The sequence below is a fragment of the Mytilus edulis genome, chromosome 3 (genome assembly GCF_963676685.1).
Source record: "Mytilus edulis chromosome 3, xbMytEdul2.2, whole genome shotgun sequence".
NCBI lineage: Eukaryota > Metazoa > Mollusca > Bivalvia > Mytilida > Mytilidae > Mytilus > Mytilus edulis.
In genome coordinates this window covers 41,059,288-41,131,376 of record NC_092346.1, presented here as the reverse complement: position 1 = coordinate 41,131,376, position 72,089 = coordinate 41,059,288, and the positions used below count along the sequence as shown (strand labels likewise).

General features: G+C 31.8%; 3 protein-coding genes and 1 long non-coding RNA gene across 6 annotated transcripts; 3 read left to right on the top strand and 1 right to left on the bottom strand.

Annotated features, from left to right (window-relative positions):
• The first annotated feature begins 13,759 nt into the window (after window positions 1-13,759).
• Window positions 13,760-33,154, top strand: LOC139516488 (GDP-D-glucose phosphorylase 1-like). The gene is made up of 11 exons (XM_071306628.1): window positions 13,760-13,908; window positions 19,553-19,633; window positions 24,253-24,369; window positions 24,958-25,140; window positions 26,012-26,098; window positions 26,551-26,609; window positions 27,339-27,441; window positions 27,950-28,050; window positions 28,376-28,515; window positions 31,702-31,767; window positions 32,882-33,154. Exons 1-11 carry the CDS (start codon window positions 13,891-13,893, stop codon window positions 33,001-33,003), a joined length of 1,077 nt encoding a protein of 358 aa, XP_071162729.1. The 5' UTR covers window positions 13,760-13,890; the 3' UTR covers window positions 33,004-33,154.
• LOC139514857 (uncharacterized) lies at window positions 30,379-31,358 on the top strand. The gene is made up of 2 exons (XR_011662732.1): window positions 30,379-30,616; window positions 30,920-31,358. It is a non-coding gene; the product is annotated as an uncharacterized lncRNA (long non-coding RNA).
• Window positions 33,155-36,968: 3,814 nt separating the features above from the next.
• LOC139516487 (BRISC and BRCA1-A complex member 2-like) lies at window positions 36,969-49,585 on the bottom strand. The gene is made up of 11 exons (XM_071306627.1): window positions 49,397-49,585; window positions 47,584-47,660; window positions 46,505-46,602; window positions 45,506-45,697; window positions 41,928-42,002; window positions 41,366-41,466; window positions 40,533-40,632; window positions 39,982-40,052; window positions 39,554-39,636; window positions 38,477-38,630; window positions 36,969-37,444 (listed from the first exon to the last, which is right to left on the bottom strand). Exons 1-11 carry the CDS (start codon window positions 49,525-49,527, stop codon window positions 37,378-37,380), a joined length of 1,149 nt encoding a protein of 382 aa, XP_071162728.1. The 5' UTR covers window positions 49,528-49,585; the 3' UTR covers window positions 36,969-37,377.
• Window positions 49,586-49,588: 3 nt separating this feature from the next.
• On the top strand, window positions 49,589-66,412 carry LOC139516486 (probable ATP-dependent RNA helicase DDX28). Of its 3 annotated transcripts, none has more exons than XM_071306624.1 (15): window positions 49,589-49,629; window positions 51,466-51,537; window positions 52,430-52,699; window positions 53,071-53,184; window positions 54,697-54,754; window positions 55,367-55,518; window positions 55,913-55,984; window positions 57,641-57,722; window positions 58,197-58,303; window positions 59,844-59,951; window positions 60,560-60,656; window positions 61,479-61,630; window positions 64,564-64,656; window positions 64,947-65,099; window positions 66,298-66,412. In XM_071306624.1, the coding sequence occupies exons 2-15, from the start codon at window positions 51,481-51,483 to the stop codon at window positions 66,394-66,396; spliced, it is 1,614 nt and encodes a 537-aa protein (XP_071162725.1). In that variant the 5' UTR covers window positions 49,589-49,629; window positions 51,466-51,480; the 3' UTR covers window positions 66,397-66,412. The 3 variants fall into 3 exon arrangements, with proteins under 3 accessions (XP_071162725.1, XP_071162727.1, XP_071162726.1); XM_071306626.1 differs by having other exon boundaries at window positions 49,597-49,737; XM_071306625.1 differs by lacking the exon at window positions 49,589-49,629 and adding an exon at window positions 51,024-51,089.
• Window positions 66,413-72,089: the final 5,677 nt, after the last annotated feature.

The following is a 72,089-nucleotide window of genomic DNA, read 5'->3' as shown; positions in this document are numbered from 1 at the left end:
CAATTGTTTATGTTCTTGTCCCAAGCAGAAAACCCTAGCCGTATTTGGCACAACCTTTTTGAACTTTTGATCCTCAGTGCTGTACAACTTTGTACTTTTTTTTTACTTTCGAACTGTTATATCTTGACGTCACTGGTGAGTCTTGTGTGGATGAGGCGCGTTTCTGGCGTATTGAATTTTAAACCTATTTATTTGTATTGTAGTCCTGTAATATTATGTTGTCATTTTAATGTTATATTTAACATTACTATTAAAGTGCGAGGTTTGGCATGCCACAAAACCAGGTTCAACCCAGCATTTTTGTTCTTGCACCAAGTCAGGAATATGGCCATTGTTACATTATATTTCGTTTCTGTGTGTGTTACATTTTAACGTTGTGTTTCCGTTGTGTCGTTTGTTTTCTCTTATATTTGAGTGTAAATTCACATTACTATAAGACGTGTCATTGTACTTTTCTATCCCAAATTCATGTATTTGGTTTTGATGTTATATTTGTTATTCTCATTCTCATCGGATTTTGTCTAATGCTTAGTCCGTTTCTGTGCGTGTTACATTTGAATGTTGTATCGTTGTTCTCCTCTTATATTTAGTGCGTTTCCCTCAATTTTAGTTTGTTAACTACCCCGATTTTGTTTTTGTCCATAGATTTACGAGTTTTGAACAGCGGTATACTACTGTTGCATTTATTAATGACAACTTATTTTATAGTAATAATGGAGGTAGCTGAAAGATTCATTGTAGAGCATTTACTATAAATAATTGTTATCCATTCGTTTGATGTGTTTGAACTATTGATTTTGTCATTTGATTTGGGACTTTCCTTTTTTTGAATTTTCCTCGGAGTTCAGTATTTTTGTGTTTTTACTTTTAAGATACGGTATAAGAACATGTGGTATAAGTACCACATAGAGAACTCTTTATCCAAGTCATAATTTGTAAAAAAAAAAAGTAAATCATTATAGGTCAAAGTACGGTCGTCAACACGGAGCCTAATTGGCTCACACCGAACAGCAAGCTATAAAGAGCCCCCAAAATGACTATTGTAAAACTAATTAAACAAGAAAACCAACGATATAATAATTATGAAAAACGATATACTACAAACACTTATGAACCACATCGATATTGTGATCATTGAACAACAGCTGCTTTGCTTAATGCAGCGGGTTCAGTACAAAGTCTAAGAGGCTCCAACATTCACCCTAACCTGAATGTAACATCACAACACATTCAGACACACTTTAAAATATTAATTGAAATGGCTTAACTCAATCAAAATCATATTAACAAAAACAAGTAAACACACACTGAACGAATCAATTTGATCTTTGACGCAATGAAAATACACTGATATTAAAAAAGGGGGGTATGTAAAACAATTTCAGAAAGACAACTACATGTATAACTTTGGACAAAATTGCGTTTAATGAAATGATGTAAACAGATTAATGTGATCATCTTAAAGTAAGGAGTACATGGAGTACGGAAATAGTTTTCAATAAATAAATAAATTTGTTGTTTATAGTACGAGAACAGAAGTGAAAATCTATTTTCATACTAAATACAAAGATGGTATCTATATAAGAATAGTGAGTCGAAATATAACACATAATATTAAAGTAGACATTGAAAAACAAAAATGCATTATAGATTGTATCAAGTCAAATTGACACGAAAGTACGATTTGAGAGTACTCGCAGTTACTGAAAGCTACTTAAAAGCCAACAACAAATGATAATGAAAACCATGCATGATTTAATTTAATACAATACTTGATCATTAATAATATAAGATTCTCAATAGTATATTTATATATGATTTGTCGATCATGATAATTTAGGATGTTGTAATAGAAAGGAAATTCTTGCATATAAAATCTTGCAAAAATATGACACATATTTGTAGCATATCCCCGTACACTTGATAATAATAAATGAATCCCCCGTGGTTTGTTTTCACTTTCAGGAGTTTGCTCCCCCTTTTTCTCATACATTTGTTTTCGTCTTATCCTGTCACACTGTAACAAATGCAAAAAAACGAATGACTAAATAATAAGACAGATTGAATTTCAGCAACTGTTAGAACAAATATTCCGAAGTCAGCAAATTGTCCAATATTAATGGTGTGATGTAAAACAATACACAACAGGTGTTGGCGGCGTTGGCAGTACGTAGTATTGATTCAAATTTCTTTGTATCTGTAACAGTCATGTCAATTATACTTATTTAATTACAAACAAGAATAATCAAATTTAAATATCTTCTTTACCTAATTGAAAGCCACAAAAAGAAGTGCAGGCGATCACAATTTTCTCGTTCTTTTCTTAAAAAGAGAACGATCCTGACATAATATACTATACCTCAGGAGCGGATCAAGCGATTTTTGAAAGGGGGTTCCAAACTCAGGAAAAAGGAAGGGTTTAGTCTTTATGTATGTCCCTTTTCAAATGCATTGATCGTTTCTGGTTGGAACCCCAACCCTTTGACCCGCCACTGCTAGTAATGTATGGTTATGTTAACGAATTAAAGCACTGGTAATTTACCGATTTTTTTTTACTCGCGTTAACACAAAGTTTCAATCCTGGTATCTATGATGAGTTTATTTACAAACACTGGGTCGATGCCACTGCTGGTGGAGTTTTTCACCCGAGGGTATCAGCAGCCCAGTAGTCAGTACTTCTGTGTTGACATGAATTATCATTGATATGGTCATAATCATAAATCAACTGTTATAAAAAAAAAATTGAAATGATAAGGATTTGAACCTCAAAAATAGATTACCATAGCTGAATTAGAAACTTTTAGGAATTTTTGGTCCTCCAATGCTCTTCAACTTCGTTCTTTATTTGACCCTTTTAACTTTTTATTTATTCGAGTGTCACATTTGAGTCTTTTATAGACGAAATGTGCGTCTTGCGTAAACATTAAATTTAAATCCTGGTATCTATGATGAGTTATTTACCAACGGTGTTGAACAAAAGTTGGTGATATCTAGCTGAATTTGAATATAACCTAGTTTAAATGTTTATTTGAAATCTCTATCAATAATTATGATATAATTTTAAGTTTACACTTGAGGAAAACATATTGAACGGATTTTTTTTCAGTAGAACGTGTCCTTACCTGTTCAAAATTTATCTATTCAGACCAAGGAGTTTGTATGCACCTTGTCATAAACCTCCTTGATCATACTGAACAAGAGGCAAAAGATTCAAAATTGGCTTTGAAAAAATCAAATAGTTTCACATAGTAGTAAAAGATATGATAAAAGTTTATTTGTTGTATTTATCTGTTCATTTAGATATACTGATCAATTACACGGCCGACACTCGGCTAACCGAGAGATTGGTCGGTTAATCTATATTGAGTATGCGGCTATATGGGCGATTGGTCTGTTAATCGGGTTGGTTATACGTCTGTTAAGAGTAAAACGCACAATTTTATGTTAAACTCTATCAGATATACAGATTTTTGGCATATTATAAGAACCAAATCAAAAAAAGAAAAGTGTCTGACAAAATGATATCTATCATAGAATATTTTCCATCTGTAAAAACATTTCATAGACTGCGCAGTTTTCAGTAAAACTAAAAGGCGTCGCGCAAGTATGTATAATTTATGCTTATACGCATAGCAATTTTTTAAATAAAAGGCGAAACAAACAATTTTAGATATCATTTAAAGGACACAAAGTAGTACTTTGGTTCTAAAAAATACATTGACATTAGTAACTATTTCATAATTGTAATATAAAGTGAATAATACCACGTTTTAGTGAAAATTATGGGAATAAAGTCTGTTAATGGGTTGGACAATTGAAATTGTGTCAGTTAAGAGTTATTTAGCCACGGCAATAGTTTTGCTACATTTATATTTTCCCATTGAAAAGTAAAGAATGAGATGTTCTTGAGTAAAACAAAAATGACAATACGGTGCAACAGTATCGTTCTAGAAAGAGCATTTTTATTTTGCTTTAATTCTTTGCATTTTGTTGAAGGGTACCGGTGTGTCACTTCAATATAGCATGATGTGGATTGGCCTCTGGAATATGCATGCATTTAATATCAACGTTTTCAATCAGCCTTAATTTGTATATCTGTTCAAAGCAGCACGTTCTCAAATCCGACTGAAAGTGTTTTTCTAATACAACACAGGGGTACATAAAACGTGTTGTCGTTCTCATATGCACATGATATTTGTCACTGGACGTTAACCCCTAATTCGTCAGCATCATCCAATTGTTTCTTTTCTTCTATTACTTAATCATATGTTGTTTTCTAATCATTCTAAAGAAGTAAAATGAAAGGAGCGAATGCAGCTACATTTTGTAAACTTTAGTTTTAATTCATTTTATTCTGTTTAGTTCATTTCTACATACGTCCAGAGGAGAACTGCAGTTGTCCGCATGTAAACTTCTAGCATTCGTCACCAATATGAGTACATCGCAATCCGTTACTGTTTCAACACCCAAGGGTTTTTCATGTCTGTATTCTTAAACAATTATTATTTTTCTCTCTTTTTTAGCAATGCATCAATCTCTACTGTCCTTATCTACTATTCTATATTCTGCGTCTCCATCCAGATTCTCGTGTATACCATGAGGGTCCGGATAGGGGGTGGTGTTTTTTTCTGTATTCTTTAAATTGTTATGTCACTTTTCTCTACATTTTATTTATCTTACTCAGTATTATTAATTCGTATATTTTAACTTATTTGATTCGTTCAGGGATAGTCACATGTTAAACTATATTTTCGAAGGTGATAAAAAACGGCGGATAGCAAAATGCATATTGCACAGCTAAAAGCATATTGCACGGTTTATTTATATGTCGTTAATGTATAGGAGACAATATGACATCTTTAAAATTCAAACAAAATCAAATGACGATTTTGATACAAATATGGTTGGAAATTTGATAATATAAAAATTATAGCCTATGTATGAGGTCAATACAGGATATATCGACCCAAAAAAGTGTTTCGACCTAGATCTTCGTCCTCAGTCAATATACTTCTTTTAGGTCAATATATTCTTGTATTGCCCTCATACAAAGGCTATAATTGTATATTATTCTACTGTTTATACACATTGATAGTTTAATCAATATCTGATTGGTTGAGACTATCCCACGTGTCATTGAACAAATCTTCATATCTCCCTGAGGCACGGGAAATAAATGTATATTATTCTTTCTCTATTCTTTATATTTTAGCATCCCAATATATTTTACTTACTGATGTTTAGTTACATTACGACGTTTATCTTTGATTTATATACTGGTTACCAATAAAGAAGACAAATTGGTGTCATTCATTATGTAAACAGAATCCATACGATATATGCTACCATTCTTGGATGAAATTAATATTACTCATTGTTACTTTAATATAACACTTTTTGAAACCATTTTTATCAATTTTCAATTTCTATTGTCTAAATTGTTAATTGTTCATGTGTTGCTATCGTATATTTTATGTTTCATTGCTCATGTGTTGTTTCCGTATATTTTAGCTGCTCGTCTTGAGCCTACCCATTTGATCCGATAACACCCCATATTTTTATTGCCATTTATAACTCTTAACAGACCAATTAACAGACCGGGTTTTATACATCCGACCCATTAACAGACCAGGTTTTAAATAAAGATTGATTTATGTCACCAAAATACAGATTTTCGTGTAGATTTTTCACACAAAGATATCAATATGGTTAACAAACATAATGCATGTCTTTTTTCGATGTTCAAAATATTGCATGCAAGAAAAATCAACCAACGTGTCATTTTGTGTACATTTTGTGTGTGTAAAATGTGTATAAATTTATTGATGAGTAACCCGCCTTTTCATTTTATAGATCGTACATCGAAGCTAGAAAAATAATAATTACACCACTGGATTCAGTATATTGAATTGTTTTGTTAGACATGAATAATGTTTATAATAAAAATATATTTAAAAAGTTATACAATGAAACATGCTAAACTTTCAATGATTTTCTCGATAACACCTGATTAACAGACTTTAGCCAACCCGATTAACAGACCAACCGCCGATATAGCCACATACTCAATATAGATTAACCGACCAATCTCTCGGTTAGCCGAGTGTCAGCCGTGAATTAATAGTATGGTTTAATAGTTGTTCAGTTGCAAGTGTTTCATTCATATTCTAGACAAGACAAAAGTAAAACGTAGTTTATTTGATCACGGTATGGCTGGAACTTTGGGTTACTGCCGTCGGAAGTGTGTGAGTTAGTACACACATTTCCCCTGTAACTTGTCAGCTAAGCACTGAATTTGTTTAAGTTATGATTGGAAATAGGTATATGTTGTTTTTATGTGTATATATTAATTCAACTCAGGTTGCCGTAATAAACTCTAGATATATCAGTTTAGGACAATTTCCCTGGCCAGTTCGTATTTAAGACTTCGAGTGGTTTATGTGTTGTTAACAACATATTTCACGTACTTCTTATCTAGAATTAAAATGCACGTTCGCTAGATGTATTATGATTTGAACGTAGGCTACATTTGTATGCTCGATTTGAGATCTTAAGTCTGTGATAATATCAAGTTTATTATTCAACAAGTCTGTGATAATATCAAGTTTATTATTCAACAAGTCTGTGATAATATCAAGTTTATTATTCAACAAGTCTGTGATAATATTAAGTGACTGTCTTAATTTAGATCAGGTGTAGTTGTGTTTTGCTTACAATGGTTACCAAAATCTAGTGTTTGTATGTTCCCTGGTACTGATTTTAGTGCATTTCTTTTGTTGTTTGTGCACTTATCCAGTTTCAAATCGAGTGTTTTGAGATTTCAAAAACTTAGTTTACCCTGTCACATTTTCATGTGAATGTCCGAAGTCGGGCACATTTTCAGAGATTGTGTTTTGGAGAATGTGTTGTTGATAGTAGAGTTAATGTTAAAGGAGAGGTATAATGAGGCCACCTTTTACCGCTTGAGTTCGAAAATCTTTTTTTTTATATATATAAATATACCAAATAACATCCTTTGTATGATTCTAAAACATTATCAGTCTGTCAGATATTAGTACAATGTATTATATATCTTAAATATTTGCATTAATACATGTTAATACATGGACCCATTTCCCATGTTATAACAGGAGATCTTAACATCGTTCAAGACCGAGAGTTAAAATCATTCCTCAGTAAAGGACCTAAATATCGTCCCCCGTCAATTATTAATTGGAATGAGTGTCGTAATATCATCCACGACTCACTCCATACTTACTGTATAAAATGGATAAAACGGGAAAAAGCTGACAAAAAATCTTTGGACTCTTTTTTTAATTCAGTAATGAAGATAGTTGATATACGTATTCAACATTTTAAAGAACATTTTACTATTAACAATAACCAAAATAAACCTATTTCTCGTATCAAACATAAACTAAAAGAATTAGCCAAGGAATTTGTTTTTGTCCCGGCCGATAAAGCTGCTAATAATATTATTATTGTTTGACGTAAATTTTACATTGAGGTTCTGAAAAAGGAAATCACCAATTCACCAACATTCCAACTGACTCCATTTTCAGAAAACGAAATCTGTAACAAACATAAACTTTTAGCCACCGCTTTACAAGCAGAGCCAAATACAATGAAAGTCCCAACAATGTATTGGCTTCCGAAGCTACACAAAACCCCTTACAAATATAGATTTATTTCGTCTTCAAGCCATTGTTCAACTACTAAATTGTCTATTCTTCTTACCAGCACACTTGGTACAATTAAAAACCTTATAATAAATTGTTCAAATAAGGCCTTCGAAAATAGTGGAATAAATTACTTTTGGAGTGTCAAGAACTCGTTGGAAGTACTTGATAAATTGCATGCTTATATTGGTGATTTTGAATCTATTCAAAGTTTTGATTTTTCTACCCTGTATACCACATTGCCTCACATTCTCATTAAGAAAAAATTCACACACCTAATTAAATGGGCATTCAAAAAATCAGAATGTGAATATATATGTTCAAACTCTTTTAGGTCATTTTTAGTAGCAATAAACAAAAAAACTATGTTAATTGGACATGCTTTGATACTATATATGCCCTTGAATTTTTACTAGATAACATTTTTGTTCGCTTTGGGGATTCCGTATATCGTCAGATTATCGGAATTCCAATGGGGACTAACTGTGCACCACTTATTGCGGACCTCTTTTTGTATTGTTATGAGTTACAATTTATGACAAAAATAAGCAAAGACCCATCAAAACAACATCTGATAAACAAATTTAATAATACTTTTAGATATTTGGATGATATTTTGGCTCTCAATAATGACGACTTCAGTATGTATATTAATGAAATTTATCCTGCTGAACTTACTTTAAATAAAGCTAATACTAACAATGACCACTGCCCTTTCCTCGATCTTGATATCTATATCACTAACGGAAAGCTGAATACTAAAATTTATGATAAAAGGGATGATTTTTCATTTCCTATCGTTAATTATCCGTTTTTAGATGGTGACGTTCCCTTGTCACCATCTTACGGTGTTTATATATCTCAACTTGTACGATTCGCTCGTGTATGTAACAATGTTTTAGATTTTAACGAGAGAAATTTATGTATTACTGAAAAATTATTACACCAGGGTTTTCGATATCACAAACTAGTCAAAACATTTACTAAATTTTATCATCGGTATAAAGACATCATTCGTAAATATAGCTCAACATGCAGACTTCTTATACGTTCAGGTATTTCACATCCAATTTTTTATGGAAATATTCTTTATAAAGCACAAAGGTGTCAGTATTCACCTCAGAAACTTAAAAAACCTTTGAATAGACTTATTAAGAAGGGATATAATTACGATACTGTTGTCAAGTCATTAAAGATTGCATATTTTGGCGTTAATATTGAGTCACTGATAAGGTCTTTGCGTCGGAACTAAACACATTTATTCTAAAAACAGTTGTTGGCATGACACGGGTTATGTTCTTCTCATATATGTTATGATGGTATGATACTAAACCCCTAACGGGAAGGATTGTGCCTGATGTACATATGATGAAATCATAATCTTTCAGTCAGTTTAATTGAAGTCTGGAGCTGGCATGTCAGTTAACTGCTAGTAGTCTGTTGTTATTTATGTATTATTGTCATTTTGTTTATTTTCTTTGGTTACATCTTCTGACATCAGACTCGGACTTCTCTTGAACTGAATTTTAATGTGCGTATTGTTATGCGTTTACTTTTCTACATTGGTTAGAGGTATAGGGGGAGGGTTGAGATCTCACAAACATGTTTAACCCCGCCGCATTTTTGCGCCTGTCCCAAGTCAGGAGCCTCTGGCCTTTGTTAGTCTTGTATTATTTTAATTTTAGTTTCTTGTGTACAATTTGGAAATTAGTATGGCGTTCATTATCACTGAACTAGTATATATATTTGTTTAGGGGCCAGCTGAAGGACGCCTCCGGGTGCGGGAATTTCTCGCTACATTGAAGACCTGTTGGTGACCTTCTGCTGTTGTTTTTTATTTGGTCGGGTTGTTGTCTCTTTGACACATTCCCCATTTCCATTCTCAATTTTATGTTGATGATATTTTTACCCAAAACTATTATTGAAATTTCTATTTGAGGTCATATACATAAATATTGACATATACTAGTATATAGTAATGATGTCATAGTACCTTTTCAGCTCTAGATTGTCCATATGAGATTAACCTAGTCATTAATCAATCAAATAAATACACTTTAAAAGACTTCTAAGTGAATTTCAGGGAGCCAGATAATGGTTCTTATAATACCTTCTCCTTTATGTGCAACTTTGTCATAGACGATTCAGAGCTTTGTTGGTTATTATAATCATGCTTGTTGCGAGTGCTCGGAGTTGGAAAGAAGGGTTGAAGGTTGGAGTTTGATTCCCTGTCGAGTCAAATGATGATATGATGGTCAGTCGGAAGGAGACAATAAATGGCTGACCCGTGTTAAGAGAGAGCATTATCTCTTGCACGTAAAAGACACCCTTGCAGATTTCGAAAAAGAGCAGGTTATGCCTATACAAACCAGCACTCTCACTAGCAAAGTTGAAAGAGATTAATATTATGTGTTATAACTTGTTTACCAATCCACTATAAGTAAATATGTTTAAACTATGTTGTGCTTTGTATACCAATGTTATCTTTTGGTCCTTTTTTTGTCATGGTGTTATCAGTTTATATGATATATTATATTTCAGCTAGTTTCTTCCGTGTAATACATAATATGGCATTAAGAATTCTAAAAAAGAAATTTTGATACTTGAACTTACTTTGATAGTTTTTCTTTGCATGAAATTGCTGCAGCCACCCGTGTCAAACATAGCCTACGCCCCTCATGTGGCGTTCTACACGGTGACAATGTAAATACACTGATACTGACATAAAAAAAAAAAGGAGATGTAAAAAAAAATACACCAGAAAGACAACTATAAATTTGGACAAAATGGCGTTAAATGGAATAATATATACAGGTTAATGTAATAATCTTGAAGTAAGGAGTACATGGGGTACAAAAATATTTTTTTTCAAAATAAATAGATTTGTTGCATGTTTATCAATACCAGAACAGAAGTGAAAATTTGTCGTCATACTAAATACAAAGGGGGTATCTATGTAAAAAATAGTGAGACGAAATATAACACAAAATAAGTAAACATTGAATAACAAAAATCGCATTTTAAATTGTATCAACAGGTCAAATCGACACGAAAGTATGATTTGAGAGTAGTCGCAGTTACTGAAAGCTACTTACAGTAAAAGCCAAAAACATTTAATAATGAAAACCATACATGATTTAATTTAATACAATAATTGATTATTATATAATGATATGAGATGAGCAATTGCATATCTATATATATATGATATGTTGATCATACATGTACATACCCTTATCAATATACAGTCATCTTATGTAAATGCATTTTAACATAGGATGTCGTAAAAAGGACCTGTAGTTGTAAAACCATTCAAACGAGAAAACTAACGGCCTAATTTATGTTTAAAAAATGAACGAAAAACAATTATGTAACACTTAAACAAACGACAATCACTGAATTACAGGCTCCTGTCTTGGTACAGACACATACATAGAGAATGTTGCAGGGTTAAACATCATTATGTAAGCGGGATTCCAACCCTCCCCTAACCGGGGACAGTGGTGTAACAGTACAACATTAGAACGAACCATAAAGTCAATTCTTTGCCACTTGGTTTATTAATGTAATAACTTTCAATTGCAGCTTACATTTTTAAAGTTAATTTAAAATTCGTTAGAGGTCCCGCATAACCCAGTGTCTGGCCTACTTTTGCTGTTAGTCACAGACTCAACAAAACTGAGGGATCATTTTTTTCTCCTCTTGATACTATCTTTTGATTGTAAGAAGCTTCTGTCTAAATTCTAAATTTGGTAAACTTGAATCAAGGATTGTTTATGAATCTAATAAATGTTTTAAAAACTTTAACTGCAGACTTTATGAAATGTTAACTGTAAGAAAAACTAAGTCAATTTATAAGTAATATATGAAAAAAATAGTAAATAAATATTTACAATATTTCCTTCTAGATACTAGATTTTGATCGTAAACAATGATCATAGCTTTCTATCCTTAACTATTTTCTTATCAAATGTATATAAGTTGTATCTAAATGAAATTTTTCATATGTAAATGCATTATTTTGATTTTTGATTTTGTTTCTTTTATTTTTCTTGCTACTATTATACTACATTATAAAATTTTATATAGTCGACGCCCGTCGAATAATCTTCAATAATTGAATGATCGCTAGAAACATAAAGAAGAAGAACAAGCTTCATGTCCACGGTTTGGTAGAAATTGAGAATAGTTTCGGAAAGTTTTTAACATTACATGTCAACTGCAAAAAAAACTAAGTCAATTTATGAGTAAAATACTGATAAACAAGATTTGTTTTTACAAAATGTTCTTCTGAACACTATAATCTTATGATCATAAAAAAGCTTCTGTACAAGTTTGGTAGATATCCATGATATTTTAAGAAAGTTATTAAATTTTTAAAGACTTTAACTACAGAGTGAACCAAATGTTAACTGGCAGAAAAACTAAATTCATGTATGAGTAAAATACGGATAAACGGGATTTTTATTTACAACATTTTCTTCTGGATACTATCATATGATTATAAACAGGCTTCTGTCCATGTGTGGTAGAAATGCAGGATATTTTAAGAAAGTTATTAAAATTCCAAAAACTTTAACCACAGAGTGAATATTTGTTAACGCCGACGACGTAATGTAGGATCGCTTTGTCTCGCTTTTGCGACAAAAAGACGCAGGCTCGATAAAAATCTTGCAATTACGCACAATAAATGGAAGTGAACCCCACTGTGGTTTGTTTTTACTTTCAGTAGGAGTTTGCCCCCCCCCCCCCCCCTTTGTCCCTACTTTTTAGTCTACTCCTGTCACAATGTAACAAATGCTAAAAACGAATAACTAAATAATAAGACAGATTGGATTTCAGTTTACCGTTAGCATAAAGATTCCAAAGTCAGCAAATTGTCCATTATTGGTGCAATGTAAAACAATACACAACAGGTGTTGAATACGTTGACAGTACTTAAATATTGATTCAAATTTCCTAGTAGCTGTAACAGTATATCAATTACTTAGTTTAATTACAAACAAGAATAATTAAATTAATTTGAATATCATCTTTTCCAAATTTAAAGCGACAAAAGAAGTGCAGGCGATCACAATTTTCTTTATCTTCCCTTAAAGAGAGAACGAACCCCGACATAATATTCTTGAACTCAGCAATTTTTTGAAGGGGGTTTCCAAACCAAGGATAAAGGGAGGGTTCCTACTTTATGTTCCCATTCAAATTCATTGATCGTCAAAAAAGGGGGTTCCGCGGGGTTGGAACTCCAACACCTTGACCCGCCACTGCCTAGTAATTCGTGGATAAGCTTACGAATTAAAGCACTGGTAATTTACCCAAATTCGTTTACTAACGGTGTTAAAAAAAAGTTGGGGAAATCTAGCTGAATTTGAATATACCCTAGTCTAAATGTTTATAATTGATAACTGTTTTTAAAATAAACAAACTATATATATATATATATCTGAACATGCTGAAGTTCTATTATTCTTTCGGAATCCAAACTGTGATGGATTCATGTTATCTTCAAAAATTATTACCAACCTGTTATTTATTACAGAATTAATTATCTTACTTAAACAATTATCAAGGAAATACCCCTATAATTAGCTGGATCAAGTAAGCCTCCCTGTTTAAAAATAGGTATTATATATATGATTTATTCCAGTCATCTGCCCCGGATAAATTGAACTATCTAATATTAGATTAAAGCATTTTGCTGATGAAGTTATCATTACTTGGCTACTGTGTTTTGTTATTTCATCATGACAAATTAAGTCTGGGCCAGTACTTTTATCATGCTTTAGTGATTTTATAACATTTTTTTATTTCAGATATTTTAATAGGATCATCTGTTTGTTTTTCATTTAATTTTTGTTCTCTGTTTTCTACCTCTTTAGATATTAATTTTTTGAAATTTTCATCTATTTTATCTGGTTCTCCTTGTGTGTTTTATTAAAAGTGTTTAACTAGCACATTAAGATGAAAAAGTGCATATAAGTAGTGGTCATAAGATCTGAATACAATATTTTATTGCCTTATCGGATTAGTAATAATCCGGAAACGACCTCATATATCCGGTATTGTTATTTTATTATACAGATACTTTGTATTTCACGCAAACGTTTTATACCATATCAAATTATCTTACTTTATAAAGTAAAATTTTGATTTCGTTACCAAAATAAACACACAGTGCAACGTGGAAAACATTTGTAATAGGAAATACAAAATGTTGCAGACCGTGCAGGTATGATTTTATTATGTCATCTTCCAGATATGCCAAGTGACACGCCTGGTTATGATGTACAAGATCACACATCATCTTGTTGCTATACCATCTAGCACAATTTCCATCAGACTCGAGAACCAGAAAACATCATTCTCACACCTTCAGACACATTTATACATCAAAAAGACTCGTACAGATTTTCATTTTCCCCATACACTAATATGAGGCAGGCATTACCAGTGAAAGGGGACGAAGTCCGTATGATTTTTTTAAAATTCAAACATATCTGAATTTCAAAAGTGGGTTTCATTGGGGTCTAAGCTAGCTGCGGAACCGTAGCTCTTAGGTCAGTCAGAGCTCAGACATGAATAAGTCTGAATCTGCTTTTGACTCATAGAGGTGTAAATTTGTAAGTTTTAGGATTAGTCTCCCTTTAAAGCAAGACAAAATATGACTTAAATAAGTCAAATATTGTTAAGCAAGAAGTCAAATATTGTTAAGCAAGAAATAAATGACCAGAATCAAAAAGTTGCAAATACTGACTCCTACAAGTCGATAAGTGATCAAAATTGGTTAACTTCAAGACCCACACATATTTGTAAGGAGGTCATGCATCTAAATCAAATAATGACAACATTGAAAGACAATACTTTGTCTTCTAAAGAAAAATATATATGAATAAAGTCTAAAAAATTGGAGATAATGTTAATTAACCTTACAATGCAACCACCTGGAACTACACTTAATGAGGAAAAACATCTGTGTTTAGTAAGGATGTTCAATTAGACAATTACATCTAGATAGCTCAAGTCCTTGTGAACTCTCAGACAAGTTTTTGCTGTCATAGGTTGTGTAGTTTGGCCACCAAGTGAAATTAAGTTTTTTCATCAACATAAATAGACCTAAACAAGTCTGTCATTTTATGACTTAGATAAGTCTAAAATTGAAAACACATTTTTATGATAAATACATGTTTTGACCTAAGCTTCTTTAAGTCAAAAACAAAAATCGACTTGTTTAAGTCTGAGCTTTGACTGTAGGTCCTTATGTTATTTTTTGACTATTTGCGAACCATCCCCCGCAAAATAAAAAAAGGACCATAAGAGTTACGGTTCCGCAGCTAGGTCTAACTCTAAGCATGATGCGGGATTGCTGATTTTTTGTAAGCGTGACACGTGAAAGTCAAATTATTGTGTCATGAAAACGGGAAATGAGGTCTAGCTGGACCCGGGAAATGACAATAAAATGAGAATTGCTTACAGACATAGTGTCAGCAGGATACGGAATCTGACGAAGCAGTAAGCAGGATCAGGGATCGGAACCCCCCCCCCCCCCCCCCCCCCCAATGAGACCCCCTCAAAAGGGAAATACCATAACTTTTCCGATTTTGGTTCTGTTGTTAGGGATTTTAGTTGTGACATTATTTAAGTTATGACGTCATATGCATTGTAAACAAAGAAACGCTATCATTTAATAGGTAAAGTTTTTTCATATCAAGGAATTATTAAAAATGAAATTGATATTGCATTCCTTCCTATTTTATACTAGACTGATAAATATACATTTTACTCAAAGTTTCATGCAAACTAGACCGGAAAAAGGAAGTACATTGTAGATTTCTGCGCAGATGCGGGAATTCAAAACACGACATAAAAAAGTTTGAACGATTTTGAGTTCATTAGTACAATTTTTTAAAATTTTTTTTTTTATTGAATTTTCTACTGTTATTGGGGACTTTGTCCCCATATATAACTCAATGGAATCTTTTACCAACTTCAGTAGTAAATACACAGACAGTCGACTCTTTCAGAGATCAGCTTACTGTTACATATGCTGTTCTCTCCACTATTATTTAAAAAGCTTCATCTCCTGTACATAGTTTTAATCACTACATCTGTTCTCTGCACAGTTTTGTATATAACAAAAATATTAACTAGTTTTTAATACATAGCCATAGGCCACGTATGCACCAGTTATTAATCACCTTTATTCAGATGGAAAACTGGAAAACTTAAAGAAGAAGAAAAAAAAGACACAGAGGCTATTTGCTATATATGTTGATAGTGGATTTTCCCATGGATAGAAACAAGTGCCTGTTGGACCGATAAAAATTGTCCTTGGCCTTTAGAATAATTTCTGAGTCCTGATTTAGTATGTTAGTGGTTAAGGCTGATGGTTTTAGTGTTGACAGTTCGGATTTCAATTCTGACTTGTGGTGCTGGAAATTTCAGTACATCAGATGGTTGATTTTCACCCTCCCCACGCACACATCTCTGGTGTACATGTCCAGTTTGGAGTCTACTACATTTGTATGTGGTCTCATTGGGATCTAAGCGTGACACGGGACATGAAAGTCAAATTACAGTGTTCTCCTCAGGATTTTTGGATAGCGCTGTGGTAAGCGCGTAATTTTCCACAATTCTCAGGAACTTTGTTGCGGCACGCTGTTTGTTTCTAATTGATTTGTTATGTGTTTTTCTTATATTATGCTATTGATGTTTTCTCTTGTAATGATGTCCTCATAATACAGAGGCAGATTTCCCCCTTTTGAGAAAAAAATTTGGTTGCTTATATAGAGAATTACTGAAGCGTGACTAGATCAGGCCCTCTCTTAGGCAGCCAGTGGGCCCCCACTTATAAAAATATCTGGATCCGCCACTGTCATGCTTATGGAAGTTACCCCTTTGTTTGTTAATGTTATTGTCTGGATATAGAAGAGGTTTTTTCTCCATTGTAAATTCATAAAATCCTCATATTATCTGTGTATAGACCCAAGGAGATTCAGAAATATTTTTCCATGATGGGTCTATATATGATCAGGTGATGTTACAGAACATGTAGGACCAACAATAAAGTCATTGTCAGCTTCTGTGTTTGGTTTTGTATCAAACTGTAACAGTGTCCTGTTAACCTTTTGAAGTTTGACAGGAATTGACATTTTTTAGCATAAAGATTTCTCATTTTTCTGACCTTAGTGTTTTATATTATTCAAATGGCTTTATCCAAGCTGGACATCGATAAAGTGAAGTTTGATTGTCTAATCATATCCCCTCAATTGTTTTCAAATTTGGTAAAATTCGTTCCTGTTGAATAGCTGACTAAACAATTATTAGTTCGAATAGGTGATAATCAATACTACAAAGACTTGCTCATGTCCGTGGTTCGTATGGATAGTAAACCCGGCAAATTGTAACAAACCCCTGTGTTTGATCGTTTTAATCATCGTTTGTTCAAAGTTCGTAAAACAAGTTTGTGAGTGTGGTCGGGAAATGCAGTAATTTTATTTCATCTAATTTTATTCATATATGCCTCTCTATCATGTCTATAGTCTTTTAATTAAAAAAATAGATGTCAATGTTGAAATCTTTGTTTATTTTGATCTTTCAAAGTCGCCATTTTGTAAAATTTATTAGACTGGTCCCGCGGAAGTACTTAATACAACAAAAAGAATTCATTCAGAAATAGTAAACCAGTCGATCACATGATCCAAAGTGAAAAATAATGGGGAAATTTGAAAAAATTACAATAAAAATGTAGTGACGCCCTTGCGTTGGATAACGCTGCCATCAGTACAATAGAACAGCAGGAAATTGTAATAGCGCTGAAAAGCGCAGCGCTAAAACAGCCTGGGGAGAACACTGAATTATTGTGCCTTGAAAACGGGAAATGAAGTCCAGCGTGAAACAGGAAATAACCAAAAAAATGAGAATTGCTTAAGTACATAGTGTAAGTGGGATACAGGAATTTGACAAAACTGTAAGGGGGATTCGGGATCAGAACCCCCCAATGAGACCCCCTACTATGGCTCGTTTGGGGCCTCAGTTGGTTTAAGTTGCCCCTGTACGCTTTTACCTAATTATCCATTTGCTAATTGTGTGTTCCATCAGAGAAGTCTAGTAAGGTATTGGCTCTGTTAGCTCCTGCAAATCCCCCATGTTCACCCCCTTGTGACGATTGCCCTCTTTTTTTTTCAAATACTGGTTGAATTATTAGATATTTTTTAGATGTAAACATAAAAATATTTATATTTTCATGAATAAATTTGTAGCCATTACTTGGGGTCCGTCGTCATCCGTCTGGTGTAAACTATTTCAAACATCTTCTCCTGTGAAACTACTGAACCAATTCCAACCAAACTTAAGCTGAATGATCCTTAGGGTATCTAGAATAAAGTTTGTGTTTTATTTTCTGTTTCACCAAAAAACATGGCCGCCATGGCTAAAAATAGAACATAGGTCTAAAATGCAGTTTTTGGTTTATATCTCAAAAACCAGAGCAGTTAGAGCAAATCTGACATGGTGGTAAAGTGTTCATAAGGTCACGTTCTATTAGCCCTGAAATTTTCAGATGAATCTGATAACCCATTGTTGGGTTGCTGCCACTAAATTGGTAATTTTTAGGAAATTTTGCTGTTTATGGTTATTATCTTGAATAGTAATAATGATAAAGATAAACTGTAAACAGCAAATATGTTTAGCACAGTAAGATCTACAAATAAGTTCATATGACCAAAATTGTCAATTGACCGCTTAAAGAGTTAATGCCCTTTAAGGGCAATTTTACACAATTTGTTTATCGTTTCCTAACTTTAAAAAATCTTCTTTTCTGAAACCACTGAACCAATTCTAACAAAACTTAAGCTGAATGATCCTTAGTGTGTCTAGAATAAAGTTTATGTTTTATTTTCTTTTTTGTCAAAAAACGTGGCGGCCATGGCTAAAAATAGAACGTAGGGGTAAAATGCAGTTTTTGATTTATATTTCAAAAACCAAAGTATAGCTAGAGCAAATCTGACTTAGTCTTTTATCATCATGACACTATTCATTTTGTCAAAATAATTCACAAAAGAAAACTTTTTTACCTATTTAGATTAGAATTTCACTTTATTTGTCAGATAACAAAAAAAAAAAGCTTATTTTTCGTATTTTAAAAGCAATATCTGACTGATATAAAAAAAAAATGTAGATGTCCAGGTATGATTTCCAATAAGACAACTCGCCACAAAGACCAAATGACAAAGAAATTAACAACAAATGGTCAGAGTACAGCCTTCAACAATGGGCATAGCCCATACCGCATACATATAGTCAGCTTTAAAAGGCCCCCCAAATTAAAAACGAGAACACTAACAACTTTATTTATGTAAAAAGAATGAACGAAAACTAATATGTAAGTTAACACATCAACAAACAACAACCACTGGATTACAGGCTCCTGACTTGGGACAGGCACATACAAACATTTACAAAATGTGGCGGAGTTGAACATACAATGTATTAGCAGGATTTCATGATTAAAAACTTAAACTCAAAACGAAACATTTAAAAAGGTGAAAACAGTCACAGGGTGTGTACATGAAACTAGAAAGGGGGCTAAGGAAAATGGGAATGACATGATTTTGGTCGAATGGATCCATTTTATCCTAGTACTTAATAGGCTTCCTCCACCATTCTTACAGACTGCCCTGTGTTAATGCACACTCATTGTTTTGGGTTGTTCTTATTCAAATAAAATGGACAAAAATCTTAAAAAATGTTGATAATTATGCAGATCTGAAATTTACTAACAGGTTAATTACAAAGAAAATCAAACAATATTTTGATTTGGCATGTATTATACAAGTCATATATCAGTATACATGTATATAGTCGTTTATTTTCAGGATGCTAGTGACTGCTTTGTGTATTCTGAAAAAGATCTTTTAAAGAATTGTCAACTGGATAAAGATTATCAACTTAGTGAAGTAGGTACATGTAGAAATACAAATGTTCAGGAATTACAAGTATCTGACCTTTTTATTTTGGACTTGAGGAAGGACAATACTTTAAAAATGATCTTGATGAAAGTCACTCTTTGTGATGAATTTACACAATAAATACTGTTGATTCACCTTGCATTATGGTACTGTGTATTACATTTATGTACTTGAAGGTACAGTGGGCAAACTGGTGACAAAATATTACCTCCCCTGTAAACAGTGCGCTCTTCTGACTAGAGGTAATCGGTAAAAAAAACGGATGATGCTGTAATTGTTTAGCTTGTTTAAAATGAGCTAGCATAAACAAACTAAGACGTGTCAACATAATGTGAATATGATAACAAATCAGGTAAATTATTTCTTGTTAAGTTTATCACCTCATCGTATCATCATGTGATAGGTAAATGCGTGAATTTTCGATTTTCAGTGTCGTCAGGGATCAAACTTGTAATCATGCCATCCTTTCATTATTTTTTTTAAATACGATCCAATGGTCGGAACACCTTGATTTTCTCCCAATTTGTAAATTCAATTATGTTGCATGATATATATTTTTATTGGGGAAAAAAATTGATATGCAGCAAAGATTGTCAGTTTTTAATTTGTGTTGCTATGTGAAATAATGGGAGGTAAATTCAAGTATAAGAAGGCGCGCTTTTACAAATAGTAAACAATTTAATTCAGATGCATAGTATTTTGTCAAATGATAAAGAATATCGTAGAAACTTACTAGAAATTCATCTAATTTATAAAATATTTACAACATGACATACTGAAATCTGAAAAGGGGTAAAACCACTATACCTTGAACAAATTCAGTTAAAAAAAAGGGGGGTGGTGAAAATGCTACGAAATTTAGATTATATTTATCTGGGTTCTACAACCAAAGGATGATGGGACATGCAACTAACTACTTTTTCAATTTGATTGTAAAGTAAAATGGCTGGGGTTTTTTGGGGGGATTTCAAGTTTTTTTTAGCATCTCTGTTCAAACGTACGTTGGTCTAATATTTTCAGGTTCTCTTTGGATTGCCAAATAATATTATAATCACCTAATTGAATGTTCAAATTATTTTGCAGTGATGATCTGTATGGAAGGAAGACTGTCATAAAATCTAACAGTTCCGGATAGCCCGTTAAACTAATTGCTCAACATCAATAGCGATGTAAGATTCAAGTGTCTGATCCACCACAAGTTTAGCCACATTTTCCACACTATACAGTGTCTGGCATTGAAAGGATATCAAACGGATGTTTTATGGAATGATTCTCACGTACATATGACAATCATATGCATAGGAATGTGGAGCTAGACTCTTTCATGCAACAATTTAATTTCCAATATAAACTCCGAAAAGACAAGAGCATAGAAATGTACATCAATGACAAGCATTCTTTGTGAATAAAATCCTTCCAAAACTTAAATGTGTCATTAGTGTTGCATTGTTTATCAGTAGAGATAATTAGATTCCAGTCAGAATGCCCAACTGAAGGTTTTTGTTGGAAATGTTTTGTAAATCTTGGCTGTTTTGCAAGACAAAGGTTTCAACCATTACATGCCAAACCGGGGGAGGGGGAAGGTTTTTGTCGAGCCTGCAACTTTTGTTGCAGAAAGCTCGACAAAGGGATAGTGATCCGGCGGCGGCGGTGTTAGCTCACTTCTTAAAAGCTATATATTTTAGAAGGTGGAAGACCTGGATGCTTCATATTTTGTATATAGATGCCTCATGTTACTAAGTTTCCGTCAGTCACATGTCCATTGTCCTTGACCTCATTTTCATGGTTCAGTGACCACTTGAAAAAAAAGTTCAGATTTTTTGCAATGTTAAATTCTCTCTTACTGTAAGTAATAGGATAACTATATTTAGTATGTGCGTACCTTGCAAGGTCCTCATGCCCGTCAGACAGTTTTCACTTGACCTCAACCTCATTTCATGGATCAGTGAACAAGGTTAAGTTTTGGTGGTCAAGTCCATATCTCAGATACTATAAGCAATAGGTCTAGTATATTCAGTGTATGGAAGGACTGTAAGGTATACATGCCCAACTGGCAGGTGTCATCTGACCTTGACCTCATTTTCATGGTTCAGTGGTTATAGTTAAGTTTTTGTGTTTCGGTCTGTTTTTCTCATACTTTATGCAATAGGTATACTATATATGTTGTATGGAATGATTGTAAGGTGTTCATGTCTAGCGGGCAGATGTCATCTGACCTTGACCTCATTTTCATGGTTCAGTGGTTATAGTTAAGTTTTTGTGTTTTGGTCTGTTTTTCATACTTTATGCAATAGGTTTACTATATTTGTTGTATGGAATGATTGTAAGGTGTACATGTCTAGCGGGCAGATGTCATCTGACCTTGACCTCATTTTCATGGTTCAGTGGTCAAAGTTAAGTTTTTGAGTTTTGGTCTTTTTATCTAATACTATATGTCATAGGTCAACTATATTTTGTGTATGGAAATATTTTATGATCTATATGTCAGTCGTGCAGGTTTAATTTGACCTTGACCTGGTTTTCAAGGTTCATTGCTCAGTGTTAAGTTTTTGTGTTTTGGTTTATTTTCTTAAACTATAAGCAATAGGTCAACTATATTTGTTGTATGGAAGCATTGTTAGCTGTACATGTCTGCCTGGCATATGGTTCAACTGACCTTGACCTCATTTTCATGGTTCATGTTAAGTCTATGTGACAGTTGTAATAAAGCTTTAGATTTAGGAGTATCAACATAATATCAATGATTAGTAAAGAAGGCGAGACATTTCTGTGTGTGCACTCTTGTTTCATAATAATAATACATTGAGATTTAACATACTAAGTATACTTTCCTATATGTAGTGTTTCTTTAAAAGTATTGCCAACAAAATTCCTCAAATTTGGGATCATAATATTGTTTAAGAAAAACACCTTACCCCCTGTACTTCATAAAAGTGCAAAGTCTTCTTCAATACACGTGCATGGTTAATTCGGATCACATATTTTCTATTCCGATATTATAAGAATTCGAAGGTTCATATCATTTACAATATCAATCAACATTTTTCTGGGATTTTTTTTTACTACCAACGTTTAACCTCGAGGTTACATTGTAGTAAAAAAAATTCCAATAAAAACGTTGAATGTAAATGATATGAACCTCTAAAGTCTTATATTATAGGACTCATGTTTTTAAAATATAATGTGTTGATCAATTATATGTTATGATGATTTTAATAAACTTCACATTAGGTAATTTGTCACGTATATTGATTACATTATATCGAGTTGTCCCAACGATACACTTGTCGGTGTGCTCGATCATACGAATTTACCGACATTCATATAGACAAAATGACCTAACTTTGAAAAATTCTTGTGACGAAACTACATTTCGGAACACGTTATAAATTGGATACTCAGAAAGCTGCATTATTAAGGTTTGATATATATTTTTTTCAAAAAAAAAGAATATATGCAGTCAAATCTGGCGGTTTTTTACACAGCCCTATGTTGCACAATAGATTGTTCAATTAACAGCATGTTTGGCAATTAAAAATTCATATATTAACAAATTTAGCTTTAGCATATACTTTATTTATAGTGGTTGTATAAAAGTTATATAATAGTTTTGTGTTTTAAGAGATATTCATCCCTATGCATATCGGTTTTTATGCGTAAATTGTCTCTCCTGTTTTTCTACCTTTTCTATCTCTTTCATAAGAAAAGTGATTTTTCTATTGTTCTAGTGTCACCAGGTCACTGGAAATCCCACTGGGTATTATATGACAGGATGTAAAATTACATTTGAGAATGCAATTTACCTATGAAAAGTGTGGGTTGATATCTGTCTGCTTTCATGATAAAATTGAGAATGGAAATAAGGAATGTGTTAAAGAGACAACAACCCGACCATAGAACAGACAACAGCAGAAGGTCACCAACAGGTCTTCAATGCAGCGAGGAATTCCCACACACGGAGGTGTCCTTCAGCTGGCCCATATTTGTTTAATTTCTACTTGAAACTTTGTTGCTGTTAAAAATTAACACTATTTAAAAAAGTCATAATGAAATTAGTCCTCTTAACTCTTAAGTCTTTATCTGATCAAAATTAAAAAAAAAAAAAAGAGAATAGGATTGGCTGCATTCTTTTAAATTCATGTCTTACATTGTCTTAGTTAGAGCTACTTGTATAGATAAAACAGTTTGTAAAATAAAATGTGTCTGCGTGATAAACATGATAAAAAATGTGCAAACATAAATTAGATGAGAAGTGAATTTAAAGGTACTAACTGTATGAAGGAACAAAGTAGCAGCACTCAAATTTGACTAAGGCGATTCCATGCATAGCCAATGTGAAATTGATATTGTTTTTATTCAGAACTCAAAGACTCAGAAAAAAATCTTAAAGTATGAGAGAACTCACATGTAAGTGCTAAAAATATGAGGCAGTTTTGATTTACTATGCCACCTGTCTACGAGTATAAGAAAAGCTGCCATATATTCCTATTGTTAATAATACCCTGGGAGCATAGACATGATTGAGATCAGTTGATCAGTACTAGTCCTTTTAATTTTTTTTAGTCTTTTAATTTCTTCCATCTTCATATTTATACATTATGTTTCAGTTTGATATCCAATTGAGAAAGAGCTGGGATGATAAAATGAAAAATGGACATTTCCGTTATCATTTAGACAAAGTAGAAACAAAGATTATACCAGGTTCATTGAAATATGTAGCACAGGTAAAATTAGCTGTTGTCTTAGCTATGGGTATTATCATAGGTTATCAAGTTCTATTTGTATAATGTAAAAACTTAGACTGTTTCTATAATTTTTGTTTTGCAAGATATCAGTCAAAAATTTATAAGATACATATGATTTTGTATAGATTATATACTTGGACCCAAGCCTTTTCATTAATAGAGCTATCTCCCAAAGCACTGATATTCTTGTAATTGCACTCCTTTGTAACTTTTGTAAATTTTTGTGGCAACTCTTTTAGGGTTCAAGAGGCATGTCCCTTTACAAATGTAAAAATGTTGAATTTTTGTTTCCCTTCTCTAACTACGGTTTAATTGCCTCTACTTATTATTAGGAAATTTATTCACAATGCAACTCAGATGATCAAGTATGAATTTGTGTAACATCAAATTTTACCCTTCATTAGTTATAAGTTATAACATTACATGGACTCATTCCCCATTAACTTATATATACATTAACATGCATATATTATTTAATTTTTGTTTTGAATTTGAAAGCATGCAGGGGACCAAATATATTCCTGCATAGACAAAATTTTCTGTACTGTTATCAAACTTATCTTTCAGCTAAATGTAAAGAGAGCTACAGAAAGAAGACCTCCTCAGAACATTACCATAGTAAATCAACCATTTGACAGTAAAGTGTTTAATTTTACAAAAGTGAAGGAAGATGAAATTATATTTAGATTAGAGAATTCAGGCAATGATGGACAACAGCAGTGTAATGGTCATGCAGATTCAAAGAATGAGGTAAGTATTCAAATATTTGCTCATGATTGAAGATTTTTTTGTAACCTGAAGATGCAAATTTGTTTAAAGTCCCTTGTTTATTTCCAGTTTTATTTACGACAAACCTGTGTATTTTCTTTATATTTATGTATTGACAATATACATGTAGAAAGATATTGAAAGACATGATAGAGACCTGATATACGAATTTAAATGAAAATGATTTATGTTAGCTCTGAAGAAGCTGAATTCTTTATATGATACAGATTTGTGACTAAAAAATTGAAACCCCTCCCTCAAAACTAAAAAAAAGGTCTCTCATTACAAAGTGTGTTTGCTGAAATTGAAAACTTATTTCCCTGACACATTTAATTTGATTATACAAAGAGTTTTCATTTGCTGTATTATGTGGACATTTGGTGGATACCTAAAATCCTTAATTACCTATCAAGAACATTATATTGTTATAGTAAACACAATGAAACAAGTGCAAAAAATAAAATGTCTGCTTAAAATGTGGACAAAATACCAAGGCAGAGGGAATCAAAGGCAACAGATTAAAGACAGACAGACAACACAAGGATGAAAAGAAACAAGACAAACATTCATGCAACATTAAAAAAATATTACTGATGTAAAAAAAAACAAAAAAACTTTTTGTTAGTACAATAATAATACTTTATTTCCGTATTGGCCAAGCTTGGGGAACTTGGTAGTCAAATGCTCACATTAAAACTGTACAAATACAGTGTGTGAAATGTCCCCCTTCATGCCATAAACCATGGCGGTGCTTGTACTCAAAGACGTAGATACAGAACATACATACATCTATAGACCCTATGAAGAACCGAGAGGAGAAGTCACAAAATTATTGTACATCATTTAATTTCAGAAAAGAAATATAGTAATGGTAAATGTAAGTCCGTTAGAGTATGGCCATATATTGATCTGTCCTGATATTGATGCTTCTAAACCACAAGTAAGTTATTAGTTTTATATCTATGTCTATGAGTCATAATGAAAGTACTTTTTTTTCTAATTGTGGTATATACTTAACTAACCAAATTTTTCTAAATTTGTATTCAAATGGTAAGTTGTATTCAAATTTCATCAAGAGCTTTTTTAGAAAATGTTAAACTTGTACATGTGTTAAAACCAAAATAGGTCACATGAAACATGTGTAATGTCTTCTGACATCAGCAGTTTTACCTGTCGGAGCAATATTTGTTGATCAGATGTTTTAGAATCTCTAGATAAAAGTTACATTGAACATACTAGAAAATGGCACAATCATGTTATTTTATCAAAATATTAGATACATGTACAAAATTTCACAAAATGAAAAAACCATTATGTATGTTTGATAAATTGAAAAAAATGTTTGAGTCTTGTAATGTTATTTATTCAAGCGTTTTTTTGTAACTATTTCAGCTATTAGATGAATATGCTCTTAAACTAGCCATTAACTGTCAGCTACTGAGTAAACATAAGTAAGTATCTTACTTTTGATTTTAAGACACTAATATACCAGTACCCTCTTGATAGATAAGAGGGTCGGAAGGGTATTTTTCAGAACTTCTGGATTTAGTCTTTCTTTTTGTGGGAATTCACGAACTACAGTACACTAAATATTTGGTACTCGGGAATCATTGATTTATTTCTAGGGATCTAGGAGAGAATGCTTAATTTTTGCAAGAATTTCAGGAATCAGTCTTTATTTTTCTGGGAATTCAGGGTGACACCTCTTTCTACCTCCCCACCTCAGAGGGAGATGTAACAATAAATGTAACTTGTAATATTGTATTGAATGAAAAACTGCCTAAATGCTTAACCCTGGATGTGTAAGGTAAAAAAAAATGTGTTGTGCCAACCACTGATGTAACCATTCTTTTTTTTTTTTAACGAAATGGCCTTCTTCAGGCTGCTGTTGCAAGGACTGTTTTATTTCAAAGATAGCACATAGTAGGTCAAGTTTCTAGCTATAAACTTATCTGCACAGGATACAAAAAATGTACACCCTGCATGCCATTGACATGAAGGTCAAGGAATTTAAAAAAAAAAACAACAAGGGTTTCTCCCTTGTTACTCTCTATTTAGGGCTAGATCCAAAAAAAATAATCCGTTGCCTGGATTTCAATTTTTTGACATCGAACAAACATCATGTAAAATTGTCATCACTTGAGCAGGTGATATACATGCATGTATGCTTTTTGTTACAGAGGATTTAGACTTGGTTTTAACAGTCTGTGTGCCTTTGCCTCAGTTAATCATCAACATGTACATGCATATTACTTAGAGCAAGAAATATTTGCAGAAAAATGTGTAAGTTGGAATCTTAATGTAATGTGCATTCATTTATATTATTTGTTTGATACAAATTTTTGTAGGTACAAATGAAAGGAGCCATGAATATAAATGTTCAACAAATAATAATTTTTTGATAAAAACATACACAGATTTCTAAAGCCACAAAATCAAATAACTTAAATCCAAGAGAATGAATTAATCCTTAATCTGCAGTAGAATCATTTGCTTTTGCATTATTGGTTATTTTATATTATCGACTGAAATCAGAATGTTTTTGTATTTGTTTGACATATTTTGTTTTTCATTGTTGTCTCCCTTGAAAAAACATTGTAACTTGGGCAGAATTATCTTTGATAGTCTTTAGAGGTTATTTTAACAGATATATATAACTTTTGCTTTGTATTACAGTATGTTCTGCTGTCATTTTAAAAGAATCTATTTGATATTAAAGTATAATTCTTTTTGTTATATCATGTGTCACTGTTTCAAGCATGTAATAGCAAAACTTTTTTTTCTCTTTTAGCCTGTCCAACATTTAAAGGGACCAGTGTATGAATTGGATGTCATTCCATGTAAAGGTTTTGTTTTCCAATTGTTTGGCACTACTGTGGACCAGCTAACAAAGTGAGTTATTATCTTAGTTCTCTATATTGTTTCTTTCACAACACTGATACAAAAAAAAGTGTTGAAGACGCAGTAGAATATTAAATATATATATTTATGTTTTTATTTTTCATATTTGTTAGATTATATTCATGTAAATAATTGTTATAGAAAAAGAAATGATGTAATTTTTTTCTCCCTTTATTTCTCTCTTTTCTTTCTTCTTTCTTAGATGGGACAGTGCGTAAGAGGGTTTGAGACCTTAATGGTATATATGTATATACAATTCATATTTGGTTCTTTTATTTGCAAAAGCTAGATTTTTTCATTCTCTATTTTATTTCAGAGATGTTATAAAAATGACAGGATATTTACAAAGTAATGAAGTAGCACACAATGTGTTCATGACCAGAGGTACTGCATTTGGTGATAATAGCAAAGAAGATACAATCAGAATATATGTGTGGCCAAGGGCAAAGTTCATTGGTAAGATTTGGTTCAAGTATTGACTTCAGTCATAATGTTTTATTCCATTAAATAAAGTTTTGACTTGTCACTAAAACACTAAAGAAGTACTGTCAGGGCCAGCAATTTGCATTGTGTCAAACAATTTGATTTAAAAATTATTACTTGGCAAGACATTCAATGCAGAGGGAAGCAGGAAACTGGGAGCTTACTGGTGAAGGTCAAATAAGAGAAATGTTCTTTATCTGCAATTTGTCATGATAGATTTAAAAATAATTGATGATAAATTTCAACACAGAAAAAGACCAATAGGGACCTTTATATAAAGGATGTCTGAAATATGACAAAAGAAAGATGATACAAGGCAAACTGGCTCCTGCTACTGTAAATATCAAAAATCAATGCATGTATTTACCATTGTGAATCCGTGACCAACCACTAGTCCTGGCAAAAATGCTAAATAGACCTTAATTAATGCAATTGTCAAAAAAATATGAATAAAAAATCACTGCTGAAAATTTTAATGCAATCTTTTATTATTGCGAACCAGGTACTGTCGCATTATTTCTGAATTTACAGTATTAAGTGATAGTAATTATGTTAAAGTGTAGTTCCAGCTGATAGGAAATGCATTTGAATAAAAAAAAAACATAATTATATCAGTACCTGCTATACTTTCAAACAGTATTGTCGAGCCTGCAACTTTTGTTGCAGAAAGCTCGACATAGGGATAGTGATCCGGCGGCTACGGCGGCGGCGGCGGCAGCGGTGTTAGCTCACTTCTTAAAAGCTTTATATTTTAGAAGGTGGAAGACCTGGATGCTTCATACTTTGTATATAGATGCTTCATGTTACGAAGTTTCCGTCAGTCACATGTCCAATGTCCTTGACCTCATTTTCATGGTTCATTGACCACTTGAAAAAAAAGTTCAAATTTTTTGTAATGTTGAATTCTCTCTTATTATAAGTAATAGGATAATTATATTTAATATGTGCGTACCTTGCAAGGTCCTCATGTCTGTCAGACAGTTTTCACTTGACCTCGACCTCATTTCATGGATCAGTGAACAAGGTTAAGTTTTGGTGGTCAAGTCCATATCTCAGATACTATAAGCAATAGGGCTAGTATATTCGGTGTATGGAAGGACTGTAAGGTGTACATGTCCAACTGGCAGGTGTCATCTGACCTTGACCTCATTTTCATGGTTCAGTGGTTATGGTTAAATTTTTGTGTTTTGGTCTATTTTTCTCATACTATATGCAATAGGTCTACTATATTTGTTGTATGGAATGATTGTAAGGTGTACATGTCTAGCGGGCAGATGTCATGTGACCTTGACCTCATTTTCATGGTTCAGTGGTCAAAGTTAAGTTTTTGAGTTTCGGTCTTTTTATCTAATACTGTATGCCATAGGTCAACTATATTTGGTGTATGGAAATATTTTATGATCTTTATGTCAGTTGCGCAGGTTTTATTTGACACTGACCTCATTTTCATGGTTCATTGCACAGTGTTAAGTATGTGACAGTTGTAATAAAGCTTAGCTTTATACTTAGGACTATCAACATAATATCAATGATTAGTATAGAAGGCGAGACATTTCAGTGTGTGCACTCATGTATTAAATAATTATTATACCCCTGCTTTCAAAAAAGGAGGGGGGTATACAGTGATCTCCATGGATGAAAATTGAACGATGGAGGAACTTTCACCATTACAAACCGTGTCTATGCTGTACAGTGTAGCGCGATCGGAAGTATTTTATCCCTCCATACAAGGAATGGTGAACATGCTAATTCATTGCTTATTTAAATTATATTTATTTGAATTTTCATTATAGAATTAGAAGTATTAATATTTTCATTTATGACCGTCATTCAAATGCCAAGTCTTCATGGTCCCCTTTAAGTCGAGAATGACCAAAAGCTGTCATGAAGGGCCCCATGTAGATTTCTTGTATTTTTGGTAATTGTTATGGGGGTTAAAAATCATATGATGTGAAGCTTATTTTTCATGGACACTGTCAAATTCAGAACCCATTACCGGTATGGCTGATTTGCAGCAACAACAAAACGATTCGTACGGGTTATGTAAAAGGTTAAAGAGATTTGTAAAGCAAACGTTGACAAATGAAAAGGTTTTTAATGACTTTATCTGGCAAATTGATGCTGTGCAAAATGCATCTTTCGAGTCTGAATAGAAACCGGAACCGCGGATGTATCAATTTGATTGTGATATACGTAATGAATTCGGAATTACGATACGATATTTCTTTACAGGAAATATTTGAGTTTTTACTTTTAAACTTTTAAAGTAATTCTAAATTATTGTTACAGCAGTACTCGAGTTATTTGCAATGAAATAATATTTACTGATTTGCGTCTTATTTTTTTACTTAAAAAAGGGGGATGCTGATTTCGTAAGTCAAAATAAAGCACGTGTTCGACTTGTTAAACTGTTTTCTTTGTAACTGGATTATTAATTTATTTATTTAATCTAAATTATAATAATCATTTGCTGAAACTTAGTTGATTAATTCGACAAATGGATCGTCTATCCTCAGATAGTATTCTCCTGTCAGGTTTGTTGATATACCTGTACAAGCTCAGGTACAAGTGATTAGCGATCTTAATCTGGATATCCCTCAGGCGTTAGAACTGTATTGGATTATAACATAAAAAGCCTAAGGGTAATGCAATTACATGCATTTGATTATAATTGATAAAAAAAAAATGGCGTCGGGCTACAAAAAACGATGAAGTTTTGAACGATGGCGGAAGACAATTTAACGATGGCGCAAGACAATTTAACGATGGCGCGAGTCATTTGACGATGGCGCAAGACGTTTGAACGATGGCGGGGCGCCATCGTTAAACAGGCCATGGAGATCCCTGGTATACTGTTTTACCTCTGTCTGTCCATCCATCCGTCAGTCCATCCATCAGTCTGTCCATCCCATGAAAATTTTTCGTCGCATTATTCTCAGGAACTGCAATGCAAGGATATCTGAAATTTGGTTTGAGGGTTTATATAAGTCAGCTATACCATGTGATGCATTTTCAGATTCATCACTCGACATCTTCCTGTGAACCGAACACTCACATATTTTTACACTATTAACATTATCCACTTGCGCCTGGTATCATCAGTGAGCAGTAGCTCGCAGTTACACTTGTATTTCAGCAGTTTTTTATCTGTAATTTCAGGTGTAAAAGAAGAAGCTGCCTTTAATGTAGCTGTAGTAGAACTGGCTGGACATTTGCCAATCAAAGGTAAGTCAATATTACTTATTTAATTTATATTTATTCCCAAACTAGGGAAAATATTGATATAAAAAAAAATTGGTAAAATTGAAATATCAATATATATATATACTAAAGGATTAAAGAACATCAGTTGTTCGACCTGTTAGTCAAATGCGTTTTGTTTAAATATACTTTTTCACTTTTTTGGTCTTTTGGAAAATGTTGTTTGTGCTGTTTTTAGACCCTTCTACAACAAAATTTGTATTACATGCACACGTATAAAAATTGCGTTTTTTCTCCAACGCAATCATAGGTTTGTACGTAGTTTTCAATTTAGACTCGTTTATATTTTTTCGTTTGGGCTTGTATCATATTTTTCCTCCGGGTTTATATGATCCGTTCATCCTATATTGACTCTTAAAATTCAAGAGTCTATCTAAAAATAAGGGTACTTTTTTTTAAAATGAGGGTACTTTGTATATGGCCTTCCAAATACCGTTTCGATCCCTAACATCACTGAAGAGACATTTATTGTTGAAATCCAGATCCGGTGTACTAAAAAAATATTGACACCGTATGTTTGTGGCATAACATTGTGGCCACAAGTAAATTTTTTTCTGTTTAGTATTAAATTTATATTAAGATCCATTTTGTTACATCTTGTGATCAATTTTATTTGGCAATCGCCAATGGCAGTCAGCAGGGTTAAAGAACATCAGTTGTTCGACCTGTTAGTCAAATGCGTTTTGTTTAAATATACTTTTTCACTTTTTTGGTCTTTTGGAAAATGTTGTTTGTGCTGTTTTTAGACCCTTCTACATCGAAATTTGTTTTACATGCACATGTATAAAAATTGCGGTTTTTATCCAACACAATCATAGGTTTGAACGTAGTTTTCAATTTAGACTTATATATATATATATATATACAACTCGTCTAAACATCAACCCAACAATGTTAGATCTGTAAATTATTTGCATCAATATTGTGAAATTCACTACCTTTGGACAATAACAGACATTTTACACTAAGATCGGAAATGAAAAGAAAAAACATTTTGAAAAAAGTATGGTCAGAAAGAATTTCAGACCAGCATGATCATAATATCAACAATGCTTTGATTATATATATTTTATTTCAGTTGAGAAGTTATATGAAGATCTGACAGAAGAGTTGATATCTGACACTGTACGTGAAGCAGCCCTACCTGAAGAGGAATACAAAAATATAAAAGACAATATACTCAAATTGTATCTTAGTTAATAATAGTTGACTTTTAGATGATTGTGCAAATTAATGACCTGTAAAGTATGTTATATGATATTTAATAGCAGACAAGATTTAAGTTTTAACTAACAGTTGAAATAAACTCAGTTTTATTGGGTTTTTTTTCATCAGATTATATTCAGAATAATCCAGGCCTGTAGCCAGGAATTTCCAAGGGGGGGGGGGGGGGGGGTTATTTGGACTCATGAACTCGACTTTTACAGTCACAATTTGAACAGAACGTTGACTTTAACAGTGCTTATTTGGTTTCAAGGGGGGGGGGGGGGGGGGGGGGGGGGGTGGGGGGGGGGGGGGGGGGGGGGGAGTTTTTCCAAACCTCCTGAACCCCCCTGGCTACGGGTATGTAATCATAATATCTATTGTGTCAGATTAAGGATATTATTTGTATGAGGCTTAGTTATAGTAACAAGAACAAATTAATTTTCAATCTGATATAATGTATAGTTATTCTACTTATACTGCAACCCAACCATTGGACATAATTTAATGCTGTTGATATTAAAAATCTGCAAGATTGAAATCGACTTCCTTAGTTAAATAATAAATGTTAAAGTAATTTGAATTACATAGAAGCAAAGCTGGTTAGGGCTATCCCTTAAAAATGTATGTGGGAGGGTAGGAAGGGACTTTCAAAATATCCTTACAACCGAGCCATTTATTTAGATAATTTTGTATAAAGGTAATAGACACATACTGAAAAAAAGATCCATGACCCACATTCAATAATCAAACTTCCCTTCCTACCCTCCAACATACATTTTAATGGGATAGCCCTTATCAATTACCAATACACATAAATCTGTATTATTATTTATATCATATATCATTATTTACAGTGGAGCAGACTGGTGATATATTTAGGTATTGTAAACATAAGTGGTGTTCATTTATAGTTATATATGCATAATATTTATAAGTTTTAAAAAATTGTGACCATAATAGGGTTGTTGTCTTTATTTATTCTGTGTTTGGAGTAAAATTTGCTGATTTTGGTGAACAATTTTCATCTACAGACTAGAGAAGGCCTTCAGTTCATACCCCATTAAATTCATAGTATACTATACTCTTACTAACTATTTGCTTTTTCCAAAGTTTGATAATAAATTTTTAAGACTTTAATTAAGTCTTGTTATAAATTGTCTATCACCAGGTAGTTTGAGTGACTATTTGGTCATCTATGGGACATTTGGTGTTCTTGGCAAGGGGCTCTTCACAAAAAAAGACATGAACATTCCAGTATATTTGCTATCAATTTAAATCCTAATTTGTGAAAAGTATTACTGAAATAAATGTTGCATTCCTAAGTTGTTTTTTAGGGGTTGGGTGAGGTTTGGAAGTTTTCTAGTTTAGTATCTCCATTTTTTCATCTTTTTATTTAAGAATTATTAAATACGAGTAAATGCTTTTTTAAGTTATCATGTAGACAAAAGTGGGTAAATAAATTTTGAATATGAATATGATTGTCAGCAATTCTATAATTTTTTTTATATTTTTTACAACTTTTTTAACAGTTTTGTTTTTCATGTTACTGCTGTTATTAACCTTGATGTATTTGTTGTATATCAGATAATATATTTGTTGTTTATTATTTATTTATATGTCATATTTTCTTTATTTTTGGGATGATTAAAATTATTTTTATAGATGTGATGTTGATTGGTTATTGTAGACCAGTGGTTTAATACTCATATAAAAACTTTAATGCGCTCTCTATATGGGTAATATCATACCATCTGCAACATTTCTCATCTTACCAATATTATATTTGAAAAATAGAGTGGGATTTCATCTAAATCAAACCTTTCAAATCTGAAGATGTTTTCCTTTCCATACACCTAATCGCTATTTATTCCATTCCGGATAAGTTCTAAAATTACACAACTTTTTCATCCAGTTGAAGCTATCTGGGACCCTGTTTAAACAATTCACCATGCATGATACTTTTTAATGAGACCTGTTTAAACTACTGTAAATACTTCAAACAAAATATTTTTTTACTTCAATTTTAATTTCGAAAAAAGTGGATCATACTATATCAAAGTTTCTTGATGATCACTTTCTAAAGTTTATTCTCCCTCAGCTCACTACTGATGACCTCCATTTTTCGGCCGGTGACCCCAAACAGGAAGTTGTATAAATGACTGTTTTTCCCGGAATGGACCAAATAGCGATAAGGTGTATTTAGGCAGGTGTATGGATTTTACATATGGACTTACAAATGAAAATTCAGGTACATCTAGACAAATGATTCAGTTTATACAGCTTTCAATAGGTATATTAAGTTTATTCTCTTATTGTTGTGGCCTGCTATCTATTTTTGGCATGAATACATATTTTTTGTATCACACTATACATAATGATATACGAAAAAGCCTTCTTTAATTTGATTGGCTAATCGAGTATCACAAGATGATATTACAGCATTTCCATTGGCTATTCCTTATGTCATTGATGACTTTCAAAGGTTAAAACTACATTTTGTCCATGGCAACATACATCTATGTCATTTCTTCAATAATATACTAAATACTCACACATTCTGAAGCCAATAAAAAGTCTTAAAATGTTTGATGTTAAAGTTTGACACTGGAAAAGGACATATAAAGTCATACTGGCATGTGCAAAAGACTTGATCAACATTTCATGGAATCTTTAATTTAATACATTAAGAGTATTGACCATAAGAGAAATAGGTTTAACAACTTGTGAAAATTGGATATCAACTCTGGTTATTTAATTTAAATAGTAATAATAAACTCGCTGAAGGCTAAGTTATTATTATATTGAAATTAAATAACTCAAGTTAATATCAAGCAATATCCCATTCTCACTCTTTGTGAAACCTATTACTATTACCATGATAAAACTTACTATTAAAATGTGTTTTTCTCCTGAAGTTGCAGTAATCCATATTCTGTCAAACTGATCAACCAAGAGAAAGATTGGTTCTCGATAACTGATGTTTGTAAGAGCGCACACACTGAACTGTCTTGCCTGCTTTAATTGTCCTTGTTAGACTATGTTGAAAGTCTTTAAGATAAAGATTTACTACAAGTGTCACATAAACCTTAATTTTTTAAGGATCCATGGCAATAAGGTCAAGGTAAGATTAATCTTGTCTGATAAACATATTCACTTTACAGTTATTCCATGCATTAATAATAGTTGACCTATTGCTTATGGCAATAAATAACACAAAATCACAAAAAATTACCATTGACCAATGAACCATGAAAAAAAGTAAAATCACAAAAATACTGAACTCAGAGGAAAATCAATTCGGAAAGTCCATAATCACATGGCAAAATCAAATAACAAAATGCATCAAATAACAAAATGCATCAAAAACGAATGGACAAGAACTGTCATATTCCTGACTTGGTACAGGCATTTTCAAATGTAGAAAATGGTGGATTGAACCTGGTTTTATAGCTAGCTAAACCTCTCACTTGTATGACAGTTGTATCAAATTCCATTATATTGTCACCGATGCGTGAACAAAACAAACAGACACAATATGTAAAAATGTCAAATGAGGTCAAGGTCATATGACACCAGAAAACTTACATGTACCTCTTTAATAAAACCATTCAATACACCACCTAATGATTATAGTTTCTGAGAATTGGACGTAACTTTAACCTTGATCACTGATCCATGAAATTAGGTCGAGATTTGGTGAATCCTGTTTTATGGACATGAAGACACTGCAAGGAACCCATATACCAACTATAGCTCTACCACACTATTTCTAGTAATAAGCAGTTGCAGAACCGATAAATTGAGGTCAAGGGCAATATTCATATGACAGAAAATTAGTAACATAAGGTATCTGCATACATCCAGATCTTTTACCTTCCGGAGTATATAAAACTGTATACAAATAGTTTAAGGGTACATTGATGCTTGACAGAAGGATAGAAATAACACAAGTCTGGAAATAATATCTATATAATATTTTTTTATTTTAACTGGTTAAAAATTAACAATAACAGACAATATAAATTGTATGGTTGTAAATGAGAGATTTTTAAGGTACCTTACTGTTGAATGACAGATACTCCAGTTTGATGAGGTATGAAAATGAGTGAATAATTGTATCTACATATATTATATGATTTTAAAAATATCAATCATTTTTGTTCTTTAATAAATTGTATGAAGAGTAATTTATGCATTTTCTATCAGGACTTTTTTTTATAAATTGACCATGATTGAAGTTCACTTTTCATTATTAAAGCCATCTGTGTAGATGTTCAGTACTTTAATTTATCAAAATGAAATCCTGGGTCTGATTTAAACTAAAAATAACAACACTATGCCCATATATAGAATCAGAATTTGTGTTCTTCAGTTCAATGATCCACTGTGGACAGATGCTTTCTGAAAATCACTGATGTTCTTCAAAATAAAAGATCTGAAAATATAAATACACAGTATTTACAAACTTTTACAATCTCTAAAGCTAACAGTTCAGTTTGTCAATTTAAATACATAACTGTTTTAATGAATGACTGCTTACTATAAAATTTAGCCTTAAACAGGTTCACTATAGCTACAATTTCAGCTTTAACATATAGCTTGGTTGATATTTATTTTCTCTATTAATATTATCATCTCCCTTTAACATTTTTCAAATGAAATTTCCAATTTTGGATTTTTACTATGAAGAACAGTCGAAAAATATATATGTAGACATTATAGAGTAAATTTACTTAATACTGACTTTATAATGTCTGTATATATTTTTTAGACTGCTCTGAAAGTATTGATGCAAAAATGAAAACTTCTTTTAAAAAATGTCCAAAAAGAATGCATTTTTTTTTATGAGTTTTAGGGTGAAACTGTTTTTGCTGCAAATTAAAGCCATCAGTGCTTCTAAAATATGTCTGTAATATTTTAATTAGACTTCTAAATCGTAATTGAGAGTTTTTTTATAATTTATCTAAGGGAGATAATTCAGCACAATTTGACTGATCACCCAGATTGAGCTACAACAGCTTAAGAGAACCTGTTCAACAGACATTTAAATATCTAAAAAAACAAATTCTTATACTTCTTAACAGGCAAATGTCATTGGTTTTCTGAAACAATATCTTCTATTTTATAATGAAAGGATGTCGACCTGTCCATCAATCCTCAACCTGGAGAGCCAGATAGTCTTTGTTCAAGATTTCATTTCTTTAGATTGTTTGGTGACCAAGATTGACGCATGGTGATAATGAGAGTTGTAAGTTGTATTTGTGAAAAAAAATATAGATTGCTTTGCACAAATACTGACTTGTGACAAACACTGAATACAATAATTAGTGTTTCGGTAAAAATCTTTTTCATTTACATTCATGACTTTTTGCTTGAAATCTAAATACATATGAAATTTAATGGTTCACAGTTATAGCAAAAACATTCTTACTGACTGTGTTGGTATATACTGTCAGACTCTACTTACTTTGCTCTTTGTGCCATTTCATTCCCAGTCCATCTTGGACTGTATGGGTAATCCCCAAATGGTTGAATGAATGGTTTTCGCTTGGCATCTTGATGATAAATAGACTGGAATTTGAATTCTGGTTGTTCTTGTGGAAAGAACTGTGGCAAATCAACTTTAATAAAAACAAATACCAAGATGAAGTAATTAGATTTATTTTTGTTAGCAGAACACCTGGATTTGATTAGAAACTGAATGCAATATTCTACTAAATGTTTTTTCTGTGCAAACTTTTTTTTTCGCCTTCGGCGAAGAACAATCTATTTTTTTAGCGACAAACCGAAGTCAATTTTTTTCTTTCAATTTTAGCATTACATATAGTGGCAGCTCAGGGTGAAACAAACAATTTTTTTTACTCAGGGTCCAAAACAAATTATTTTTCACCAAAACCTGGAAACAAACTTTTTTTTCCAAAAAAAACCATAGCCCCCCCCCCAGAAAATCAAATGGTTGCTGCCTTACACTTCGGGTTAAAACCGCTAAATTCATACTTCACTGTCATATTTCTTTGTACAATTGTCCTGATGATGCCTATCGATTAGGCGAAACATGTAGACCCAATAAACAGATACTATGCGGTAAAAACATGAGTGTTGTTGTCTTTTTTGTCGACACACTAAATTTAGTTGTGTAAAATATACTGTTACTAATGATGATATTTCATCCTATCTGGGTGAAGATATGAACAATTACTATTATGTGTCCATCCTTCTATTTGAAAAACTGAGTTGGATTCCCCAATAATCTAAGGAATAAACTATAATAGGCAAAAGAGTTTGACATTAATAAAGTGATCCTATTATAATATGAATATGAATATTTCATTTGTTTTGTTCAAAGCAGCAATGGATATAATGAGAGATTGTGATACAAATACTGCAAAAACTAGGCAAAAATAGAAGGTGTAATTTTGCCTTGACTTCAGTTTTGGCAGAATTTTTACACACATAGTTTAATTTCCTCTGCAATGTAGGATACAATGTTCAACCTGAGTAACTTCTACTGACATTGTAATGATGAAAAGTTATCTTTACTTACTTAAAAATATAAAGAAAAAATCATTCCATTCAAACAAAAAGCTGATCTTTGTAAAAGCATCTGCATCATATTCCAGTAATGATCTGTGAAATAAACAGAATAAAATAGTCTGTGAATATTGGTACATATTAATGGTAAGTACTCATTGTTTCTTTTTTTTATGAACCGAACAAATATATCACTTAAAAGATCTGTTTAAAAAACAAACAAAACCATTAACCATTAAAAAAATAATACTATCTAAATGGTACAAACAAAATGTAAATAAATCTGAATCATGGAAAAAATAAGCTGCTTACAGTAAATATTGTATTCAGATTTACTCTATATTCACATTATTTTAGGTTTATATCCTCAAATAGTAAAATTCATGAATTTTTCTTAGATTGAGTTCTCTCCTTTAAAACTGTTTTTATAAATAAACCTACCTTCCAAAATGACTTAAAAATGCTGCGATATATTCTTTTCTTTTCTCAAAATTTGCAACTACTTGGTCAACCTACCCAAAAAAAAAAAGTCATCAGTACTGAAAAGAATCTATTTTAATACAAATAAGTAGTATGTTCTCATGCTGAGTGACAATTTTTGTAAGTTCAAGAGATAAAATAATGCAAATGTCATGTATGTTGACTTTGCTTTACACAAAACTCCCTATATATACATTTGTAGCTAGGGCAAAGTTGACCATCACTGAATTTGGCTATTTATTTTAGGTCTCTTTTGATCAAATAGCTCCAACCCTTCTGCATATCTGCATAGCTTTATCTACATCTCTAGTTTTTAACGGTTTTGGCTTGTGCGTTTTCAATGAAGATAAACCCAGAACATTTATTCAATGTTTAATATATATCGAGTGTTATTTTCATTTGGAAGAGGTTTTTTTCTTTCAAAAACATAAAAAAGAGCATTTTTAATATCTTAACCTTTAAGATATTCAATTGTACAGTTATCTGATATTTTATCTTACAACTACTCCTACCTTATTAGATAATAAATTAGAAACATTTGGTACATAATCTAACAAACATCCATCTGATGGAAAGGCTGGTATTCTTAAATTTGCTGCACCTCCTAGTGCACTGAAACACAAAATACAAGAAATATTAAGCAGTTATCTCCCTTACAGAGGTTAATTTGAGAAGGGAATCAAACATTTATTTCTCTTATCCTCAGCCTAACTTACCATTTGAATATATTTGTATGCCCCACCTACAATAGTAGAGGGGCATTATGTTTTCTGGTCTGTGCATCTGTCTGTTCTTCCTTCCGTCCGTCTGTCCTTCTGTCCGTCTGTCGTACCGTCCGTCGGTTCATTCTTTCAGGTTAAAGTTTTTGGTCAAGGTAGTTTTTGATGAAGTTGAAGTCCAATCAACTTCAAACTTAATACACATGTTCCCTTTGATATGATCTTTCTAATTTAATTGCCAAATTAGACTTTTGACCCCAATGTCACGGTCCACTGAACATAGAAAATGATAGTGCAAGTTTCAGGTTAAAGTTTTTGGTCAAGAGTTTGTGATTTAGTTGAAGTCCAATCAACTTGAAACTTTGTACACATGTTCCTTAGGTTATAATCTTTCTAATTTAAACGCCAAATTATATTTTTTATCCCAATTTCACGGTCCACTGAACATAGAAAATGATAATGGGAGTGGGGCATCCGTGTACTATGGACACATTCTTGTTTTTTTTAATTCAAAGATCAGGTTATTCTAAACTGCTAATCTTCCAATATAAAAATCAAAATTTTGGAATCAAGGGTAGATAATCCTACATTTTTCCACACATTTTTTTAATAATGAAGTCACTTACTGCTCAACTTTTGGTGATAAATATAACTGTGGTGTGATCTTTGAACTTGATGGAGACAGAAAACTTATGAGGAGGATGGCTGAATCTTCACCAGGATTATCCTAAAATACAGATATGATTAATATAAAAAATATGCAAATCTCACTTCTTCAAATCAGGAACCACCACTGTGAGCTTCTTCATTTAACTTGTTACACTTGTATCCTCTTCCTTTTTCTTACTTATTTATAGTTTGATTGATGAAAATTATACCACCATCTAGTACACAAAAGACCTAAAATTTCATCTTTCTTATGAAGGCTAAAGTGAACATTTGAAAATAAGAAACTGAAGGATAAATATATTTAAATTTAATATTAAACAACAAAGGATTAATTCAACATTATCTCCTACTAAAGTAGAAACTATACTTTACATATTAAGTCACTTTTGGGAAACAAAAATCAACAACGCTAAAAAAATACAAACATTTTTTTAGAGTTCTGCAATTCTCATGATCAACAAAGGAAAGAATAGTCAAGAATATAAATATTTATTTAGTACAATATTATTCCAAACTTACCTTTGATAAAAATGGAGGTATTCTGGTAAAATCTACTGGTAATCTGATTAAAAAGCTAATTGGTCCAACTTTTGACTGAAAAAAATAAGTGTAAAAATAATTTCATATGAATTTGGAAGGCTCTGTTTAAGTATCAATCATTAAACATGGTCATATGTCAAGTTCTAAGTTCAAAGGTTAATACCAGTTTGTTGTTTCTGCACAATGATTTCAAAAACCTATTGACATCATATTTTTTCTTCTATAAATGCATTTACAGGAAAAATGAAAATAAGAAAATGAGGCAAAACATACAATTGTTCTGTTACACTTGCATACTTCGCCAAACTTATTGAGATAATTCAACACACCAAAATCAGTTTACAATTACATTCAGATGATTTGCCATCTCTAACATTGTCTTAATTGTAACCTCATTTGTTTCTAAGACTTTTAATCATCCATTGACTGGGACAATTTACGTGAACGTTTGTCTGTAACGACCACTGTTCACGACGTACCTAGGATAGACATTTAAACTGTGGGGACACCAAAGGTTTCATAACGCCTTTAATTATAAAATAATTCGAAAAATTAATCAGGAATAACCTTTGTGTTTTGATATATATAATTGATATAAATCAAAATATCGTGTTATTTCTGATTAATTTTTCGAATTACTTTATTTAGGTGTTGAAAACCTTTGGTGACCCCATAGTTTAAGTGTCTTTAAAAAGTACATAGTGAGCATTGGTCGTTACATACAAACGTTCACCTTAATTGTCCCAGTCAATGGATGATTTTTTAAAATGTGTCAATCAATGGCCACAGCTACACTGTTTTGAATTTCATTCTAAGATAATTTTTATTTTCTACCTTCTTTTTTATAACACACTATGTTTTAAAATCTTGGGATTAAAACTAAATCAAAATAGTTTTAAAAGAAAGCATAACAAGAATGTGTCCACAGTACACGGATGCCCCACTCACACTATCATTTTCTATGTTTAAAGGACTGTGAAATTGGAATAAATTCTCTAATTTGGCATTAAAATTAGAATGATCTTATCAAAGGGAACATGTATACTAAGTTTCAAGTTGATTGGACTTCTACTTTATCAAAAACTACCTTGACCAAAAACTTTAACCTGAAATTTGCACTATCATTTTCTATGTTCAGTGAACCGTAAAATTGGGGTCAAAACTCTAATTTGGCATTTAAATTAGAAAGATCATATCATAGGGCACATGTATACTAAGTTTCAAGTTGATTGGACTTCAACTTCATCAAAAACTACCTTGACCAAAAACTTTAACCTGAAGCCAAAAACTTTAACCTGAAATTTGCACTATCATTTTCTATGTTCAGTGAACCGTAAAATTGGGGTCAAAACTCTAATTTGGCATTTAAATTAGAAAGATCATATCATAGGGCACATGTATACTAAGTTTCAAGTTGATTGGACTTCAACTTCATCAAAAACTACCTTGACCAAAAACTTTAACCTGAAATTTGCACTATCATTTTCTATGTTCAGTGAACCGTAAAATTGGGGTCAAAACTCTAATTTGGCATTTAAATTAGAAAGATCATATCATAGGGCACATGTATACTAAGTTTCAAGTTGATTGGACTTCAACTTCATCAAAAACTACCTTGACCAAAAACTTTAACCTGAAGCCAAAAACTTTAACCTGAAATTTGCACTATCATTTTCTATGTTCAGTGAACCGTAAAATTGGGGTCAAAACTCTAATTTGGCATTTAAATTAGAAAGATCATATCATAGGGCACATGTATACTAAGTTTCAAGTTGATTGGTCTTCAACTTCATCAAAAACTACCTTGACCAAAAACTTTAACCTGAAGCCAAAAACTTTAACCTGAAATTTGCACTACCATTTTCTATCAGTGAACCGTAAAATTGGGGTCAAAACTCTAATTTGGCATTTAAATTAGAAAGATCATATCATAGGGCACATGTATACTAAGTTTCAAGTTGATTGGACTTCAACTTCATCAAAAACTACCTTGACCAAAAACTTTAACCTGAAGCGGGACAGACGGACGAACGAACAGACGAACGAACGAACGAACGAACAGACGGACGAACGGACGCACAGACCAGAAAACATAATGCCCCTCTACTATCGTAGGTGGGGCATAAAAACTAAATTTGAGGTACTTTTTAGAAATTCCCTATCATAATGACTATGTATGTAAAGTTACAAATGGATGCAACTATAACTTCATCATAAACTACCTCGACCAAAAACTTTAACCTGGCAAAGAGCTGTTTCACACAATCTCATTTTCATGTTCAATGAACCATGAAATGAGGACCAAAAAACTAAATTTGAGGTACTTTTTAGAAATTCCCTATCATAATGACTATGTATGTAAAGTTACAAATGGATGCAACTATAACTTCATCATAAACTACCTCGACCAAAAACTTTAACCTGGCAAAGAGCTGTTTCACACAATCTCATTTTCATGTTCAATGAACCATGAAATGAGGACCAAAACCTAAATTTGAGGTACTTTTTAGAAATTCCCTATTATAATGACTATGTATGTAAAGTTACAAATGGATGCAACTATAACTTCATCATAAACTACCTCGACCAAAAACTTTAACCTGACATGGGACAGACGGACGAACGGACGAACGAACAGACGAACGAAAAGACGAACGAACAGACGGACGAATGGACGCACAGACCAGAAAACATAATGCCCCTACTACTATCGTAGACGGGGCATAAAAATAAATAACTACTAATACTTCATTTTATATAAATGTTATAAGGGACTGCTGTTTTGCGTTTCACTGATTACATTCTATCAATTACAACTTACCTCAAACCTAAGTATATGTATTTCTACATGTTGTGAGGTGATATCTGACTGGTTAACTAGTGATGAATAATCAAATTGTAATTACAACTTACCTCAAACCTAAGTATATGTACTTCCACATGTTGTGAGGTGATATCTGATTGGTTAACTAGTGATGAATATTCAAATTGTAATTACAACTTACCTCAAACCTAAGTATATGTACTTCCACATGCTGTGAGGTGATATCTGATTGGTTAACTAGTGATGAATATTCAAATTGTAATTACAACTTACCTCAAACCTAAGTATATGTACTTCCACATGTTGTGAGGTGATATCTGATTGGTTAACTAGTGATGAATATTCAAATTGTAATTACAACTTACCTCAAACCTAAGTATATGTACTTCTACATGTTTTGAGGTGATATCTGATTGGTTAACTAGTGATGCATATTCAAATTGTAATTACAACTTACCTCAAACCTAAGTATATGTGCTTCTACATGTTGTGAGGTGATATCTGACTGGTTAACTAGTGATGAATATTCAAATTGTAATTACAACTTACCTCAAACCTAAGTATATGTACTTCCACATGCTGTGAGGTGATATCTGATTGGTTAACTAGTGATGAATATTCAAATTGTAATTACAACTTACCTCAAACCTAAGTATATGTACTTCCACATGCTGTGAGGTGATATCTGATTGGTTAACTAGTGATGAATATTCAAATTGTAATTACAACTTACCTCAAACCTAAGTATATGTACTTCCACATGCTGTGAGGTGATATCTGATTGGTTAACTAGTGATGAATATTCAAATTGTAATCTGTCATAAGCTTCTACTATACGCTCCTGGTGGGCCTTATACATTCTTAGAAGTTCTTCTATAACTTGGAGCAGGGCATAAGGATTATGATAATCCCAATCTACTAATGTCTATAAATAGATACATATATATCACTATGCGAAAAGTAAATACCTGAATTTACATGTCAATATGGTCAAAAACAGACAATGAAGTGTACTTTACATTTTCTATAACCATTTTTATTTAGTTGAAGAAAGTATGTTGACTAGATGTCTTTTGCGTTTTTGTGTAATTGGGTTGTTGTTTCATTGATCCCCGCCCCACATCTCCTGTAATTTATATTAAATCAAGTAATATTCTTTCAAGACCTATTGGCATTCATACATGGTGATACATTTTTGTATCTGAATGACTTTTCCTCTGACACATTTGACAATTTTTATGAAAAAGTTTCTATGTCTTTAAGTCATTTTTCTGATTTTCATGAAAGTTATTCCATTGAAAGTTAGATAATAAGCAGATTCTTGAGATAATTGTCATTAATTGTGTAAACAGACAATCCTACTTTTGATATATATCACAATCTAGCTTTATACTCATACTTGTATATAATGATGACATCGGAACTTTGTTTAGGATTTTTGTAAAAAAAGCTTTCCTACAAAGGAATTTTAACAGGTTGTTTGCTTACCAAGCATTTTTAATTTTTAAATAAGTATACTCACGCATTTCTACAAAAACTGACATATTTTTCATATCACTTATCAAATCAAATATATGCATTTCATTTGTAAAATTGTTTTGTGTGCAGTTTAAAATGACACATATGAACACATATACTAAGGCGATGTATTCATGTAGATACATTTGTACATTGTGTAATGATTTCAAAAATTATTTTATGTTTTTGTTTTATTGATATCTGCAAGACAAACCTTAATATCAGCTATATCAGGTGAAAAATCTGTGTCTTCTGATCCAAAAATAAAATCTGGTGATTCTTCTGGACTATATTTATCAAATATTACCTCCCCTGAAAAGAATTATTTTAAGTAAATATTTTTTATAAAGAAAAAGGATTTTTGTGGCTGAATATATGGGATAATGATAGAATATTGTTGATCATCTCAACAAGATTGATTTCTTGCTTGAGCCAGTACTTTGAAAGTGAAAATCAAGTTGAGATTATGACTATTGATAATCTGTTGATCACTATTTTACATATAACAACATTGTTAATTTCATGTTAATTTCATTAACAATAGCACATGCTCCCTTAGTTTTTAGCGATAATTTTTCATATTACTCGACATTGCTGAGAAAGAAATTTATCAGTCAGTAAGATCAAAGGAAAATTTCGTAAAATAGCGATAATTGAACTTTTCTACTATCTTGATGTCAATATACAATTATAGAAACCATTAAGGTATATGTTTGCACATTCCTGTAATAATATTCTGTGATAAGTCTAATACATGTGTATATAGTGCAGTCAGTGCCTGTCTTATGTCATACATATGAAGTCTAATGGTTTTTAATTGTTATTTTGAGCATTTTGTCACAATTTCAGTGTACACAGCAGATCTTTTGTTTAATTTATTCAAACTTAGCTAGTCAAGACTCTACATAGAGTTTGACATGAAGAAGACTGTAGGATGACTTCTAAGTGTCTTCTGTTATTTTCTTTGTCATATATATACATATTTGCTTTCTCATTGATGTATACATCCAGCATCTCCTATGATTCTTTTTGGTAAGCTGTTGTATCCATATACTACTTCTAATATCTATCTAATGTCTTTTTTGGTTATTTGTACCCAGTAACTTAAAAAGCAAATATTTTACTTGACATGTACATGCAACAGCGTACTAGGCTAAAAAATATTTTGTTTGTTGTGCAGCTACAAATATTAAATTTATTGATATACATGATATACATATAAGAATGTGCATGTATGTGTGAACAAGTCTAGTGTTTTTGTTTGTTTCAAATATGGACATGATGGATATTTACATGTTAAAGTCTGTCCAGCATAAGGCAATAGTACTTTAAATCTGTCTCCTTCACAACCAGCAATGAATGACACAGATCTGTAAAAAATAAAAAATAATAAACATTAATTCTAAATGTTTATGTAAGAACTCTATTTAAGAAATCTTTGACAACATAATTGTAAATAAAACCTAAAATTTGTAGTCCTGAACATGGTTCTGTAAAGGACATTTTTCCCATTTTTAGGAATTCGGAATTCAGGTTTGAAACGGCCATTAGAAAGGGGGTCTCAATGGGGGGTTATGATCCAAGATCAAGCTTACTGTTTTGTCTCCCATCTCCCGCTTATGTAGCAATACACAGTAAGGAGTTTAGTTACGCATTTTGGCCCCGTTGGATTTTTCAAATATGAAAGTTATTGTGTAATAAAATTCATTTTCAGACAGCTGAGTACTAATTTAGCCTTCAAAGATGGTTTATAAGAACATCAAGATTATTTTTTACATGTTTTATTGGCTATTTTCTGTCTGACTCTCCGTATTTTCATAGCTCGACCAGCCATAGGTACAGCTTCAGAAAAGGTATTACTTCAAGCGATTGAAATTCTACTTTTAGCCAAATTATGGGGAAATATGTGACATCTTTTCTATTTTCACATTACTATAAGACGTGTCACGGTACTTATCTATCCCGAATTCATGTATTTGGTTTTGATGTTATATTTGTTATTCACATAGGATTTTGTCTAATGCTTAGTCCATTTCTGTGTGTGTAACATTTTAATGTTGTGTCTTTGTTCTCCTCTTATACTTTATGCGTTTCCCTCAGTTTTAGTTTGTTACCCCGATTTTGTTTTTTGTCCATGGATTTATGATTTTTGAACAGCGGTATACTACTGTTGCCTTTATTTTCCCCCCCTTTCTGCAAATAAATGCAGATTGTTGCCATGGATACACCCAAAAGACACCATATTTTACCATTTCACATACAGGATATAAAATCTATGGAAGATTCTGATTCCATACATATGCACATATATGACACAAATAGTAAGCTTAATATTGCAAGAAAGCAATGAAAAGGGGATGGTAAAATTCATGAGGGCAAATTTTGATATTTTTCTAACTGTTTATTGCTACCTTACACTATGTATGTAAGCAATTCTCATTTTTTTGTAATTTCCCGTGTCCCTCTGAACTTCCTTTCCCATTTTCACAGCACAATAATATGACTTTCACGTGTCACGCTTACAAAAAATCGGCAATCCCACATCATGCTTAGACCCCAATGAGACCCACTAAAAATATGGCAAATTTCAGCAATAGTTTAGAATAACAATGAAAACATATCTTTAGAAATGTTTTTTTTATTCAAAAGAGTAGAAAAAATATATTCTGCATTAATTTTGTACGCTGGTACAGGTAGTAGCGTAGTGATGTCAATCATGTCCATATGTAGTTTCCCTGTGTGATAAATTCAAACACAGATACCGAATGAAACAACAAGATGACTGATTTTAGACTACGGTAGGATACCCCTATAAAACGAGTCATTAAACGACCCTTGTATATGCCAAATAGTAATGATACAAAAATATGTAGATTATAGTCCAAATTATTATAGTGTCTTGAAAGACTATAAATATTTGCTACGACCCCATCCTACAAAATGTCACAGCATAAACATATAATAGCCTTTCAATGAACTGTTCAAGACGTCATAATGATAATTATTAAAACTAGTACACTGACTGTACTGTAGTAGGAAGCCTGGACGGACCATTTTTAGGTAATCCTTGTAATGTAAAAACAGCAATTTTGTATAAATAGATTACCCCGATCTAACATCTGTTAATCTAGCTTTTCCTCCACATATACCAAAACATGAATGTTCTATCAATGTTTCTGCAAACTGTCGAATATCAGGCGAAATCCCTAAAAGAACATCATAATCGTTGTGATTCATTTCTGTTCAGCTGTATCCGTGTTTATCTTCTTCTCCGGTTGCAGTCGGTGATTACAATTTCAGATTTCCGGTTCAACTAAATACCAAAGAGATTTTTAGAAGGCATGAAACTATTTTTTCAATAACAACTTTAAGTTATAGCTATTGTCTAACTCACAAACTAGAAAAATACCAAAAGGAATAAGCTGCCAATTAACATTTCTCTTACAGGCACTGGTTCTTCCCCTGTACAAATGAAAAAAATGCTGAATTTTTCGTTTCTGTTCTATAATATATCACACAGGCACTTGTTTCTATCCATTGGAAGAACCACTATCAACGTATATTTACGAGAATATACGTTGATAGTGGTTCTTCCAATGGATAGAAACAAGTGCCTGTGATATATCAACTGAGATATTAGTTTGCCTCAAACTGTCAAATCAAATGATATGAAACTTATACACAATGCTTGATACCATAAAAGATACCATAAAACACAGATCAAATTTGAATCTTGGCGGTGAAATTCAACCATTCTACAGTTTTTCCCTGTACATACAAAAAATGCTGAATTATTGTTTCTGGTTCTCTTACTTTAGTCTTTTATGAGGTAGTAATGCCCTCAGACGCCAGACAGTAATTTTAGGCTACAGTTAGCATCAAATTGTTTAAAATTTTACCGTTATTCATCAAAATATCCTTATCGTGATTCGTCAGAGGTCTCAAATAATTATTGTTACCGTCATTTTTGAAAATATAAACGTGATTCATCAAAATCAGTCGATGTTTTTATTGTCTTAAAAAAGTGTAAATTTTATTGTCATACACCAAAAAATACCGTTAACGTCATATGGCAAGTATTTTTACCGTTATTTGTCATGAAGGTACCTCCATTATGATCGTCTTTTACTGTTTTAGACCTAAGATAAAGTCTTTCGTTTGCCTCACACAAATGATATGAAACTTATACACAATGCTTATTATCGTAAAATAAAGATTGAGTTTGAATTTCGGTTGTGTCCAGATAACGGTTCTTGAGTTATGCGCCTTTACAAGATGAAAAATTGCTGAATTTTTTGTTTCCATTCTCTAACTTAAGTTTGCCTCTCCCAAATATTATGAAAATAACACAGAATGCTTATAACCACAAAAATCAAATGGATATGAATTTGTGTAGTGAACTTTTACTATTCTTGATTTATGTTCCTTTATAATGTTTTATGCAAGAGGTGGCATCATTCCACATTATTTTGAAATGATATAGGCATATTTGCCCCTAAAAACTTTCTTATTGTAAAGTTGTGTCTCATGCTCACACATGCCCTTAATCTTAGGCCTTACTGTACCACTTAAAAACTACTTAAAACCTTTGAAAATATGACATTTTTGTATGCACATGTTCAGTAAGTATGTTTTCATCTGGGTGGTGAAATCTAAGTAGGTGACATTGTCTGTATGTTTATGTTTTTATGCAGACCATGTTGTACTGATCCCAACACTTCATATATTTCTAGATTATCACATGACATTTGTGTGGTAAAACTGACTATCTCAGAACTTAAACGCATCGTTCGCAAATTGTAAGTACTAGTCTGTTGAAACAAAAATTGTGTATTACAGCTGTGTTATGACCTCAAACATCCACATCACCCAAAAATAAAATAAAATTTGACATTGCATACAGATAGAAAATAGATCAAAATGTGGGGTATATGATATATATAAATGAGACCGCATCTAACCAATAAAAACACATTTATGTTAACATATGTGCACATTCTTCAAAAAACAAAAAGTGTGCCATTGCCAAATGTTAAACACTAAATGGTCTACATTATGAATGCATGTTAATCATTAAAAAAACCAATCCAAGAGATGCCATTACAACCAAATATAAAGACAACCACTGACATGGTTTAATTCCAATTAATAAAAATTATATTTTCTGTATTTCAGATAACACAAGCAAACATGGCGTACTCGTCAAGAAGACTTCAGAAGATATTGATACTTTTAAAACAGTACAGTGTAAGTTAACACAAAAGTAGTGCTTTTTCTTGAATCTTTGCATTGTATAAGCGTGAAAAGTCTCTATGCCCTCTAGGTTTTCCCTCTTTCACTATTGAATTTTTGAAGACAAAATGAGTTTTTTTATGTAATGAAGTTTTGAATTAAACAATGATATACCTGCAGTAACTCCTTTTATTTCAGAGTTCTAGAAAAGTGGTTGTGACAGAGTTTTGGTATTTTGAGAACTCTGTACTTAACCATATACTGATTTTTACCAATAATGATAAAGATCTATTATGAATTATAAAGTTTGACAAAGACCAAAATTTGTCTTGAGATATAACAGACAGAATAATTTCTAAAAATTAACAAACAGCACTACCACAATACAAGATCAAATACTTGTAACTATATCAAGCCTTATAGGGTTTTAAAAAGATGTCAATTTCACTTAAGATGTACAAGTGAAGAACATTAGAGAAATATTATCTCTTTTTGTATGTCTAGATAATCATTAGATTTCTATTTTATATTAAATGATACCACATTTTGGCTAATTTTTTAATTTAATCATAAAAAAAACCATTGAAAGGAAGCTGAATAGCTTTCATTGTTTAAGATAGATTCTAAAATATTAAGCACTGTTTGGTGTTTAAAGTTTCAATGATAGATCAAAGGTTTTCTTTTGTACTATTATTTGTTATGAATTTCCTTTGTTTCCTTTTCAAATTTCTTTCTTAATAAATATATTTGACCTTTACTTTACTGGTGATGAAATTAAAAGGCCAAGATATTTAGACATTTCTCAAAATTGAACTAATATGGAAAGGTTGTATCAGTGCATCATGATTATTATTCTGACTGGTATTTTAATAGTTTGATTTTTATGTTATACTATTCTTTTTTCCAGACACTAGTAGGAGACAGAGAATTGCCAAGAATAACAGTTCCTCAAAAGATGATGCTAAATTTAGAAAAACAAAAACTTAAAAAGGAAATCGAAAATAAGAAGAAAAAAATAAAATTTAAATCGCCTTTAATTATTTCCTGCAAGCGATCTCAATACAATCACCATAAAGGACAAACATATAGTGAGTTTGATCCTAAAGTACTGGTTTCTCATGCATGGAAAAACACAAAATCTGCTGGAGATTACTTCACTATAAATAGTTACGGAAAGGTAAGAAAAAGGTTTTGATTTTTGTTCAATTATATAGCAGTTGGTAATCTATCTGTGTTATAGGAAGCAATTGTAAATCTTTATCAAGGTTCAGAATTTGTAGTATACCAGAAAAACAATGATTTCTTGAGACTTGGTACATTATTTTAGAGTAGTTCATGATGTACCCTGCACCTTATAACTTTTTGTACACAAATATCAAATATTCCTGTTAAAGTTAGCTATAACAAGGGAAAAGTTGATGTCATAATGGTCATAGTGATTGAAGTATGATTTTAAGTGTAGAAAAATCCCTTAAAGTGATGGGTATATTCATGCCTAATAATAATTAATACAAAAAAAGAAAAATTTATGAATTGTCTTCTTTTCAGAATCCAGCCTTACTGAGAGATGACGAAATTCAACACTTTACAGACTTCGATATAAACCCAGAATTTCTGCCTGTGCTTGAAAGTATGAACATTACCTCCCCAACTGTGATACAGGTATTTATTTGAAGGACTCTGAACCACGATGGTATTCTGAACTGCGATTGTCATGCTGAAGTGTGATGGTCCGAGCCGAAGTGTGAGTCGAAGTGTGCGCCGACGTATGATGGTTAACATGCTGAAGTGCGATGGTGACATTGTGACATCAACTTGTTGATATCTACGCTGAAGTGGGATGGTGGTTAGGCTGTAGTGAGATGGTCTACCTGTGACATTGAGCAAAACACAAAATGTACATGAGCTGTTGAAATAAAATCGTATTATTAGGACTTGACATAAGTAGCTGCTAGCCTTGCATCTGAAAGATCTTTTAATTTTTGTTCAGGTCAAACCAAAGACCTTAAGTTTTTATTTTTTATGTAATTTCAAATTTGCCAATTCTCCGATTAGCACGCAGTAGTAGTCAGATATAGGGTGTTCAAGGGAGAAACGAAAAAAAATATTTTGGTGTGTATGTCTATATGATAACAGTTAGCAGGGTTCATTTCAGTTCATCAAATGTTATGACAAAACTTAGAAATTAATCAAAACAATTTATCCTATTTATTATTTTAGGAAGAGTAGGGAGTAGTCAGGTTGATTTCTGGCGATCATGTTGCAGACAATTAACACTGTAACCGCAATAAAAATAAGACTAGAGCGACAATATTCTTACAAATAAGGATTTATCTCAGGATTAAACCATCTTATTAACTTGATTAACAAAAACATTGCTTATACTCTCATTTTTTTCTCTCTATTAGATAACAAGTTTGCGGCAAAGGTCCAAACACTGTATAGCCCATTTGCTGACCAAGTTCATCAAGTTTCAGCCTCATTGCTCTCTCTAATTTGCTGCTAGACATGGTTAAAATATTTTTGTAACTTCCACATGTAATGCTAAAAAGTGTTCGGGACTTGAATAGTTTGTTTTCTTTCTTTCTTTTTCCCTTCTTTTCTTTTTTGAGAATGAAATATTCATCTACAAAACCCTATCCTACTACTTGCAAACCAATGTTGTATTGAAAAACATCACAATATTCAAACATCATGCAAAACCATCGCACTTCAGCGAAAGGACCATTGCACTTCGGGGTAGACCATCCCACTTCAACGCCCCCATCACACCTCCGAGTCCTACATATTTAAAAAAGAAAGTTGAAGACAGTGATGAAATCAATAATTAAAGGCAATCAATGTACAAAATAAAAACATTTTATTTTCATTTTATAAATAGCCATTTTTTTATAGTTTAATCACAGAAATTAACATACTGCAGGAATAACTGTAAAGGCTAAGCAGTAAAATGACATGTTGCTGTATTTTGAAAGCGCTGCAGTCATGCAGTGTCATTTCAGGCTATAAGCCAATTTTAAAAGTATTTAGAAATAGTGACACAGTTTAATTACTATAACTGTTCTTTAGATTAATCAAGTTTATAGTGACAATTTTTAGTTTGTATGAACATTTTTTATGGAATGAGTTATAAATCGCAGATTTGTTTTCATTGTTTTCAATTTCTGTTTACAGAGTAAATCTATTGCTAAGGTTTTAGAAGGTGAAAATATTCAAATAGCTGCAGAAACAGGTGAGAATTTACAATTCCACATTTTGATTTTAACAAACAGCTTTAAACATTAGTTTTTATGTAGTAGCAACATAATTTTGACAAAGCGTCAGAATGTACCAATGATTTTACTTTTTTTAAATCAATAAATAAAACAGAAAAATGATAGCAGGAATCTATAATCAAACAGACAGCATACTAGATCACACCACCCACAAATATCTGATCTTGAAAAAAACAAATTCACAAATTAAGACTTACAACAGCACAATAGACTATAATACCATTGAGCAATACTTGAATAAAAATAATAAAATGCATTAACAAAGACAAACAACAACTAACAACACATGGCCTTAAAAAAAATCCCTGCTAACTCATACTTTTCCTTTCATAATTTTATTACATATAGTTTAAAAGCCATATTTGAAAATCCTATAAAATCCTTGGGTTTTTTTCGTGTTTTTTTTAGTTCCTTTATTTATATACTATCAATATATAACAGTCTTTTAAAAAGCTTGTTATTTTGAAACTCAGTAGCGAACATCCTAGTTAAATGTATCTCCTTTCTTTGCTTTGCATTACATATTAAGATCTAATGGATCCACTTTCATAATTTCATCTTTATTTTAGGTAGTGGTAAAACATTAGCTTATTTATTACCCATAATGGAAATGATATCCAGACAGAAGAAAAATGATGCTAAATTTGGTACAGAAATTCCAGAAAATAGTCCAAGATGTATCATATTGGTTCCAACTAAAGAACTAGTACAACAGGTTAAGGTACAGCATTTAAAGCAAAACCTTCTTTGCAATTTTTAAGCAGAATTAATTGAAGTATTTTCTCATTAATTGAATATACTTGACTGTGTTCTTCTTAGGTTCTTTAAGTATTTAAAGGTAAAAGTTCATGTGAATAGTTACATACCATGTGAATATTTTAAGTTATTTACTTTAGATTTTTTTTCAATTATTTTAAAGCTGAATGTGTTGAATTCAGATTCAAGACTTTGCTTGACTTATAAATTGTGGAATGAAATATTTGGATTTTCATATGCATGGAAGTCTGTAAAAATAATATAAAATATTTCCAGTGCATGAAGTGAAAAAAATATTAGTTTTTTTTGTCCTTCATAAATTAAACTAAAACCAAAAACATATGTTTTTATATTTTCAGGTCCTTGCAGACAAGTTTGCTGCACAGATGGACTTTTCTGTAGATACTATGATAGGAAGCTTTGGAACAAAAGTAGGTCTTATATTATCAGCTTTCAAATAGAATCATTTATATTTTATTGTGTTGGTGGAATAATTTTCATATGTTGATTCTAAATGTTTTCTTTTAGGAGGAATACAAATCTTTATATATTGCATAGAATAAAATTACTACTCCATATAGAATAATAGGTAGTTTCGTTTTTGATACTGACTATATCATGTGGAATATCTAGACGAGCCCGTTAGGACGAGTTAAGATATTCCACATGATATAGTCAGTATCAAAAACGAAACTACCTATTATTCTGTTTATCGGTAATTATGACGTCACACATGAATGTATTGACTAATATTTTCCGTGATACAGCCGTTGATACTCGAAAATATTAGGCAGTAAGATCAAAGGGAAAATATATGAATTACCGATAAATTCATTTAAGGTCAAGGAAGAGTAAATGGGCTATGTCACAGATTTTGCTAAAAATTTGCATACAACCTTGGCTCGTTGAACTACAACTGAAAATCGAAAAAATAATACATTTATCTCTTTTATTATCTGAAAAATTGCAGATTGATTTTTTTTTAATATGGGTGAATATTTGTATAGAAAGAATATAAAATCGGCGAAAAACCTTCTAAAATTTGTCTTAAAATCGCCAAAGCTCTAATTCTACTCCATAGATTTTTCTTAAAAAACTATATATTGTTGACACATAAATTTCTGTTTTAATGATAATAAAATAATCATAGGGTGACCGACTTCGTTTTTTGTCTAATAATCAATTTGTTACCTTGTTGGTAGTGAAAAACGTCGAAAATCAAGGTTTTACGGCCTGCAACGCGATAACGTTACGGTTATTTCGACGTTTTGTTGGATTTTTTCACAAAGAACGCACCTTTGAATGATGTATACCGTAAAAACAAAGTCGGTAACCCTATCTTTATTTTGCATCATTATCACGGAAATTTATGTATCAACAACATATAGTTTTTTAAGAAAAATCTATGGATTAGAATTTGAGATTTGGCGATTTTAAGACAAATTTTAGAAGGGTTTTCGCCGATTTTATGTGCTTTCTATACAAATGTTCACCCATTTTGTAAGAAATCAATCAGTAATATTTCAAATGATAATTGAGATAAATGCATTATTTTTTCGATTTTCAGTTGAGGTTCACCAAGCTAGAGTTGTATGCCAAATTTTACTGAAATCTGTGACATAGCCCATTTACTGCAACTTTACCTTAATTGTTTATTTTATTGAAATGAAATTAGATTTTTCCAATGATACTGGACTTTCAATTTAGGGAAGAAATACTAATTAAGCAAATAAATATATAAGAATAAGAAGATGTGGTATGAAAGCCAACGAGACAACTCTTCACCAGACACCAAATGTCATTGAGGGTTACTTTAGGTCACCCTACAGCCTTCAACAATGAAGGATAGACTATAGGTATACCTGTAAATTACATATTAACTATAAATAACATACCTGTAGCCAGGGAGAGTTTGGGGGGTTCGTCTGAACCCCCCCTTGAAACAAATAAGCACTGTTAAAGTCAATGTTCTGTTCGAATTGTGACTGTTAAAGTCAAGTTTGTGAGTCCAACTTCGAACCCCCCCCCCCCTTGGAAATTCCTGGCTACGGGCCTGAATAATTTGTTTTCTTTTCTCTTTACTATAGAAAAAGTTGGCCTATCCAAAGAAATCTGAAATTGATATACTGATATCAACAACAGGAATGTTAAGGAAATTCTTAGGAGCCAGTAAGTATGGCTAGGATTATTGTTAAGGAAATTCTTAGAAGCCAGTAAGTATGGCTAGGATTATTGTTAAGGAAATTCTTAGGAGCCAGTAAGTATGGCTAGGATTATTTATTGTATATCAGGATAGATGGACCTTAAGACGCAAGATGCCAAAATATCCCTTTTTATTTTATGTCATGCCATAAGAAAATTACCATTCAGAATATACTTTATTGTTATTAGTTTGTGAATGTTTATGTCATCAAATTTTTGTGGTTTTGTTTTGTCAATGCAAGTTCAAAGTTATTTATTTAAGTGTTTTATATTGTAGTTTAAAAGGTAATGTTCAGACACTTTTAAATATGCAATGACTTTAAGGTCTTACATTTCATGTACACCACATGATTCTTGTAAAAAAAGAGAACTGTTTGTTTGATTTTTTATCTAAATTTTAAAGAAACATCATGAATTTAATTTTTCTTTTTTTCTTTTCAGGGATAATAAAACCATCCCATGTGAGACATTTAGTCATTGATGAGGCAGACACATTACTGGATGACAGTTTTAATTCAGAAATCAAATATATTATAAATAAACTAGGTGTAAGTTTTACATAACTTCTTTGACAGGGCTTATATCAGGATTGAAAAAATACACAACAAACACTAAATATCACAATGCTGTTAACATAATAATATTAAAATAATTTCATCATTAAAATTCTAAATGTACAAAACAATGTACTATCTTTGATGATGGATGGTGACCATATCGTATGTCTATGTATAAATTGCTTGAGTAGACTATTTTATGAATTTAGTCCAGTCAATCTAGCATAAATTTGACCCTAACCTTGACGTATTGGAACAGAAGATTTTATTTAAAGTTTTTAATCTTTAGCATTATAACCCAAATATACACAGGAAAAAGTCCCAAAAAATCTAACGTGAGGAAAACTAAAAATGATGATTTTAAAATTCCTATGGATTATTGGAGTTTGCAATGATATGGGAGATAACTCTGCAAAAAAGTTAGAAATATCAATAAAAATTTATCCAAATTATAACTTTACCACTTCTATTCAACAGAATGTATTGGTTCTTGATATTTTAGTTGTCTGTAGAGTACAACAAACCACTCTAAAGGTGTTTTCATATCTTTTATCAAGCTTCAACCTAGATTTCATAATTCATAAGTTGACCAATTATTAGATTTTTCAGCATGTTAAGGTAAAGAATCTCAAATTGAATAAAACTAATTAGGCATATATTCTTCTTGTTGTGGTTTAAAGTTTCTTTAAACAAGGTAGATGCTGAATAAATATAATTTACAGATATAAACAATACCAAATATTCACATTATTTTTTCAACATGAAAAATGTGCCAAAAAAAATAAAAAAAATACCCATAACACTTCAGTTTTGTACATTTCATGAGCAGGAGGTTATATAATGTAGTCAAAAACAAACTTATAATCCCATCAAAGTATAATATTTTACATGAATTTACAGAAAATCAACCAAAAACTGACACAAAAACCCTCATTTTTGTGGCGTTATCTCCCTTTCCAATGTTAATTTCAATCAGAAATTAAAAATGCAAAATTTGAGTTTCCTCAAATTAGATTTTATGGGACTTGTTTCTGTGTATATTTTGGGCTTAATGCTATAGATTAGAACTAAAACATTTTCTGTTGCAATCAGTTTGAGGTTAAAACTTAGTTTGACTAGACTAATTCAGCCGAGGTTATTCTTCTCTGATATTCAACACAAAATTCCTTGAACTGATAACATAAGATCTCCTTCAGTTAAAAATTGGCTGGAAGTAAAGATGACAGATACATACAGGAACATCTGTTGTTTTGTATTTCAAAAAATCATGCCAATCAGTTAATATATGCAAAGAGCAGAAAGATATAAGGGCTGTTCCAATATATATATCGGTTCAGAAATGGGAGGCACTCCATGTTGAAAATGGGTATTTGCTGTTTTTTGCTGAGAATTTTGCAAAGTTTATGATTTTTTGTTTGTTTTATGGGGGGTTGGGGTCTTCAACAAATGCCTCCCATACCCATGAGTTTAATTCTTGTACAGCCTTTATGTGTTGTGTAAGAAAATAAACTGAATTTAATTTTCTTTTCAGGTTTCAGAGAATATTATTTCAGAGACAAGTGCAGTAGGAATGCAGCTAGTACTAGTTAGTGCCACCATGCCAAGAAGTTTGAAAACTATACTAGGTGATTCATTTCCTGTGAGTAAAACAGATTGAATCTGATTCAAAATTGTAATTTAATATGACATGTTATGTTAGTTTTGATTTGATGATAATTGCCATTAATTCATGGTTGGCAAAGTCATTGGCAACCATCACAGTCACTTTTTCTGAAATAGTCTAATTCTTTTAATTTCAAGATTACTAAATTGGAATATTTACAATACTTATGTGTCAATTGGTGTTTAACACTGTCACTGCTTCAAACACACAAATGTTATTTCTAGTGTTTCTGAATTCACTTTAATGCAGGGAAAATGTTGTTTTTTTCATTCAAGTGTCTTCTTTGGTTTGTAAGTGCTTTCTTTAAAAGCTTGTTCAACAAAAGTTAGGATAATTTATTTGATAAGTTTATCAGAGGTTTATTTGTAAAAAGAACCTTAAGAATCCACTGTATGCTGTTGCTGTTAGTGTTATAATTGTGCATTGATCATTCAATATACATTGTACCATATGAATAAGTTTTGAAAAGTAGCATTCTTTTGGATCAACAGTCAAGGAATAAAGTTTTTTTTATCTTTAGTAAAACGATGAACATTCAAAGGTATATTTGTACTCCTAATTAATGAAAACCATTTGTGTTTTAGATTGAAGACATGGAAAAAGTAACAACAGATTTTCTGCATCACTTGATGCCACATGTTCCACAGAAATTTTTAAGACTGAAACCTTCACAAAAAGCAGGTAAATATATATATACAATATTTGATACTGTGAATGCATTATTAATCTTGGGATATTAATTTTGTTGAAATTCATGGGGAAGGGGAACAACACATTTATACATTCAACAAAATAAACATTTTCTATAGGCTTAAGAAATAATTTATCCATTAAAATAAAATTTTCCACCAATATACAAAAATTGCTTCTCAAGATGATAAATGTAGCAATATTACTAGAGATTATATTCTACCTGCAGTAAGTTTCAAAGAATGCCAAAAATAAAGAAACTGTAACATCAAAAATAGTTTCATGAGTAAAAAAAACCAAGATCATACCAAAATCATACAAAAGCCAGAATGTGTAATAACTAGAGGATTAATATCAACCCACAGAAAAATAAAAGATTGAGTTAAATAAACCTATAAAAAAACTTGTGTAAACTCATGTTATACACAGTTTCTACTCTACGTAAAGGTTGTTTTCTTTTGTGAAACAAGTGCACATGTTTAGAAGTCCCATTGATAATAAAAAAAGTTATCCAATAAAAGGTCTCATAATAGTTTTAAAAAGAATTACGACCCGTCAATCATTTAAAGAACCACCAAAATTTCTTGAAAGGAGTGAACACTTTTTCATATGATTTCAATCATTTTTGAAAGCTAAGAGACAGACTCGATGTTCAATTTCACCCAAGCTGGATGAATTTCTATAACTACACTCAACTTTTGCCACTGAAGGTGAATTAGTACCTTGGTACAAGGTATTACTTAATCTATAAGCTATTTTTTAATCTTTGAAATCAGTAACTTCAGCAGAATGTCTTCTTGTTTTGTTTTTCAGAGGAGATTGTTTTAATGTCAAAAAAATTAATGAAGAAAGGCACTCCAGCAATGATATTCTGTAATGAACATGCCAGATCAGTCTGGTTGTCAAGATTTTTAAAAGAACAATCCATTGATAATGTTCTTATGAATGCAGGGATGACACCATATGTAAGTACAATTGATTCTTTAAAGCTTTACTTAGGACTAATAAGAAACCCATGGGAATGTTAGAACCAATCATATGTATCAAACTATTGTTTGAACTGACGAGGAAATTTACACTTATAAACTACAAATAAACTGAAATTGTTTTTCACAGTCACAAAAGTTGATTTATTCTTTCATTTAACTCAAAATTGAAATTTGCTTTGAAAAATGAAAGTGCTGATCTATTATAATTTTTTAAATGAAATGTCCGCTTAAAGATATGCTAAGATCCTGCATAATGCATCAATGTAAAGGTCATCACTTGATATATATTCTACACAAGTTGCCATGTAAGTTGGAAAATATCAAGTAATTGTTGAGTCTGCGACTTTTGTTGCAGATAGCTTGACATAGGGATAGTGATCCAGCGGTGGATACAGCGGCGGCGTAAACTAACTTCTTAAAAGCTTTATATTTCAGAAAGGTGGAAGACCTGAAGTCATAAAACTTTGCTCAATGTTCGGAGCACAAAAATCATGCTCGAAACATGAAATCCAACATTTTGATTGGTTGATTTTGGAGTATAAAAAACTGACTTGAAAGTTTTATGACCGCAAGGCAGGAAGATTGATACTTTGTATATAGATGCATCATGTTAAGAAGTTTCTGTCAGTCACATGTCCAATGTCCTTGGGCTCATTTTCATGGTTCAGTGACTACTTGAAAAAAAAGTTGAGATGTTTTGTAATGTTAATTTCTCTCTTATTGTAAGTAATAGGATAACAATATTTGATGTGTCATACCTTGCAAGGTCCTCATGCCCGTCAGACAGTTTTCACTTGACCTCGACCTCATTTCCTGGATCAGTGAACAAAGTTAAGTTTTGGTGGTCAAGTCCATATCTTAGATACTATAAGCAATAGGAGTAGTATATTTGGTGTATGGAAGGATTGTAACGTGTGCATGTCCAACTGACAGGTGTCATCTGACCAACCTGATTTTCAGTGGTTATAGTTAAGTTTTTGTGTTTTTTTCTGTTTTTCTTATACTGTATGTGATAGGTCTACTATATTTGGTGTATGGAATGATTCTAAGGTGTACATGGTTAGCTGGCAGGTGTCATCTGACCTTGACCTCATTTTCATGGTTCAGTGGTCAAAGTTAATTTTTGAGTTTTGGTCTTTTTTTCTTATACTATATGCAATAGGTCAACTATATTTGGTGTATGGAAATATTTTAGGATTTATGTGTCAGTTGTGCAGGTTTTATTTGACCGTGACCTCATTTTCACCGTTCATTGCTCATTTTTAGTTTATGTGTTTTGGTCTACTTTTCTTAAACCATAAGGTCAACTATATTCGTTGTATGGAACATTGTTAGCTGTACATATCTGCCTGGCACGGTTCATCTGACCTTGACCTCATTTTAATGGTTCTTTGGTTAATGTTAAGTTTATGTGACAGTTGTAATAAAGCTTTATATTTAGGACTATCAACATAATATCAATGATTAGTAAAGAAGGCGAGACATTTCAGTGTGTGCACTCTTGTTTCAGTTGAGTAATTAAAACGTGGTCTTACTTTCTCCTCTGAAACTACTAGGCCAAATTAAACCAAACTTGGCCACAATCATCATTGGGGTATTTAGTTTAAAAAATTTTGTGGCGTGAATATGCTGCGTCACTCATTTGACTTGAAAATTCCATTAATGAACAAATAATTGTGTTTGTTAATTCACATTAATGGGTACAAAATGTATTAAAATTGTTTTTTAACCTTTAACTAGCTAGACAAACATACCTCCGTTATACATTTCAATATTCTATTGATTAAGGTGAAGGAACAGTAAATCAGCTATGTCACAGATTTTTCAAAAGTTTTGCATATAACCTTAACTCGTTGAACTACAAATGAAAATCAAAAACATAATGCATTTAATTCTTAAATTATCTGAAATATCACAGATTGATTTCTTTCAATATGAGTGAATATTTGTATAGATAGCACATAAAATCTGCAAAAAATCTTTTAAAATTTGGCTTTAAAAACATCAAATCTTCTAATCTACTCCATTCACATAAAAAACTTTATGTTGTTGACATATAAATTTCTGTTTTAATGATATAGAATAATCATATGGTCATATCGGAATGATATATATTGTAAAAACAAAGTAAGAAACCCTATCTTTATTTTACACCATTAAATGTATTAACAACATATAGTTTTTTAAGAAAAAATCTATTGAGTAGAATTAGAGATTTTATGATTTTAAGACAAATTTTAGAAGGTTTTTAGTCAATTTTGTGTGCTTTCTTTACACATTTTCACACATTTTGAAAGAATTCAATCAGTAATATTTCAAATGATAAATAGAGAATATCATATGGCGTTTTCAATATCGCATCGTATCAACCCGAAACACCAATATAATCCCAATAGCTCTGCTTGAGGGATTATATTGGTTGAGGGTTGATACGGTGTGTGATATTGAAAAAGCCATATCATATACACTTTATTATATATATATATATCTCAAGAAGATGTTTTTTATGTGACATGACATCATACAGATAAGGAGGATTGACATGACATCATACAGATTATAGGTTTGACATGACGTCATACACATTAGGGATTTGATAAAGCCTTTGCAACAGTGACTGCAATCGATGATGTGACGTCATACAGATTAAAGGTGTGATAAAGCTTTTGCAACCGTGCTGATATCGACATCATCACGAGTGGCTGATACAGCACGCTTGCCGATGATTGTATTACACATACAATTTATCTGTATTTACTACTAGGTATATAATAAATTAGATAAATGCATTATTTTTTCAATTTTCATTTGTAGTTCACCGAGCCAAAGTTGTATGCAAAATTTTACCGAAATCTGTGACATAACCCATTTACTGTAACTTGACCTTAAACCTTCTTTTTATGCTTCAGGAAAGAAAAGATATATTTGAAAGATTCCAAAATGAAGAGAATGATTTATTAGTATGTACAGATATAGCCTCTAGAGGCTTAGACACTGTCAGGGTAAGTGCCTCTTCCTGTCTGCTGTATGTGTGGTTTTTCTTCTTCAGTATATTACTTACACCAACATTTAAATGAGACTGCCATCTTGGAATATTGTTTTTGATAAGGACGTTATTTTACAATAGAACTAAAGCAATTTCAAAATCAATCTTCCAGATAAATTCTTTACAGGATCATCATACATAAATAAAAATTTATAAAAATAAGGATGTAAGACATTTAAGATATTTGTGACAGCTTTTAATTTTTTTGTTATATTAATACTTATATAACTTTATTTCTATTTGCAGGTAGAACATGTGATTAATTATGATTTCCCTAATTTTATGTCAGACTACATTCATCGTGCTGGCCGTGTAGGTCGTGTTGGCTCCAAATATCAAGGTCTTGTCACAAGTTTTGTTACATATGCATGGGAGGTAGACCTACTGTGGAATATAGAGGTAAAAAAATAAACAACCATATGTGCCTGTCCCTAGTCAGGAGCCTGTAATTCAGTGGTTGTCGTTTGTTTATGTGTTACATATTTGTTTTTCGTTCATTTTTGATACAAATAAGGCCTTTAGTTTTCTAGTTTGAATTGTTTTACATTGTCTCATCGGGGCCTTTTATAGCTGACTATAAGGTATGGGCTTTGCTCATTGTTGAAGGCCATACGGTGACCTAAAGTTGTTAATGTCATTTTGGTCTCTTGTGGACAGTTGTATCATTGACAATCATACCACATCTTCTTTTTTATATTGCCATATTACAGTATATAAATAACACATATTAAACTTTTAAATTAAAATAAATAAACTATGATGTTTTTCTTATAACAACTATCCTTTTAAATACAGTGCACAACTGATCAAGTGTGTGAAGGGTAAAAGAATATAAGCCTTGTGATAGATTATCGCCCTCTTATGAACGAATCAAATCTGGCATTTTAACACGGAGTAAAATAATATTTTTCTCTTCCACACTTCCGGATGACCATAAGTAATGTTTTCTGATGTCACTCATATTGCATCAGGTTTAACCCCCCCAAAAAATGGTAGATGTGTTACAAAAAACTAAAACAATAATAAGGAATATACTTATATATAAAGTGGATCTTTGCAGTGAGATATTGATTTGTTTAATTTTTCAATGAAAGAGTAATATATACTGTGAATTCATTATTATACTTTGATACTAATGTTCATAGATGTCATTGGTAGAGACAAACCAAGAGAGAATTTTTAAATGTTCAAAGAAGTATAAATTTCCTACAACTTTAGCAAATCTACAAAATGAAGTTTCATACAATTTTTCTTCAGTCAATGGCATTTAGAATTAATGAATACACAGTCAACCATATTCAACAGGCCTGTAGCCAGGAATTTCCAAGGGGGGGTTATTTGGACTTATGAACTTGACTTTAACAGTCACAATTTGAACAGAACCTTGACTTCAACAGTGCTAATTTGGTTTCAAGGGGGGTTCGCCCACACACCCCGAAACCCCACCTGGCTACAGGTATGTTCAAACAATGTTTATCAACCTATATTAGTAAACCAAGTAGTTTTAGTATAACACTTGTGGTAATTAAGGATTTGCCCCTATATGATTTTTGTTTTTTATTTCATGCAATGATATTGGGTTTTTTTTCTGTTTCAGACTGCAGCCAGGAAATCCAAGGAACTACACAATGTCAATGCAAATATAAAAAAGAAACTAGTTGGTAGGGCAGACAAAAGAGAATTTGAACAAGAATAAAATTATACATGCAATTCTTCATTATTACAAATTTCGACCAGTCATGAATATTCAAACTTGATGATGTCATGGACAAAACAAAAGTCATTTTAGAAATGAGGTTATTGATATTGAAAAACAAAGATGAAGATTTATAAATAAATGGTATACTAGTAACCTGAAATGTACAACAGTTCTAATACCAATTCAATTCTGTGCTCTTTTCAACCAAATTTTTATCATTTTAAAACTCTGATTCACCAGCGACACTACACAGACCAAAAATCATAGATGTCTTTTCTATCCTTTCTTTCATGAAATTTTTGTTTTGGAGGCTTTTTAGTCAGTAGCAGCTACTTTCAAGGAAAAACCCCTATCTAATAATAGCTGATAACTACTAGAGTATCTCTCATAAAGGAGAGGTGAAAGATACCAAAGGTACATTCAAACTCACAACTTAAAAAAACAATCTGTGGATAACATTGCAAAAGACGAAAGTTGATAAAATGACTAGTAATGGTACACAAACACAGCATAGAAAACTAATGACTGAGCAATAGGAACCCAGTGCATTCCTGAATGTTATTGGTTCTCTCTGGGAACTCTGACATCCTGCACAAATTAAAAATGACTGCCATGAAATAGCTCAATAATGCTGAAAGTGGTGTTGTTCACCAATCAATCAATATAAATAAATATAAATGTGTTTGTGCTTAGAACCAATCTGAATGAATTCATTTCCAACAGGGTTTTACAGTTAGTTATTATGTTGTGCTGTCACTATTCAAGGTTAGGGAAGGGTTTGTGCTTGCACATCTTTTTAATTGCCAAAGTCTTGATGTGCTTGTCCTAAATCAAGAGCCTGAGAAACAGTGTTGCCACTTGTTTCTATCTATATTCCATTTATTATTTTTAGCATGAACTAGTCTGCTGGTTTGCTCTTTAAAATGGTTTTTGATTTCTCATCCCTAAGCGTTTAATAGCATTCTTTGGTATGGGTTTTGCTCACTGTTAAAGGCCCTATGGTGAAATTTAGTTGTTTACTTACGTTCTCATCCTTTGGTCTGTCATAGATACTAGTTTCAATTGTTGTCTCATTGACAATCTTAATGCATATTATTTTCATTTTTAAAAGGCAATATTGTTGTTACTGGAATTACCATCTGGTAGTCTGATAATAATAACAAGTTTCCATAAAAAACTTGACATATTGCATAGACACCTGTGTATTGTTGAATACTGTTTATAGACCTTTATTTTAATCTTTTGATTGAATGTGTTGTTGATTTACAGTCTTATTGACATATACAAACATATTTTTCATCTCCTTTTATTCACTTTTGAAGAAGTTATACTACCATGATAATAAAATGTCTTGTATTTAAGTTTATTTTTTCAAATGATAAAAAAATGTCTGATATTGAATTTTATTTTTTCAAATGATAAAAAAATGTCTGATATTGAATTTTATTTTTTCAATTGTGGTTATTAGATAGAGAGTAATACATGCCAAAATCCGTATCATCCAGAGATATCAATATCAGCACGAGGGACTTTAGGCCTGAGGGATGATATTGTACGAGGGTGATACAGCATTTGATACAGATTTTGTCATGTTTTATACGCTTTATCATATATTTCAACAGGAGAGTATATATAAACTGCTTTTTGGTCCCTAGCACCTGGGTTACCTTCAGTTCTACTTTTGTCTTGTTTTAAAGCTTTAAAAGAACTGTTCAATTACTAATCCGAACCACCTTGATTACCTTACAATTTGCATGCTGATGTTTAAAAAATATTTTGTTTATTGAATTTTTTGTGTGTGTTTTGTATTGTATTTCATTGAGTTTTTCTAATAGTTGCATTTCGTGTATATGAAAACTCGAAGTTTGTGACGTCACATGCCAACAATGACGTCATTCAATAAATTGCGTCACGCCCGAATGACCTTTCATTTAGGACCCATTTTGAGAAAGTTTTTTTCTTGAGAAGCTTGCATAAATTAAACCGGACACTATGTAAAAATGAAAATAATATAGGTAGGGTTGTGATAAAGGGTGCGCATCACAGTTGTGCAATATGGATTAAACAGCAGGCTATTTATCAAATATTCAAAACTACTGCTTTTACTACTAAATATATGATAAAACAATTTAATGAGTACTAGTACCATGTATGCTCTTGTTATGATATGTTAAGCTGATTACAGATAGGTATATATAATCATTGATATGCTTGTCAAACAGTGCTCATAAGAATCGGACATTATGATGAAAAGTTATCAATAACGTATTGTTATTTCACACATATTTTACTGAATACATGATGTTTAAATTCAAATGATGTCTGATTCTTATGAATATAGAAGACTTTTTGATAGAAAAACTATATGAAAGCTTAGTTTGGACATTTTTATAGCAATTCAAAATTACAACAGTTCACCTTTAGTATGATAATGACTATAGAATATCTATACAAACTGTTAGACTTATTTCTCACAACAATATTAAAGTTGACGTAAAACATATAGGATAGTAAGTATGTTTTATTTTATCACCTTACACTTTCACATTTTGACTCAACAGTTTGTTCAAAATTCTAACCAGTTGAACAGTTTGGTTTGATAAAACAAAATGCAATTTGGCAGAATTTTAAATGGGTCGCAATTGTTGAAGAGCAACAATAACAGTCAAGTCACTGTAATATATTTGGCCGGGTAGAAAAAAAAAAATTGTTTGAAAATTTAGTTGTTGTAAGAACATGCACAAAACTGACCAAAATTCATCTTTTTTTTTAATTTATCTGAATGTTCCAAAATCAATCAGTGTTAAACATGTATACGAGTACTTTTGCAAAAGATAAATTTCTATTCAAATGCAGCTCATTTCTGAATTGGAATTTGCTATATGACGCCAGTTCTTCCAGTTCAAATATTGTGAAGCTAGAATTGTAATGTCAATATTCCACACTGTCATATGTTTTTCTTGCAGCTATCGAGATTATACGAAGTAAAAAGTAAAAATTATGTTTGATGCTCATTGGGGTTTATTTACTTCTAGAGATACATAAATACATATTATACTTTATTGTCTCTGATATGTCTTTTAAAATATAATACTAGTTTTATTGTAGGTATGACACTCTGAAATATGACCCTCTTTTCTGACATTCATTGTAAATCTGGATTCTTTAGTCCTTTAATTGGAAAATCAAAAAATTACAAAGTACTTCCTTCTCATTCATGTTCCTGAATAAAAAGATTACAATTGGATGTTGAAAACATCTATTTTTGGAAGTATTTGTTTTAGCAGAAAAAATAAGATAAAGGTAATCCTCGTGACCAACAATTGTTATCTTTTTCTTTTAAAACCCTCATTTTTGAATTTTTACTTAGATACCTAGATATTTGATATAATGTTGTACCAGCTGCCAGACATCTAATTTGTATGCATTTCTAAGAGGTCATGCGCTTAATGCATGTTTAAGCAACTTCAACATTTTTAAAACGATTTTGCTTAATTAGATATGTGGATGAAGAAGTATCAATGGTATGCAAAAAAGGTAAAATCACAAAAAATACTGAACTCCTAGGAAAATTATAAAAAAAGTGAAGTCCCTAATTGAACGGCAAAATAACAATCTCAAACACATCAAACGAATTGATAACAACTGTCATATTCCAAATTGATAAGTCCTAAACTGTTTTTTTTTTATCAATCACACAATTCAGATTTGGGAGGAGTGTGGAGCTCTAATCATCCACTTAAGGTTTATTTACTGGATTCCTTAAATCGTTTAAAAAATAAATTTTCTGACAAGTTGTATATATATATATATATATATATATATATATATATATATAGACAATAATAGTGCATTGACTTGACATATCAACGATAAAACGATGAGGCTTAGCAATGTTGAAATGCGAGGCCCTGCCGAGCTTTTTCCCCGTTTCGGGCCGAATCCTTATATCGTTGACATGTCTACAAGTCAATGCACTATTATTGTCTTTATAATGCAATCTAAAACAATACATTTTCAATTGTTGTCAAAGTGAGTTAATGTTATTTATTTGATTTAAATATTGGGGGAAATCTCCCTTCCAAAAGGCCTCATATCATACACGCGGAGAAATATACAACACGATGAAATGTACATTACCCGTTGATAACCGCAATCGATGGTAAACGAATTCGTTTGAGTATAGACTAAAATATCAACGATAAGCATAACATAATGATGTATAGGTTGCAAACAAAATGTATTAACAAGTGAAATATGTTTTTTCCAAAAATTGTAAAAGAAACAAGTTTCAGTCGTTAAAACGCATCGTTGTTTACATTGGAAACAAGGAAAGGTTGAAGAGGTCGTATGAATGATTAAATATAATTTCGGCAACTTCTATTTAAATAGTCATGAGGAAAAGTGATATCGGGTCAGTGACTGTATATGACATAGAAATATAGTCAACGAATTTTGACTGCTGAAATAGAACGAGTGCAGTATAAATATATATATGGGGTTCGTGTTGCTTATTTTTAGCTCACCTGGCCCAAAGGGCCAAGTGAGCTTTTCTCAGCACTTGGCGTCCGGCGTCCGTCGTCCGTCGTCTGTCGTCCGTCGTCTGTCGTCCGTCGTCGTCCGGCGTCGTTAACTTTTACAAAAATCTTCTCCTCTGAAACTACTGGGCCAAATTTAACCAAACTTGGCCACAATCATCATTGGGGTATCTAGTTTAAAAAATGTGTCCGGTGACCCGGTCAACCAACCAAGATGGCCGCCATGGCTAAAAATAGAACATAGGGGTAAAATGCAGTTTTTGGCTTATAACTCAAAAACCAAAGCATTTAGAGCAAATCTGACATGGGGTAAAATTGTTTATTAGGTCAAGATCTATCTGCCCTGAAATTTTCAGATGAATCGGACAACCCGTTGTTGGGTTGCTGCCCCTGAATTGGTAATTTTAAGGAAATTTTACTGTTTTTAGTTATTATCTTGAATATTATTATAGATAGAGATAAACTGTAAACAGCAATAATGTTCAGCAAAGTAAGATTTACAAATAAGTCAACCTGACCCAAATGGTCAGTTGACCCCTTTAGGAGTTATTGCCCTTTATAGTCAATTTTTAACCATTTTTCGTAAATCTTAGTTATCTTTTAGAAAAATCTTCTCCTCTGAAACTACTGGGCCAAATTAAACCAAACTTGGCCACAATCATCATTGGGGTATCTAGTTTAAAAAATGTGTCCGGTGACCCGGCCAACAAACCGAGATGGCCGCCACGGCTAAAAATAGAACATAGGGGTAAAATGCAGTTTTTGGCTTATAACTCAAAAACTAAAGCATTTAGAGCAAATCTGACATGGGGTAAAATTGTTCATCAGGTCAAGATCTATCTGCCCTGAAATTTTCAGATGAATCGGACATTCCGTTGTTGGGTTGCTGCCCCTGAAATGGTAATTTTAAGGAAATTTTGCTGTTTTTGGTTATTATCTTGAATATTATTATAGATAGAGATAAACTGTAAACAGCAATAATGTTCAGCAAAGTAAGATCTACAAATAAGTCAGTATGACCAAAATGGTCATTTGACCACTTTAGGAGTTATTGCCCTTTATAGTCAATTTTTAACCATTTTTCGTAAATCTTAGTAATCTTTTAGAAAAATCTTCTCCTCTGAAACTACTGGGCCAAATTAAACCAAACTT

Coding starts and splice junctions, on each gene's coding strand:
- LOC139516488 (XM_071306628.1), top strand. Junction 25,141..26,011: donor ATGCAGATTCAAAGAATGAG/GTAAGTATTCAA, acceptor ATTTAATTTCAG/AAAAGAAATATAGTAATGGT. Junction 28,516..31,701: donor GCCAAGGGCAAAGTTCATTG/GTAAGATTTGGT, acceptor CTGTAATTTCAG/GTGTAAAAGAAGAAGCTGCC.
- LOC139516487 (XM_071306627.1), bottom strand. CDS start 49,527: ATGAATCACAACGATTATGATGTTCTTTTAGGGATTTCGCCTGATATT. Junction 41,467..41,927: donor TACCTCCATTTTTATCAAAG/GTAAGTTTGGAA, acceptor TCTGTATTTTAG/GATAATCCTGGTGAAGATTC. Junction 40,053..40,532: donor CTAATTTATTATCTAATAAG/GTAGGAGTAGTT, acceptor TTTTTTGGGTAG/GTTGACCAAGTAGTTGCAAA.
- LOC139516486 (XM_071306624.1), top strand. CDS start 51,481: ATGGCGTACTCGTCAAGAAGACTTCAGAAGATATTGATACTTTTAAAA. Junction 51,538..52,429: donor TACTTTTAAAACAGTACAGT/GTAAGTTAACAC, acceptor TCTTTTTTCCAG/ACACTAGTAGGAGACAGAGA. Junction 65,100..66,297: donor ACCTACTGTGGAATATAGAG/GTAAAAAAATAA, acceptor TTTCTGTTTCAG/ACTGCAGCCAGGAAATCCAA.